Consider the following 72,089-nt stretch of genomic DNA (forward strand, 5'->3'; position numbering starts at 1 on the left):
TGGCCTTTCTGTCACTGGTAGGCTTGGGCTCTGCAGTTTTTCTTCAATGTCCACTTGTGACAGGTCCCATGGATGTACTGAATCACGATTTCTCCTTTGAAGACTGTCCTAATTGCCTCCCTGCCAGTGCAAGGATGACATGCAAGGATGATGTGTGTGATGAGTGGTGATGAGTGGTGATGATAGCTGTACCGAAACTGCAGGGGAAGGAGCCATCTCCCCTTTCTCTGCTGGAAGAAGAAGGCTGTATAAATATCATTCCTGGGGACAGTCAAAACTTCCTCTGCAGCTGTAATGTCTTTTAACCACTGGCCTGTGTGAGTAGAGCATGGTGTTTACAGGCAGGTACATTGGTTGGTAGGTAGGTAGGTGAGTAACTGTGCACCTCTGTGTTGCAGGTGGTTGGAAATTGTCTTTAGACATCGATATCCCTTAATCACTTTGCACTCATCACCATGAGGGGCATGGATTAAGGACATTTCCAGGCACGTGTGATCCAGAGATACCCTAGCCAGTATAGCCTAGGTAAGATGCTGGCAGGAGAGAATGTTTGGAAATCATCCTTTTCTCCTCCCTTATGTCTTTGTCTTCCGTCTTTTAGTGATTTGGGGATTTTTTCCTTCCCTGAATAACCAGTGTGAAACTACTTTTTCTGTGAGGCATTTTCTTTGCAGTTTCCAAAAGTTATCTCACCTTAATGAGCTGTAATTTCTGTCCTCCTTGACACAAGGATCTTCCATTTACCTCCAGGAAGTTCCCTCTGCTGAGGAATGGAAAGCCCTCCAGCAAAAATGAGAGAAGCCAGAGAAGATGGAGGCATTTTACATAGCTGGAAGCATCAGGGCCATAGCTGGAAGAGTTATATATTTTTATTTATCCCAGTGTGTGCAGATGCTAAAATACACCATGGAAGTCAAAAGAAGGCAAACCCTCAGTGAGCTGTCTGAAGTTCAGTTCACTGACTGGGTCATTCAACCTCACTTCTGACCTCCTCCTGCATTCTCCTGGCCTGCCCCTCACTTCTGACCTCCTCTTGCATTCTCCTGGCCTGCCCTTCCTGTTCCAGCATCACCACTAGCCTTCTCCCCCAGTGTCCAGCTGCCAGTGCAAGGAGCTGTAAAGTTCCCCTTCCTGTGTTTTTTCAGGGCTGCAGCTGATTCCTCAGACTGGTCCACAGCCCAGCAGTTCCTCTCCCAGAGCCCATTACGCCTTAGGAGCTGCCAGGAGAACTGTCAGCTGCTAATGGGCAGGCAGCAGGACCATCGGGAATAGTGGCGTCATTAAACAGCCCTCACTGGCTTGCAGCCTCCAAAGGAAGATCTGAGCTCTGCATATTCTCCACACTCCACAGGCACAGTTTTCCATTGCTGTCGACATTCTTTTCCCTCCTACGCTCTTCCTGCTTGCTCTGCCAGCTGCTTGCCTTGCCCCAGGGATCCCATGGACAGAAACCATCCTTGCCCTGTGACTGGAGTAGGCTCGGGTTGGAGCTCAGCCTCCGCACCCCAGGCCCATGAACTCACAATGTGGGAGGTAAATAAGACACATCATAAACTGTCACCTTTGAATAACACAAAAGAAAATGCTTGCACTTGATGCCTGCAGGTTATCATTTCTGTGGCAAAGCTGAAAACATGGGACAGATAAAGGAGAGATGCACTTACAAAAACTGATGATGTTTTTCTTTAGATCAGCTTGTGACTTTGTAGCCAGCTTCAAAAGAGTCATGGGGAAAAGGTCAAAGGAGAGCAGGGTTGGGTGAATTGCCATTGCAGTTCCTGTCCTTCCCATGCCTCATAAAATGAAATAATGATACAGTAAAGTGCAGTTGCAGCCTCACTAGGAGATGTCATAGCTGCTATAGCCTAATGAGCTTGAAATGACTGAAGAGTGTCAATAGATAAAATCTATTGTGGGAAAATTGCTAATGCTCAGCACAGCAGGGAAACATTTTCTGAAATCCCAGAACGTCCAGCAGTGACAGTTCAGACTGTAAATTCATGCAGTATGAAGACATACTCAGTACTCTAATAAAACACATTTTCATTTTTATGAATCCTGAATATTGATGAAATAAGGCCAGTACTAAACAAAATCACAATGTAAAGAGTTGTCAAGCAAAATGTACTTTAGAAACCTGAATTTTTTACGATTTGGGAGTTTTTTTAGAATTTTTCTTTGCAACATGGGACATTAGAGTAATTAAGTTCTCAGAAGATCATCAAACAACTTCCTCTGATTCAGACACATGGCCAAGTTTTATATATTAAAACAAACTGTTTCAAATCAACTAAATAACCTCCTGCATCTCAGTACCAGTCCCTGTGAATAGGGGTGAAGGAGAAGATGTCATGACTTGATTTTATTAAAGTTTCTCATGTTGCTTCAATTGCTTTCTCATAAAGAATCTAAGGAAAATATGTTTAACATTGTTAAGGGATGGATGCAAAACTAGGTGCACACCTTGAACCAGAGGGCATGCTATCCAAAATTTACCATCAAAATGAAGGGTTGGGAATCTACTGTTCTGCCTCTACCACAGCTGAATTTACTGAGCTGGTGGGAGGCAGGCAGGACACAAGGAACAGACAGACAATCAATCCTAAGTCCTCTGTGACTTCTTGTTACCATAAAAGGCAGCAACATCACTGAATGCACAGATCCAAGCTCAGCACCTAAGATAGTCTTAAGTTTTGCTTGGCACTGGTATGGTTCCATTTGATGTACCAGACCTGAGGTGGGACCCTGAGTCCAGAAAAGGCATGAGTGACTTGAAAAAAGCCGAGAAGATACCAGTGAGTATGGCAGGAGGTCCAGAAACCCTCTTTGTAAAGATTTAGAGCAATGAACTGAAGAAAGATGGGAATTGTGGCACTAAACACAGTTCAGATACCAATAAGAACCCAAGGGGAGGGTGGACAAGAATTGCCAGGGATTGGCATGTATGCAGGTGAACCAGGGTGGAGACAAGAGTAAGGACCAAGAGGCCCTGAAGATCCCCCAAATCTAAGGTGCCACAAAAGTGGAGCACCACAAAGGCCAAAACATCTGCTTGTTCACAAATCTGTTGGCCAAAAGGCCAGACCAAACCTTGTCCAGACCACTCCTGTGAGCAGGCTGACGAGTGGGACAAGAGCATGAAACAATGGTGCTTTCCAAAGATCAAAGCAGAACCATAGGTGGTTATACCATCCATAGTCTCAGTGCAGAAAAGTCAGTGTCATCCACCTGGGGGCTGGTACTCTGGATTTGCCAGTTGATTTTATTGAAACTGAGAGCACAATACAAGGGCACTGAGAAATTACTAAAACCCCATTATTGCTCCTTTGATGTAAGCAAGGAAAATAATTCAAATTAGAGTTTGAGAAGTGGATCTTTTTAAATACACATAGCTTTCCTTCATATGACTGCTTCACTTTCAAAGCTGTATCTGACTAAAAAGCTGGTCTCCTTGACAACAACATGAAGCCTTTTAGACAGAGTGATCGTGCTGTATGGCTCATCACAACTTCCAAGACACTGCTACTGGACAAAGAGTACTCACTCAAAATAGGCAGACTTCTATCACATCGTTCATGGTGACAATTTCCTTTGCAGCTTTTCATGGGCAGCGATATGGATTAGAAACTAGGGGAATGTCAGGACAGTGAGTTAAATATTATTTCTCAGGATCAAGTAAAGCGCAGTAGTGCACTGCTGCTTTTTTTTTTCCTTAACCTAAGGTCCTTGCCTGTTTCCTATTTTAACTAGGAGTGAGAAGTCATACAAATACATTGTAAGAATTCTTTCATATTCATCTTTTACTAGCAATGATCTGTGTGAGGCAGAGTACTTTATGACACTGAGGTTCCAGCTCTTGGCTTTTTTCAGGCAGTTAACTCTTTTTTCCTGCTTTTTAGTCTGATGTAAAGAACAAGCATAAATGTTGGTGACTGGAAATACAGAAAACTACTGAGAGCTCTAATGTGAATCCTTTAGTTTCTGTCACTTGGTTTTGCTATATGTGTACTACAATAATATTGATATGCAACAGTGGAAGTGGGATAAATTTAATTAACACTTTAACAGTGGAAATAGAATAAATTAATTAACACTTTTCTCATTTTTGAATGCAAAAAGCTCTGGAAAGGAATATTGTCATTTGTGAGTTTAATTGCATTATTCAATTTTAATAATTGAATAATTGACAGGGTACATAGACTCAGAAAACTAACTAGGTATTCATCTGATTGTTTCCACGTTTCAGCTTTTTCTGAAATACCATTTTATCAGTATAAAATACAACAGAATAAAAAAAAAAAAACAAACTATATATTGCTGGGTTTTCTCTGAGAAGAAACTGTCTTCATAAGCCATAAGTAATTAGATCTCATTTTTAATAACTTGCTAACTTCAATATAGCCATAAGAATTTTTGTGTAATTCTGAAAACTGCATTTGACATGGTGGCTGGAAGCTCATTTGCTTCAGAAACCTGTGAAGGTGCATTTAAATGTGGTTCAGAGACGGCAGGAAAAAATCTCATAATCCAATGGGGGGAGAAATAGCATACTGCAGTGGAGACAATGGAAGACTCTGGCATGTGCATCCAAAACACACAGCCCTACCCTGCCCTTAATCTCCCTCGTGGGGAATGATTTGCATGTACTCCTTTCTTTGGCCTGAAGAGCACAGATCCCAGAACATTTCCATTCTTGCTGCATCCCACTGTTTCTGCTGTCACATCTCTTCCTCTGTCATTGCCGTGAAACTGATACCATGCTGAACTCACTGCAGCAATCACAACTGTTATTTTACTCTGAGAGCTGTACTCATCATCAAAAGTTAAGAAGTTTCAGAGACAAATGTTCAGCTTGGCAGAGGCAAATAAACCGAGAGCTCTGTTTCCATGCTTTTAGAGAAAGCTCCTATTAATGAGAATGCAGAAGCATTGCTGTGATTTTGTCAACATTGTTTCATTGCTAAAGGAGTTGGGTCTTTTTTTCTGCCCTCTCTGCCCCCTTGCTTCCCAGAGAAAAGAAAAACAAACATAAAGATTTTTCCCTATGGCATGGGGACCCTCTGAATAGAGAGCTGGAGGAGTCAATGACAGCAGTGTCCAGACACTGGGGCCCACACACAGATGCCAAGCTGGACAGTTTCCCACAGAGCTCTCTGCACTTAGACTATTTAATCTGCAAGAGAAAAAACCAGTCAAAATGGTCCTGAGGATTATTGCCTGTCCTCACTCATGCAACACGAATCAGAGCTTGGAAGCCATCACCTGAAGGATAAAACAAAAAACCTGAAGCGCTAGTGAGCACGTGACTGAGTACAGATTCTCCATGTATTTGATACAAGAACTTCAGCAAAAAATTCAAGCCTTTTATTTTTAAAATCCCAGGACTAATGGAGACTTATACATGAGATGTTGGGCATATGGGATATGCCAATGGGGTGGATAGCCAGTTGAGAATGTAGGAGGTGAAAGATAATGGAACCACTGGGTGCACCAGGACATAAACACAAAGAAGATGAAAACTGTCAGGAAGACCAGGAACTGACTCCTTCAGGGAGAGGATACGGGAACAGATGTGATGATGGAGACAGCTGGGTGCTTCCCTGTATTTTCCATCTGCATGTGCTGGAGTCCTCCTTCCTTTCCACTACATCACTCTCCTCCTCCCAGTAGTTTGACTTATTTCTACTCACTATTACTATTTTCTGGCACCTTTCTCATTTGCCCATTTTTCTGTTGTACGCAGCACGGGTTTTCTTTGTTCCATCAGTTCTTCTCCTTTTTTGCCCATCTTTGTCCCCTGTCTGTTCCTGCATAAATTTATCCTGGTGGCTGGCCATTATATAAAATATTGTAGGGACAGGGTGTTCCTTTGAAACATAATTAAGGATAGAATGTGAACAGCTGATATTCTGGCATTTTTACCAGGAAAAAAAAGGGGGAAAGCTCTTTCATTGCATGTCTATTTTAGATGAAAGTTGTGCTGGACAGAAGCCAGGTGCTGCAGTGACCCCATGTATCCCCCAAAGCCTTCATTCTTCACTAGGCTAGGACAAGAAGCATTCTCAAAAGTCACCTTCCCACTCTGGTATTTTCAGCAAATTAAGACCTGCAAATAAAAGGAATGAGTGAGGCAGAAATCAGTCTATTTTGATAAGGTCTTTCAGTGAAAAATGACACTCACTCATGGGTCCACTGCAGCAACCTGGGTTCTTGTGGGATTTCAACTCATTCTCCCACCAATCCTATAGCCTCCAGGGCAATTATGGTGTGCATAGGGGAAGCTGTATGTACACGGAAAATTTCCTATAAGCATGACTTTTGACAAAGACATGTGGATGGTGGTGCAATCAACCACTCGAATGTGAAGTCTCAGGACTAGGCAAAACCAAACATGCAATCTTTGGATCTACAGATGGAAGAGAAGGATGAAAAATTGGACCAGGCTCACAATGAATTAGGAGCAGTTTGGAAGATGTTGAGGTACCCTGTGAGTTCCTAGGTTATTAAACAGAGGTTGAGCACTATGTCACAAGCTAATCTTACCTACACGAAGAAGAGACATTGAAAATAAGCAGATATTTTTAGCCTAATTGCATTCAAATAGAAAATAAATATTTACAAGCTTACTGCAAAGAGAAGTTAAGCACTACAACATTTTACTAGTGTTAATGGTAGCTGCTCCAGGACCAGAATTTTTAAGAAGAAATTAAGTCCCTTTCCCAGTGCTGCTGAATGTTTCAAACAGTGATTAATCTAGGTTTGCTCTCCAGCCTGTGCAGAGCAGCAGTATAGGAGAGATGATCACTGCAATCCTTTTAGGTTTGTACCTGATCACACATGCTTAATAAAAGTGTGTTCTCAGGCTGCACATGATGGATGTGTCCTTACACGGTGTGCAAGATGTGTCTGCTTTTCAGTGGGTGGGATCTGAATCAAACAATTTGCCTCAGAATTCCTGGGGCTGAGGAACAGTCTGGAAGCCCCACAGGCATTAACACGTAAAACGGGGGGAAAGGCACAAGGGCCGTGGACTGAAACACGCTGCTCAAATGCTTCCTCCAATGGAGCAGTGAGGGCTGCTCTGAAGGCACCACTGGAGCCAGACTGGCATTTGGGATCCTGGCAGGCTAAAGCCACACGGCAAGTCACTGCCACTGCACAAGCATGATGTGACAACATGCCGAACGGATGGCAAAAAGCAATCAGGCTGAGAGATAATTCAGGCTTTATTCTTTATCAGAGCATTCACACTCTTTGCTGTGTTTCCCCTGACTTGCTAAATATTTCATACCCTATATGTTAAACAGGGATATTATGAACAGGAGGTGCTCTGGTCTATCTTCATAGAAAATGTTTTAGTCACGAGGAACACAAGCAATTGTCATCATCCACTCCACTCTTGCAAGTTCACCCATTGTGAAAATGTCAGGGTAGGCTAATTTTATGCTGCATAACGTATTTGACCTACCTCTTTCACTCAGATGCACTTGAAACTATTCAGCTGATCCTAAGCAAATCTTGCAATGAGCACTAAACACCCAATGTTATTGATTTATGGTTTTATTGCTCTATATATGATTATAACTGTAGAACACTGTTCAATAGGTCAAGTACTCTCTTTGCTTAATTAATTTTTGCTATAACCAGTAACCTGAAGGAATGTTGGTGGAAAAAAACTAGAAATATGCAGGCCGCAAACTTCATGGAGCTAAGAAGGTATTTACACTTCCTTTACATCCTGCATTAATCTTCCATCATACCCTGAGACATATACATCAAATGTTTTCCTTTGGGTTGGTTGGAGAGATGCACAGAATTGGAATGTTACAAAAAAGACTGTTTCTTTGTCACCTACAAATAACTGGACATTTAATCATAAATACACACACACCACACATGACACACCCTCAGTGCAACCATCCACACTCCACCTTCAGGTAGCTCTGTTTTGCTTGCCCATGGTACCAGTCAGTCATGCTGTATCCACCCACACACATGCTTCCAAAACAGCAGCATCAGGCTGCATTTTCAGTGAGGAAGACCTAAGAGATTTTGCCCTATAGCTAAATACACACCTGGGCTCTTTTTAACCTAATTTTGACAAATACTGTGGCTTTGACCTGAAGACAATTGACAACAGGGCTGTGCATCACTGCCAGGAGGCCCCTGCACCACAAGCAGCGATCCCTTTCCTGAAGCATGGCACCTCTGGCAAATTTCAGTAGGTGTCAAGGTCTGTAACAGCTCCAGTGAGTCACCTAATGCGCCATGCAATGTCTCACAGAAACAGCAATACCCAGCCCTGTGGGCATGTCTGAGAGAATGGACTATGCACAGACATCAATTTCAGTGTGTTGGAGGATTTATTAGCGTCCTGCTGTGGTCCAGTGCCACCAGCCAGGCTGTCCCTGTGCCAATAAAGCTGCTCCATGCTCATCCTGACAGGGCTCCATTGGCAGGAAAAGCTGACCCATGTCAACCCCCTTGTGCCAAAAAGCAGCATGCTGCCTGCCTCTCAGTGTGGACAGGACAATTTTCACATGGCAGCCCTGCAACAGACAGGTTAACTGTAAACTTACACATCTCTGATCTTTTGGGAGTTTCTCAAACACAATTTTTAGATTTTTTTGCTCTACAAGGCTGCAATGTTTTTAGTATACATTCAATTTCTCCATCAGTGAAAGGTGAAATGGCATCCTTGTTGTACTCTGCAGCAGAACACACCTTGCTGGCTTCCTTTAATTTATTTTCACAGATAAATTATTGGATTTTTTATCTCTCAGGCACTATTCAATCTTTAACTCTTCTTTCACATTTCCAGTCACCCAGCAAATTCTATAGCTTCATTTTCTTATTTATCCTTCCTTGATTCTCCCTTGAATTAATGTTTTGTGGTTGGCCCTGAGGGGAATACCTTTTTTCTCTCTTTCTTCCAGGAAGGGGATGGGAACTGAACAATATGGGAGGAAGGAGAAAGGTGGAGATGTTCCCTTTTGCAGGTAGGAAGGCCAGTCTGACATATTGAGATTTGCCTCTTGTTTTATACCCTCCTTGGACAGACAATTCTTGCAAATCCATAAATCTTCACAAGCTGATGTTTCTTCCTGCACTCTGGCTGGACTGTTTCAAGCAGATACCACACCATCCTCATAAAAAATATATTGGTGACTTTAAACTGCAGGGATCTGACTGGCAATGCCAAATCCTACTGCAGTTTCTGCAAGTCCCTCTAACCCAGGCTCTTGCACCTACTTGTTCCCTCTGCCTGCCATGGCCTGACCATAGTGCTGCAGCTAGAGCTGTATTTCTGTCCCTCTTCCTGCCCTCCATGGATTTTTTCATTTTCTGATGCACAGATACCAACCTCAAATCCCATTGCCCCTTCTTTCCTTGTTCCAAGGTGTCCTCTCTCTACTCAGATCTCTAAGCATCTTGGTTTTCCCTTGCCCCCTCTCTTACTCTCCTAAAATGTCCAGCCCTCCCAATTATCCATTTTTTCAAGCTGTGAATCTTTTTTTTTAACCTCCACCTGCTCCTGGGACATTTCTTCCCTCATGTAGGATCACCTCCTTTCTTCTCCCTTGTCCTTCCTCAGGTCAGTTCTGGTGGTTGCAGCAGTAAACCCCACGCTGGTCCTTTGCCTCTCCAGTCATTCTGCATCTTTTCATCCCACTCAGGTGTCATCTCTGCATTTTGAATGCATGGCCCTCTACAGCTTGATTTCCAATAGATCTTAGTCTTTGGTCAGTCAACATTTTTCTGTAAATGCTCAGTGCTGCCTCTGAATGGGCCTTTTTACATAACTTAATTCTGACTAATTTCTTAAGATTTCCTTCAAGCAAGTATTTAAAACTTCAGGTTGTATCATGTTTGCTCCTGGATCACAGCTCTGACAATTTACCTTCAGTGAAGTCACTGGACTCCAGGAAATTGCATTTCTCAGCAGGTCATCAGGCTTTCTTTCACCTTCGTATTTTTACTGAATTGAATTGAATTTCTGAATTACTGAATTTCTACTGAATTGAATCAACAATTGATATTGTTGATTGTGTTATTAAAAAAAAAAAGGCATTAATAAAATCTCCTAAAGTAATTCTTTTGCAAGAAGCTCCTTCTTGCCATGAGAGGAGTTTGTTGCAAACTTGACATCTTTCTCTGGTCTGTTACAAAATACACACATTACGAAGATCCTGTAATGAACACAAATCTTATTTTTTTTCTAACTTTGTGCCAAACACTTCTTTTTTCTGCAGCTCTTGTATTTTTGTGTACCTGTGAGTGACTCTGAGCCTTCATCTACTACTAACTGCAATGGGCATGTTGTGAAAATACATCAGCATGTCCCTATTAGGGCTGAAAGCAGGAGGTGGCATTTATCCCTGTACTTTCTGACAAGACCAGAACTCGAGCTACAAAAACATCTTGTCAGAGAAAAAGAATATAGCTCTTCTAGCTGTGTTACTTGTTAAAACTTTTCAGCTAAAGATGCAGCTGTAAACAGATAGATAGAGACTTTGAAAAACTCGCAAGAACAAACTTTCTGAAAATCAAAGGAAAAACTGGATGAAATATCTCTAATATTTTAAGACTTTGGAGTCAGTAGCAAACATTTGTTCACTTCCGGAAAGAAAAAGGGTATTAGTACTGTGGCTTAAATAAAGTGTTTTAATATGCTGTTTAAAAGAACAGACAATAAGTCACAGAAAAAAGCCACCTCAGACTCAGGAAAATATTCAGAGAGAGCAACAGTTTTCCTATGGCAACAAAGCATACCCAGGAAGTCAGCAGAACATGACCAAAATGGGTAGCTTTGTTTTTACTTTACTAAATGCAGGGGTAGAACAAGTGGAAAATTATGATTCTTAGGGGATAAATTATACTGTGAGAAAGAAAAAAATAAGAACTCAATTACTTGAGGTTCTTTGGACTACCAGTTTATTTTACTCCAGTTTCCTCTTGTCCTGAGTGTTATGAGAAAGGGACTTGGCACAGCAAGGTTGGATTCCTGTGCAAGCACCATTTGTGGAGAAAAAGATAGAGACTGGGAGAAACTCTTGAGCCAGACCATGAAGAAAGTGAGTGCCTAGTCCATGGATACCATCAGGATGCCTGAGTGCTGTCAAAAAGGGAGCAGTGGAAGGTATGCTGAAACCAGAGCCCAAGTCTGGAATTTGGATATTTTCTTATGAGATTGTGAAGGGAAAACTTCCAATTTTCTGGGCGCTGGTTTGTTGGGAGGCCTTGTTTGATAGAAGGAATGACAAAACATCTTTCCTCAAGACTTTTCAAGGTAGGCAAGCAAAACTTTTTGTTGCAGAGGGTAAGAACCTCTTGGCCACAGGGGATGCCAAACCTTGGCCACTTTGTATTAAGCCTTTGAAAGTCTGACTTCACTTTTCATGGATGGGCTTTGTTTTACCCTGGAGGTACTGCAGCTCCTGACAGGCTGAAGCACAACCTGCAAAACTGTGTCTCCCCTTGGTCTTAGCTCCAGGCAGATACAAGGGGATCACCACTGGAAATGGGGCTTCAGGAGGCCAACTGGGCCATGTGCCATTGGAGAAGGATGTCCAGGAGTGATCTCCAGGAGCTGGGGCTGCTCAAGCCTTGCTGTTGTTCAGCCACCCAGCACCATGCAGGGTAATCTCCCCCCAAGATGACGGCAGGTACCACCCTGGCAGTATGCAGGACTGGGATGATGGAGGATTGCAATGCCTGTGAGCCTGTGGAAATCAGTCATCCCTTCAATCCAGACTAATGCAGACAGCGCAGCTGCACCAAAAGCTCTCAGCTGTTGGCATTGAGGTACTGCTGTGATGTGCTTGCACAAGAAGCATATGCCATCTTCTGTAGTCCACTGCTAAAATCTTAAGGATTTATTTGTTAATTAATTTAAAATTCTGTAATCCTTCACCCCCTTTAACAAGCAGTAATGCAGAGGGACTGGTTTCCTCCTGGAGCACCTAGAAACACCAGCTGCTGCACAGCCCAGGTGGCAAGTGATGCTCAACCTTTGCACTTTATCACTGTTAGCTATAGAGAAAGGATGGCACTTTTCTGGAATGGAAATTCTAAAAAAATCACGAGTATATTAAACATAGTAAGAGAAAGGACTATGAAGACTGACATGATTTTTCTGTTCTGTTGGGCTTATCCAGAAATATCACAGAAACCACCAAGTGACAATGGTAACTTGTATCCCATGGCAAGTCCATAAGAAGTCCATACCTTCCCACTACTGACAGAAAAGGAGATCAGGGTGGCAAGAACAAACCCAGCAGTGGCAGCAGACAGGGAAGTGATGAGAAAGCCTTTGCCTCAGGTTGACTGTAATTCTTTCATTTGATATTTTTCCCCCATTTTCCTTCAGCTAGCCTCTTATTTGCTCTTCAGTAAGACCTGAGGTGACCTGTCATTTCCAGGCTGCAAAGGCAAGAAAATGTACACTGCTTAATCACACCTCCAAATGGACCTTGTCACTTTGCTGAATTGCATACATTGGACACGTCTCACTGTTGTAGCTAATTCCCTGTGCAGCACAAACAGTCCTGGCCAGCTGGCCAATGCTCATAACTCCCTAACATTCATTCCACCTAATTCCCAAAGTGAAAGCAAGTTTACAGTTAGTGCAGTTCATTTTTAGCAGAACAGCTCATCTAAGTGCTAATAGAAGTCATCTTTGATTACCAGTATATTCATGGAGATTTAGACTCCAGTAATTATTTCCTTGACCACCATAGACAAAATGAAATGGTGCTAAAGATTAAAAATGCATGGAAGAATATTTTCATTAAAAACTGACTATAACCATTTACCAATTTTAATTAGAGTGGCATCATTTGCGTTGCTATAGTTAAAGGTCTCCTGGTATTTCTGGTATAAGTAGACTGCCATTTATCGTAACATCTCAATAGGCATTTGCACTGACATAAAACTTGACAGGGTGTATTAGCTCATTTTTAAAATGTTGGGGTTTTTTAAATGCTAATTTGATAAATTTTCAGTGTAAGCACAAATTTAAACCCAGCTTTGTGAGGAATTAAATGTCCCTCCTCTAGAGCTGTGTTGTATTAGATGGTCTTTTCAGCATTAACCAAATGAGTTTCCTGCCCTGAAAAATATTTTCTGAGTTTTCAGGCTTTTTCCTACTTTCTATATTAGGATGAAGTCAAGATCCTGCCAAAGTTATTGACAATGACAAATACCAGCCAAAAAATTAGCATTGCCTTAAACTTGCTGGGAATGCCAACATCTGATATCTATCTTTTGATGGTGGCAAAACACGTATCTCTGATTCTCCGCATTCGTGGTCCATGGCTCACTGTGGTATTTGGGGCTCAGTCCTCAGACCTTCTTGCACTGGTGCATCTCTGTGTTACCCCTGATGACTTCCATAACAACCCTCCTAGGGTCTCTTCTCTAGATCTGCACACAAATTTTTGCCTGTGAATGGAGACGTTTCCTGGTCCATGGGCATTTGCCACCAGCTATAGTCCAGCTACACCAGCTGTAGTCCAGTCTCTTCACCAGGGAGCTCTCTTCCTCATAACAGTCCTCTGCACCCTCCTGGAGGTGTTCGTTCATGTGCACTTTTTGGGGAAGCACCTCTCCTCAAGTGACCTTCCATAGGGATAAAAATTTCCTATGGCACTCTCACTTCTGCTCCTTTTTGTCCACTCACACATGCTATCTAGGCATCCTTTACTTCTCACAAGCACTAACAAGAGGCTGTAACTATTTCTGAGCACTGTTATGCCAGATTGCTTGGGAGTGTCCCAGCCTTCAGTGTGCTTGTGAGTAGAGGCTACACAGCTTCACCTATGAACTAAACACTGATTTTTTGTGTAAGCCTGATGATGGGCAACTCCATTTCTGCTGCACAAAGGTACTGGCTGCACAGGTGTTGTCAGCTGCATTTGGAGAGTAGAAGCTGGTCTCCATGGGGCAAAACTGTGTGTGCCATGTCTTTGCTGAGCTTTGTGCAGAAAGATAGGAAGAGAGCTTGCAACTGTCCCAGTGTAGAAACATTTCTGAACTGAGGAAGGTGAAATTCAAGGAGAAGCAGCAGAGAAAGGTTGAAGAAGGACGGGCCAGTCAGGGAAAAATACCTCTTCTTCCTTTCACACACCTTGGCAAACAGTGTCCTCTGAATTTTCATTTAAAGAACACCTTGTTTGAGATTTTTTTCTATATGTTTATTAGGAAAAGAAAAACTTGGGAATTATGGCAAAAGCTCTCCTTTCATCAGACACCATAGAGCGAATGAAAACATTTTGCTTGGCTCTGCCAGTTTATTTTCTTTGCAGGTAGCAGTGAAATAACTCCCACAGATCCAAAAGGGATGCTCAACTGAAGATCTGAACCAGTTCCTGAGATTCCACTTAGGTTTTATCCAGGTCCTCCCCTTTTTCTTGTAGGTGAGACAAAAGGCGATTAAATACAGGTTCTGTGTGCACAGAAACCCAAAGGCAAACAAAATTTGACTACTGAGCTGTGTGCATCTCTTTCAGGCAGAAGAAATATAATTGAAGGCTGATTCTGTACTTCTGAGCTCTCAAAATTACTATTATATTACACACTTCTCCACTCAGATAAACCCATTGTGATTTTTTTCATTTCTATTTTTTCCACATGGCTGCAAAGATTAAGCCTTTCCAATGCAAGAGGAAACTTGAGTAGTTCCTGGACAGCATTCCAGCAGAAGGAGGTGGAAGCTCACACAGCATTTCATCTCTCCCAGCAATCAATATCAGTGTCTTTGAGAAACAGAAATAGCAAACACCTAGATTTATTAAGTGATAAACACATAAATTGAAGTTCGGGCTTTCTTCTACCAGCTTGCTACAAGCTGTGAGTTATTTATCTCACTCCAGAGATACAGCTGTAACACTGCCAATGCAAAGCAGCTTTCTCTTATCCATGCTGTCACACAGACAACAAGCCTTACTTATTATCCACATCCACACTATGCTTACGTATTCCAGCACTAGGTACTGGGAAATGATTGTGATAAATTTTGGATTCCCTAAGCAATACTGCACAGGTTATCCTAGGAAGTGTCCGATAGATTGTTGTGGGACAACTTCTATCACTGACTTCAAGTACTTAAGCTATTTTTGCTTGACCACGCTTCCAGACTTGTCAGCCCTGGACACCGGTGTGATCTTGTGGTGGCAGCTGAGTCAGCAGAATTTTGGGGAGCTACCACTTGCTGAGAATGTCAACCACACATGCACACACCCAAGTGCATCCCGACAGCACAGCCTCAGGAAAGAAGGCTGCATAACCAGATCCTCAAGTAGCGGCTTTGCTGAACCTCCAACTCCCTTCCTGTAGCTGGATGTAGTGCTCGATAAGACGCCCATCGTCTTGTGGGCAAACAGCTGAGTGAATGGGAGCAGAACAGTGCTGGAATTTAGGTATTGCTGCTTGAATAGGCGAAGTCCTGGAGTTTGTCATATTCATGTCATTTATCAATGATGAAGGTCATGTTCTGGCCAAGTTCCTGATCTCTAGGAGCTCATCTTGAGTTTAACAGAGGAAAGCTTGATGCACAGCATGGAGCTGAAATGGCTGCACTGGCAACTGACAGTGATTTGTAAAAAAAAAAGGATGGAAGGCAAGAAATTCCATTATTAAGTGGACCTGTCTTCTGAACAAAATGAAGACATAGAAAATGAGAGGACCTTGTTGAGGTCCTGTAAACGTGATAGAGCCAGAAAACAGCAAATTGTATCTGAGCAAACAAGCAGAAGCAACAAGTACCTGGAAGCCACCCGGAGTCTGCTGAAACCATACATGGAAATTTCAGAGTTGATGACAGAGTGGCATGAAGAAGAAAGCCAAAAATGGTTCACATGAGCGACAATTCCTTCCTATCCCTCCAGACTTGTGCCTTGACTACTTTATTTCAGGGGTGAGATCTAGAAATATATTAATAGGAAAGATGTCTGTTTCATTACAACACTGACTGTTAAATTATCAACAGTACCTTTGTCGAATCACATTAAGGCAAAGGCAAGTGAGGATCCTGCCTAAGTACAGACAAACAAATAAATAGAGACACTAGTAAGTATTAATCACTACACACATTCTAATAAACGTTTTTCTTCTGACTATCATGTACACATTGGTAAAACACTAATACTCCTTTTAAAGCAAACTTTCCTGCTAGGCACCTAACAGTGATGCTACTAAGGCTGTTTATATCTCCAACTACTTATTAGTAGTTAGGTAGGTGCATCAGTTAATACAGAGAGATTTGTGTCCTTAACTGTGCTAGGTAAAAGAGTTGGTTGTGGGTAATTTTGAAAGTCAATTCTAAAATAAAGGAAATTACTCAGAAGATAAAAAAGAAGTGGATTCCAATTTTGCTCATGCTGAACTCAAACAGGTATTCTATATATACGTGGCTCTGCCAGCATGAAAACAGTCCCAGAGCTGTTCCTCCGTGGGCAGTGCCAAGTTCTGTGTAGTGTGAAGATCCATGGCTTGGGCTCCTCCTGAGTGAGGACACTCCCTGCCCACCAGCTTTGTCAGCTCCTCTTCCTCTGTGAAAATGGGATGGGAGACCCCCACCTGCCCTAGCGTGCAGGGGGGAGCCAGGCAAGGTGGGCTTGGGTGCTGCTCATCATTTGTGATGTTCCCCTTCCTTTTTGCTTCCTAAGAACTGACTCAGCACATCAGGGGGATCAAGGTCCTCCCAAAACAGCATCTTCACCTACTACTCACCAGGCCCCCAGAAGAGCTGTACCTGTTGTTCATGAGGCACTAACAGCTAGACAAGCAGCTACTTTCTTTGTTGAAAAGTTCCCTCCTATGTTGCCATGGATATGATGACCTGTTTCTAAACTCCTTTTTTTCCCTTGCAGCATAGGAGCTCTACTATGATCTCTACATTTTGATCCATCTAAATATAATTTTAAATTAATTACTGTTCTGCATGTATCTTGTGATCACCAAACTGCTCTGCAATTTAGTTACTTGTGATTCACCTTCTGCCAATCTATCCAACCAAATCATCATGTTAAAGCAAGGAGAAGGAAAAGCTGATTTGGCTGAGTGGGTTTTTCACTTGTTTCCTGTTTTCTTGAGGAATGTTTTGTGCCACAACAACAGAGCTGAAATGTATGTGGTGAAAATAATTTACAACCGTGTTCCCACATGCAAGTGAAAGAGATTCAGAACTTCATCAGTAATGCTAGAGAAAATTATCCATGCTAACTCTCCAACTTATTTATTCATCAGCTGTGCTTGTTTATGCAATGTATGAAATGAACAAATACTGGGAATAATAAAAAATACATTCAGGTAAGAAAATGAAGCCTGAACTCCAAGTAGCTAAGAAGAAGTCATTGTGTGAGGGGATTATTTCTACTTTTTTGATGACTGTGATAGGTGTGTATGTACAGACCTCCTTTAGACTGCTTCTTGGCCTGAAAACACCAGCCAACAGCACCGTTTTCCCTCTGTTATTTGTTCTTCAGAGTTGCTTTTCTCTCACAACAGCTCATTTTAGGCATGCAATGTGAAACATCTGTGGGTGGATCTGAAGATTGAGCACATCTGCATTAGTGTCAGAGTGGCCAAAGACAATGGCAAAGTCACACTCACTTCTTCCTCTGCTGTGCAGCAGCCCCTGAATGTTCTGCTTTGCTCTCACCCAAGGACTTACTCCACTTCAAGCTTTGCCTTTAAGATGCACCACACCACAGTGGCAAACACCTTTATCCACGATGTAAGGAGTAATTTGTTCACCATTTTTCTAGAAAGAAGGCTAAAGCTGTTCTCCCTATTGTTCCTATCTGGCTGAGCAGGGAGAGAAGATAAACTTGGGTTTGCAATACCTTTGTCAGCAACAGAGAAGATGAGGAGAGACATGTTTTATTTTTCAAACAGTTTTCAGGTTTGTACCCCAGACGCTGCCATCCATTCCCCTGGGCTTTGGCACCACGAGGCAGCACCCCAGCAAGGCAGTCTTGTTGCTCTCCATGCAGGACATGGCATCCAGAGGACATGGTGAGGGTCATTTGGCTCCACACAAACACCCAGGACACGGGAAGTGTGAGCCGATCAGTCAGATAACCTAAACTGGTGTTTCTACAACAAAAATCTGAACAAAGAGCAGAAGTGTGTATTGCTGTAACTTAAAAGGAAGTAACTGGTTACTGTGCTTTGTGCACTGCTATTTGCAGCATCATTAAGCCTCCCCTGAAGCCTTGCTATTGGAAACTAGATTTAGCCAGGGCCCATTATGAGCCCAGACAACCATACAAAATTGCCTGTTTTTTTCATATAATGATGCCTAAAATATTTAGACCCAGGTGCCTCAAATCAGGCATCTCTCTATTTACATTCCTAAATTAGAGTCCATTTGTTATTCATGACTTGCCTACCTGTGACAAACAGATTGGGTTGTTCATACAACCCATCTTGTTCTTTCTCAGAGGAATTTAGTCTCATTAAATATTCCTAATTTCCTTGCAGTGCACTGAACTTTCTGTAATGTAATCCATTCCAGAGGTTTTGACATTTCTACTTGTCTATCTCAGGTGGCACCTAAATATGAGAAAGGCATTAGCAAGAGTTGGGTTTTAAAAAAACCCTCCTAAATATTTATCCAAATTTAATCAACTGCTTTTCATGTTTCTATAAAAACTCAATATTGGAATCAGTAAGTGGTGTTAGCAGAGGGTCAAGTTATGAGTTTGCTGAGGGATTACCTGACTACATTCAAAGAGGACAGTAAAAGGAAAATGCAAAGCATTTAGAAGTATTTAAAATGTATTGGAAGTATTTAAAATATATTTCAGAGATGAGGTGTCAGGATTTTTCTGGATAATTTTTCCCTGTTATAATTGGTCACCACTGAAAATGTGGTAACTATAGCAAAATTTGATCTGCTTAAGGCACTTTGTTGGTAACAACATTTTTGTTGTTCACCAAATAAAGACAAAGCTTTGATGTAGGAACACGTTTTTCAGAAGGGAGGACATATTCTATTTTCCATGTTTTTTCTGGTGCTCCACACTCTCCCATGGGTCCCAGAGAACTCAGCTGAACCATGTTGGTGGTCATCCAGATGCCTTTCCTTCACACCACTGTGACTGAACAATGTACAGCTGGGGAATATATTTTTGGGCCCTCAGAGAAAAGAAGTGATGGAGACTTTACAGTAAGGAGTAGCTCTACAGTGCTGCTTCTGGGATCTGAAAATCCCCTCCTTTGTGTTTGGAGAGAATAAAACCCTTCCTAAGTCTCAGTATTCCTCCCTGACCTGTGATGCCTCATAGTGGGACACGGATATGCTGATCATAAGGTCGTCACAAGCTCCTACTGCTAGGGGCTTCCCAGCTCTCTGCCAGGTACATCTCACCCTCTCTGGGAGATGTCTGCATCAGTTCTGTTTTCCAGGATTGGGGAAGACTTCCATCTCCTCCTAGATGGACAACCCTGCCTGAATTTCCTCTTCCCCATGAGTCCCCATATTGCAACATTCATACCCAAATCTAGTATTTCTGATAGAGTTGATGTAGGCAAGTTCAGCTTTAGATGCACTTACCGATGGTGTGACTGAGGTGCTATAGGGCTTACAAGGCTGTGCTCCCAAAAAGTCCCCAGAATTCCCCTTTCATTCACCCGTGAATTTCAATCACTTCCCAGGTAACTCCATCTCAATCACCTGCAAAACCCAGCCATCCCTTGGGGCTTCATCTGTGACTTGTGCCAGGCACCTGCACTGGTACCTGTCACATCCAGCACGTTCTCCTGTTGTACCCAGCAGTGTTCCCAGTGCTGTTCACTCAGCCCATCCTCTGGCCAATACTGATCTGGAACCCCATGGGTCCCTGCAGCCAATGCAGGGAGAGGGGCAGAGCTGTTCCAGCCGGGGCAGGGCAGCAAAGCTTAGAGTGGGAAGGAGAACAGAGATCATATAAATCCAGAAAAACAGTTGCTCTGTAAAATGAATGACATGTTCCCTTCACTTGCAAAAGCTGACAACAGCAGTTTGCACAGCAGGAGCAACTTCAGGCTGCAGCACACAACCAAACACACAGGGCTGGTCCTTTCTCTTCTTGGTCAAGCACTGTTCATACAGGAGGCTTTTTCTCCCTTCTTTGTAGCTACACACCACTGAAACAGAAAGTATGGGCATATAAATATTGTGTAATTGAATCTTACTCTGCGTACTGTATCCTGTCAGGAGCACTGCCTTTTCTCCCAGCCACACATCTTTCAGCACTTGCTGCTGTGACTCCCCATTAATACCTCCGTCTGCTGCTGGAGTGTACTCACATCAGCAGCTCCTTCCAGCAACAGCACTATTAAAAATAATGAAATGTCAGGTTGTGCTACTGTGCATCTAGATCCATTATGGAAATGTGCTGCAGGACGATAGCAGTCTGAGTCAGTCCTCCATTTGGCTTTCAGAGGGAAAAGATTCAGAGAAAGACATCTATGGTTTTAAATAGCACCTGGGTTCCTGTCCATGGCTCACCTTTGCCTGAGCAGTGCTTCTCCCAAAGGATGTACAGGGCAACACTTTAGTGAAAGAGGTGCCAAACAAATCTTGCTTTTCTTACATTCCTCCTGTCAGTAGACAGAATCCCTGCTATTTTTTTCCACCAGAAGTGTGTGAACTAAAATGAAATGAGAGGAGGTTTTAGGCTCTAGAAGGAGCAGACTAGAGTAAGATTCCAGGCAATTGGGATAAACAGATCTAACAATGTAGGACATTAAAATGTAATGGACACTGTACAGTCAGTTCACTATACTGCCAGACAGATTAATAATATTCTGTCATTACTGATTTCCACTGTAGATAGATGGAGTGTTGGGGAGGGAGCAACTAAATTATGTAAAAGATGCAAGGAGCATGAAGAGTCAGGTATCTGGAATTTCCATGCAACATATGTGCTTGAATTCTCTTAAAACAGGCTAGCCTGATTGTACAGACAAGTTCATTTCCATCTATATTATTCCTCTCACTGGGAATTCTCCACCTGCTTCCTTTAAATAATCACATGCTAAATGAGATGAGCCTAAAGGAATGCAGACTAGGAAAAGAGAACACTGCTTGGTAGTGATGGAGTGCGAAATATCTCCAGAATTACATGCCGAAATGTTCTACCCATCCCATTTGATTTGAGCCTTTGCTGGTGTTACAGAGAAAACAAACTTCTGCTTCTCCCTCTGTGATGCCACGGTGTCCCTTGTGACAAGGATGCCTGGGCTGTGTCACTTACCTGTGTGCTGTATTGAATACTCACAAGTGCACACACACACAGGTGGACAATAGGACCTAGAAAGGGCATATAAAAGATATAAATGGCATAGACAGTGGCACATAAAGTTGTTTCTGAGAAATCTGGGATTCCAGAGGGAACCATCTTCAGATGCTTTTGTAGCTCCAGGACCATGGCCCCCTTACTGAACAGGGCTGACCCATTGCCCATTCACTATTTCTGTGTGTACAAGCAAAGCACCAGAGTTAGCATGGCCCTGCATACACACTCCCTGTATTCCCCAGCCATAGCTGTGAGTAAAACAGACTGATCACATGACAGCCATGAGAAGGAAGCAAAGCTGTCAACTTGTCAGGGATTTTGACTGAGCAACAACCCTCAGCAGCTGGGATGCACCTGGTAGCCCATGCAGATAATCAGGCAACCATCATCAACAAACACAGTGCAAAGCAAACGTTCCACGCGTGCTTGAGAAACACACGATCCATGAAAAGCCCCATTCCTAACAGTGATGCACCTACGCTGGGGTCTGTCATGCCTGAAAGTTTATAGGGAAGAGTGTCAGCTCAGCTTGGGGTGAGGGGCAGTGCTATCAAGAGGAACAGCAGAATCACAGCGTGTAAGGAACTTCTTGCATTATCTGATGGTGGTGGGAATACTTATTTGACCAGCCACAGCTGGACGTATGGGAAGGATTTAATTGCTTGATTACTTGCAGCCACTGTTCTAAAACATTAGAACACATTTTCAAAAACTCTGTATGCCTCCTTGACCCATAAATTTTCCTGCACTGTTAGATCCAAATATATCCTCAATTGTTGGTGATAAAATCCTGCAATTTAGTGACCCTCTTACGAGGCATTGCCACCTTTGCTGTGTTTTAGGTAATGTGAAATGTTACTTAAGCATTTGTCACAGAAAGGGCAGGAATGGAACATAGGATGTCTGAGCAGAAATGATCTCTGCATAACTTGTTCCAAGCATGTGATCCATGACCCCACAAACTAAGCAAGTTTTCTTATCAATTTCAGCAGGCTTTGGGTGCAACTAAAACTCTTGCCATGAAAGTGCTTGAAAAGACTTCAAATTAACCCAATACAGGCAACTATATCAAATGTCAGACTCAAACAAAATTGTAGCCATTGAGTGTCACCTTCATTTCATCTTCTAAACACATAGTGAGGTACATCCCTATTAAAGGAACTTATTATCCCTTCCTCTATGTATCACCCATCAACATCACCAGTTAACCCTTTGATATGAGCAATGGTGGTGTTTTCAAGCTGCATCCCAAGTCAGTGGTCCATCCCCATTACAGTCAGGCTAAGAACCACACAACATCCCCAGCTAACACTTAAAGTTACAGCAGCAACGCAAAAACACACTGTCATAAAATTTACAGGCATCACAGGCACACCCCCCAGGAAGTGGGATAGATATCAGTAAAGAACTGCTGTAGGATAAGTCAAAGTTTGGGGAAGTTCTCTGGGAAAAGAGTAACACAATGCCTTTATTCATAAGGATTTTATCAACAATAGCTATTGCCTTCCAACAACTTTAAACATGAGCTGCTTTGAGTGCTCAGTGTGAAACTGATTTTGCTTTTTACCACTTCAACCACATTTTTTCTTTTCTGTGTAACTTCTATGTGTTCATATTTTGAATCATAACAGAACACTATTATTTGCCTGATGTCTCCACAAATGGTTTTTATTAAGCTGAGAAGATACAGTCTTCCAAGTTTTAAGATACTGCTTTGGTTATTTCTCATCTAGAAATGAAAATGATTTATGTGCATTTCTTTGTGGTTTGTCAGAATAACACTAAATTACAGAAAAATAAAAGCAGGGGAAATCATCCAATCACTGTACAAGAAGGGACTAAATTGCATACTTCAGTACACTCCTGTTTCAGCAGAGAAACCCTGAGTGTGCTCAGATATACTGACTGCTGTACTGGACTCTTCCCATTCATACAAAATAATTAAATAACTATGATAAGAAATTTGAATGAATTCTTAACAAACTTGGAGTTTAAATATTGACTGGATACTCATCATAAGGCAAAGGGTTTGTAGGAGACATCCTGTTCTGTTCACTTTATTGTGAGTAAAAAAAACTAACCAAGAATTAATTTTAGGTGCTATCTAAACAAGAAGTACTTAGTCCTCTGTCAAGAGTACTCTGGTTTCTGTTTGATCACAGTTTAATCAACACTGGGGTCTTTTATCAAGTCCAGACAGGAGCCCCACAACACCTCCTTTACCAATAGTGAGTATACAATTGAAAATCAAAACTAGAGGTACATTTTACGGAGTTTTGAAGCCCCTTAAGCACATTTACTTATTTTTACATCTTCTTCCAAACATATATGCCAGGAAAACTTATATTATGGTTCACTAACATCCCATGTCTTCTAGAAAACCCTCTAAAACAGCCAACAGAAGCGAACACAACTTCTTCAGTCAACATGCACCATCTTCTCACAGCATCTTTGGGTCATCTGAGCCCTCTGCCCTGTGAAAGAAGAGGGGTCCTCAGACACCGCACAGTGCCTGGCGAAAAGGCACTGAAGCACCATTGCCCCAGGGAAGCTGGGCTGAGGAGGGGTGTGGCAGACCCACATCTCAGAAGGTGAGATTCAGAGGAGTTGAAGCTTGTATGCCGTAGAGGACAACTGACTGGCTCTTATGGAGTCATATGCCTGTGACAAACATCAGCCTTGATGGAGCATGGGTTGGGATATATCATATTGAGATGTCTCTAAAGCATTAAACAAAGCAGATCCCATACAAGCTGTGAGCAGTAAATGAACTGCCTGTGCAAGAATGAGGTTGGGGAGGTGCTACAAGACAGCATCCTCCTAAATATGCCTGCAAAATAACCGAGGGAGAATGACGGAGTAAGGGGGACATTTGCCAAACACTTACAAGTGCCACTGGGAGAGATGGAAAGAACACACCCCGAGTAAGGCACACACATAAGATAATACATGATTGTTTTGAGCACTGCACAAATAAACAAGTCACAAACAGACTTTGCCAGAGCCAGAAGGCGCTGTGCCCGTAGCATGCCACAGACCTTAACACTTTGTCTGCTGGATGTGAGTGGGTTGGGTCTCTGTCCTTTGGGACGTGCTCCCAGACAGGCCTTTGCTGCTGAGCTGACACTGCAGCTGCTGTTTGAAGCAAGGCAGTGCTGACAGCATCAAGCAGCACATCACAGCTCCAGGGTGTCTGAGGTTGCAGTACTGACATGTACACAAAGAAGGACGAGAGAACAACAGCAAACTAATGACCAATCAACTCCTTGCTGATGAGTACGATCCTGCCAAGTTCTGAATTTCAGTAGATTTATCAGGACAGCATTTTTTTAAAGGGCAGCTCTGCTTTTCCCTGCAGAAGTAGCCTTTGTTTATACATCAGGGTCCTAGAACTACTAATGGCCAGGGACCACCCATGAAAAACATAAGCCTGAGAATACTTCTGAGAAGCTCAAACATAAAAATACACATTATTTACACTAGTATTTTTGGTATCATCTGTCAACTGTTCACTACAGAAGCTAATCCAAATAAAATGAGGGTGCTGTTTTGTTAATTTTCTTATGAGGAGTAATTGCAATGCAGTGCATTACTGGGTACTGACAGGACAACAGACCACTTTTTCATAGGGAATTATCTCCTTAGGAAAGTAACAGGGTGTCACGCAGAGCTCAGAAAGAGGCAGCTTTGAGAAAAGAACTAAAAAGGACTGTGGCATGTCTGGTGAGTCTCTCTTACAGCATCTCATCATAGCCAGTACAAGGTGCTTCAGAGAGAGAGCTGCAAGAGCCCTTAAAATGAGTTTTGAATCACTCTAGTGCTGAACAAGAACCTGTTTTAGCACAGGCAAGAGTGGTTCTGTAGACACCTGTTTCTGAGCAACCTGCCACCACGTAGAGATGGACAAGTGGGTGGGAGCAGCCACCTACCAGTACAAAATGGCACTTCTGGAACCTGCTTGAACAACATTTCTCTATTTCCTCCTAAATTAGCATCATCCTGCTGCCCTGGGATTAACCTGACTGATCAGCACTGCTTTATTTGCTAGAAAACTGCAAAACAGCTCAGATTTGCCCCCAGCTAGGATTTTATAGGATATGCAGAAAAGTCTCAAGAGGTTCTCAATCTCCACTAGGTCATTGCTACCAGAATTACTCAAAAGAAGTGAGATTCATTTAACTTCACTGTACATATCTAAACGTTAATCATCTTTATCTAAGCGAGTCACCCTGGGCACCCTTCTGACTCGGTGGAGAGAAATGAGCACCTCCAAAAGGCAGCTCATTTCATCTTCCCGTAGAGGATGCCTAAGATGAATGAGATGAATTGCCTTCTGGAGGTGTCTATTTCTCTCCATTAGCTGAACAGAGAGCCTGAGGTGATGTGCTTGCACTCTGATGATTAACTCACAATGTCAGAAGCTAAAGGCAGATGAATCCCTTGCACAGCACATCAGCATTTGAGCAGCCAGCCCTGCAGACAGAAGGGAGGGGGTTACAGAGCACAGTCGACAGCCACTGTGGTGGCTTCTTCTAGCACTGCAGAGATGTACCTGGTGACACGTCCAGTGACTACCTAGGAAAGAAATAGCAACCTAAATGCTAAGAATAGGTCAGGAAAGGAGAAGGGCAATACATTAAAGAAAGATAAAAAGAAATGTGTGCAGATAGCAACCAGCCCGCAATTCCCTGCTGGATGTTTCCTGCCCAAAACAGCACAGCTCAGCACGACCAGTTCTATCTGAATGATCCAGAACTGAAGTAAGACTGTGGTTAGCCCACAAGATGATCTCACACTGCCTTTCCTTGCATCCACGGTTCTACCATGATGGAAATTTGGTAGACTGAACACATGCAAGCAGACATACCTAAATGCATATGAAATCTTGTCTGAAAGGCATATTCCTTTCCATGGCAAGACATTCATGATATCTGAAAGCAAGCAACTCAGCAGGCTCTACATCATCTACCTACAAATGAAACCACAATCAGGAAACCACTGATCAGGTTTGAGGAGTATTGCTGGGATGCAGTAAGAGATAATCCAGTTATGGTGATTCCTCCCCACCATGTAAACTGAGTACTTGTCCCCAGTACCACTTTGTGGAAATTGAAGAGTCCTCTTATCACCATGCAGAGCTGGGCAGATAAGACACAAAACTCTCCTGAGTACCAGCCTGGTGCCATAATTACTGACTAATGCTGCCTCTGTAGCCTGTCACAAGAACAGTTTTTGGCAGTCATTTCAGCTCATTTCACAGTCACATGAAATTAATTTAATTAGTTTTTAAAATCTAAAGAATAATGGAATTTAATTGACTTAATGTGAAACTTTCTGGGCTGTCACTCCATCCAGCTTCCGATCAACTTGAAATCATTCAGCTGTGAGTGACTGATGTTTGTGCCTTTCATCGAGAACATTTTGTCTCAGTTAAAATCCTTCCTTCCATACTTAATTTTTGCATAATATTGCTTTTATTTTTCAAATCTGTTTTCATTGTCTGGTACCCTGGATGAAGGGCTCTCCGTGTGGGACTGATACAACCACCGCCTGCTTCTGGAAGTTGGTTTTACCTGGGGCTGCAGGATGTTAGGGGAAGATGGGTGAGATGGAGAGTCACTGCCTGGGACACACATCAGAATGGAGTCAGAGAGCAAGTTGTTTTATTCAACCATGCACATATCTAGATAAATACCAATCATGATGATGGCCTTGCTGAAGATTATGGCCCTGTTATGGCTGATGTGTGAACACATATCAGCCTTACCATCCTCCTCTAATGCCCAAACAGAAGTAAGAGATGGCAGAAACTCTATGGAAAGTCCGAGACAGAAATTTTATTCAACACTGATGACCATAAAAAATGCCTGGGAATCTCATTCCTTTGTTGTTCAAAATTTGAGGAGCATATTAGTACATCATTAATGAGATCCAGAGACTTTTGCTCTTTCTCTATGCCATCTTCCACTCTCATTTTAGATCATGGAGCTCTCCAGCAGTCTTGAACACACTTCATCAGAAAGCACCAGGACAAATCTCTTTAGTTTTTCTGTTCCTTGGGTAAAGTGGGAGAGATAGAACAGAGACTTAGTGAATGGATTTTAAACCAACACTCCACATTAAAACACAAGTTTCTAAAGCTGTGCATAATAATACTATTTCTGATTAGTGACAACCTCATTAGACAAAGCAGAGGTTCTTTTACTTCCATTCTTCACTTCTTGTTTTCCTTGTATCCCATGCATACATCCTTCCTTAGAAAAGCAGAAGCCTTCTAAGACTCTCCTGTGGCATTTTTATCCAAATTATCTGGTATGTGGGGAAGCTTCCATCCTACCTATTTTGGTAGAAAATATAGCATCAAAGTCGCATTTGACAAAATTAACATTACTAGTAGAAATGATGTCATTATCAGATGGAACCACTACTTGATTTTTAGACATCGATGGCCTCTAAACTCTCTCTATAGTACTTCCATAGGGTATCTATCACTCTGTACAGTGTATGCATCGCAAAACAGAGCGACTCCACTCCCGTGTGTTCAGACAGCGTGGACGCAACGTTACAATCCCAAAACACGCTCGCAAAACCACATGGTTCTCACTCCAGCCCCGCCTGCTCCAGGAGCGCATCTCCGGCATCGGTCAGCACCGGGTGATCAGGGACGGACTGCGAAGAGTAGGCAAGCCCCAAGCAGGCTCTCTCGGTTCCCAGACAGTCCCCGCATCAGGTACCAGCCCTCGGAAGCGCGCTGTCCGCCGACACCCCTCTCTCCGTGCGCCTGCCCGCACCAGGGCGGGCTGAGCTCCAGCGGGGAGCGGGCTGATCCAGCCCCGCAGCTGGGCTCCAGGCAGGGGGGCGGCTGAGCCGCCCCACGCCCCGACAGGGCAGCGACAGCGCCTCCGGCACGGGCCCAGCCCCCGCGGGCAGCGGCCACGGCCGTGCCGGAGCAGCGGCAGCAGCCGCGCCGGGGAGGAGGAGTGCCGGCGGCTTGGCCAGAGCGGCGGCAGCCGGGGCCGGGGCAGGGTCTCCCCGCTCCGCCCGCCGCCGGTGCCCGCAGCCGCCGTGCCCAGCAGTGTCCGGCGGCAGGCGGAGGTGCTCCCCGGCCGGCGAGGCGGGGGTGGTGCCGCGTTGCCGCCGCCGCGGAGCGGAGCGGAGCGGCCGCATCTTCATCTTCATCCTCCTCCTCCCCCTCCCCGCGGCGCGACCCCGCCGGCTGCCCCCGCCCAGAGGGGCGGGAAGGCAGCGGGCGCTGCCCGCGGTCGAGGCGCGGCCCGAAGGGGCTCCGCATGGCGTTCCCTCACCCGCCCGCTGCCGCCGATAAATCCCAGTGCCGAGGGCAGCGCGGCACTTGGCGGCTGCTGCGCTGCGGGGAGGCGGCGGAGCTCGGGCCCCTCCCCGCGGCGGCGACCCCCAACAGGAGCCGGAGCTCAGGTGAGCGCCCGAGGCTGGGGGCGGCGGGAGGGACGGGATCGTGCGGGGGTCGCAGGGAGCCGCGGTGTGCGGGGCGCCTCGTCTGGCATCCCCCGATGCTGCCTCGAAGGGACCGGCTGCGAGGGGGAACCCCGCTAGCGCAGCGGCGGGCGGGCGGGCAGCAGGATGTTGCCTTATGGTGTCTCCGTGAACCGTGAAGTTTTCCTTCGCGAGCTTGAGGCGGGGTCCCGAAGGGCTTCCTTGAGGGCTGCGGGGCTCTGCCGGGGGCTGTGGTGCCGGCGGGAAGCTCGGAGAGGGAGTGAGCGGCGGGCGTATCCCGCCCAGCGCTCCCGTGGTCCCGGCAAGCAGCGTGCTCTCCGGGGTTGTCCGGGCATCCCCAGTATCTATTAGTGGTGCTGTGAGATCGTCGCTAAAGTACCTCTCAGTAGGTAGAAAGGGCAGTGCTCTGCCCTTGCTTTCTCACACCCGAGTCGGGGCTGAATGGTGAAATGATGCACAGGATGTGAAAATAATTATTCTCAGTACTGTACGAGGTATTATGAATACGACTGTATTCCTTGCTTCAGGAATGCAGGTGTTGGACTGCCCATCTACCTGATAGTCCTTGTGACTCAAAACGAGCATCAGGTGGAATCAAAACCTTCGTTTGGCCACAGGCTTTGGGGTCCTTCAGTATATGTACCTAGAGAGCAGAGAACAGGGCTAGTTCATTTTATTGTTTGTAACCAACCTTACACTTCAAGTTTGGGTTCACTGTGACTAAATAATGTGCTATTAACAGCATAAGGCATTTAATCTATGTTTAGTTATTTCCTGGTGGCTGGGAATCTTACAGAAAAAAATCTGAAATGTTCAGTTTCAAAGGATTGGAATTGGCATGTGATCATGCATTCAAATGGGGCTCTAAGTTAAAAAAATAAAAAAAGAAAACCCCACCAAATCTGCACCTCTAAGGATGCACTACTTTCTCACTGAGAAACATGTAAGAATAGCAACAATCCAGCAAAGTGCTTGTTAAATTCAAGTGAGGGCTTAGGTACCATGAGCTTCAGTGGAATTATGCAGAAGCTAAAGGCAAGGCTGAAGGCAAACGTGCTTCTGTGCTTCCCCAAACCAGGGCTTAAGTACTGTTCACTGAAGCATTTCAGTCACATGAATCACAGTCATTCAAAAGTTCAAGGCAGACCAAATCAGGGAAAGCATGGGCTGAACAGCATCGTCAGGCTGTCTGCACAAAAACTAGGTAATCACCAGCCCTGTGGATTTTTCCTGGGGTTTTTTAGGAGGTCTCTAAGTATAGAGTGAGCTGTTCTTGACTCTGTCTTGAAATGTGAATTACAACCTCATAAGGGCCACTAGCCCTCCATGATCATGGGTTGGCTTCAGCCTAACTTTGCATTTCAGTAATCTCTCAAACTTTGGGACTTGGGAGGGCAGTTTTCACATGATCTGCCCAATTTAAAAAATACAAGCACACAGAAAATCTCTTATTTGTTAAAACTATGATCTCCAAATCATTTATAAGCACCAAAAGTATAAATTGTCAGGCACCAGATACATAGGTAATTTTCAGGAACTGGAGCATTTGCCAGCATGAAAAAGGACATTATATAATTAGGATGTCCAAAGAGTAGCATTTATTTCTAAATAGCTTGGTTCTTCTGCAAGGTATTCTTTGATTCCTATGAAATTAGAGAAAATTGTACTTAACCATTCCCTGTTTTTCCTCTGTTGACAAAGTCCTGTGCATGCTGAAATCATCTGTATCCTTGAGTATCTTCCCATTCTTTTCAGGATGCAGATAAGCATGCCTCTCTTAAGAGCTTTAATAAAGTTAAGATGCACTTTTGCTTGTATTGTTATTTAACATCTCCAGGAGTGTACAGACAGAAGCAGTGTTGGTTTCACAGTTCTGAGCTTTAGCCTGTTGCTGTTGATAATGTGCCTTTGTTGTTGTTGGGGGCAGTTTTTGGAATTGTTTTATTTTGTTTTCTTTTTCTGTAAAACTCACCAGCTTCACCAAGTGGCCACCTAAGACAGTGAATGTCAGCTTTAAAATTCGTGTTTCCCTGATTGTGGTATTTCTGCTGAAATCCTGGTGCCCCTTGCTGGCAATGGCATTAGTAAGTAAAGATGAAACTGGCAGCAACCCCTTTTCTAAGTGAGGGGTTTGGATTTAGCATAACCTCCCTGTAAGAATGATATGTTTAAGACATAAGGATCTCTTCCAGGACACATAGGGAGGAGTCTTGTATATTAAAAAAGGAGAAAAAAAATATCGATGCAAACAGCAAGAAAAGCCTTAAATCAGTTGAAAGCTGTTTGGAGAGTCATTGGTCAAATACTGGGAGTACACCAGGAGAAAGAAAAAGGTCACCAGGCCAAACTCATCTCCATGTAATTACATTAAGTCTGTCAAACTAATCCCTGGCACAGCTTGACTGAAAATATATTTCTGGTTCTCCTTTATAAAGTGACTAGTGTATTCAAAAGGCAAGCACCTATTTCTCCACATGCTCAAGTACGTAAATATGTCTGTTTATGAGCAGCCCCTCATAAATTCTATAGCATTTGGCCTGTGTAAAATTAAACACCTGCCCAAGACTTTACTTTACTTACTTTACTTCTGCAAACACCTGGTGGATTAGCCCTTCTGAAATTTTTTGCACAGATAATTTTGTGCTCCTGAGAGTTGTGGCAGTAACAAATGTGGGGTCTGTGGAGATTACTGTGGTGGGAAGTTCAGCAGGTGCAGATGAGGTCAGAATTTGAATGTGACTGAGCTGAAGTAGAGATGTGATCTGTAGAAGTGAGTTCAGGAAGGCCAGGTAGAGAGCATCATGCTGAGCTGGGAATAATCTGCTGCACGAATGTACTATGGGAAGCAGCTTGCCTGATAGCATTTTTACAGGAAACAAAGCAGTGCTGAGAGAAAGCCAGACATCTCACAGGGCTGCACAAAGAGGATTGCGCCCTACAAAACATGGTGGGATTTGGTCCCACAGCTCAGCGGTGGTGGGGTCTTGGCTGAAGGAGTCTGCCACTTGGGATACAGCTGTTCAGGGTAAACTTCCTGGTGAGGGTGCAGGGAGGGGTTTAAAAACGTGGTCATGAAGGAGATTAATCAGGCTCTTTAACCTCAAGAGTAAACTGAAGCAGGACATGCTTGTAGCCTCCACATTTACAAGTCTGCTCCAAAAGGGAGGGAGCTAGCTGCTCCCTGTGCAGCCAGTATGGGCTCAAGCCACCCTGTAACCGTGGTGTTGGACTGCTGGGAAACTTCCCATAGGGAAGCAGCAGTTGTACTCCTATCCAGACAAGGAAATACCCTGAGTCACAGGGTATATCCTTAGGTATCCTGGGCTTGGGTAGGACTTGGCAAGGGCACTTTTGTAACAGGGAGCTACTCTGACAAAGGGATATTTTTCTTTAGTCCCATGGAAAGAAAAGTCATCTCAGGCAAAATAGTTCGGGCCTCTAAATTATTTAGAAACCCAATAAGCAAATCCATCAGCCCCAACATCTAACTCCTTTGCTCACGTGGAACTACCCTTTTCCTTACTGTTTCCTCAAATCCAGAATGGGAACAAGGAGTCAAAATGCTGAAAGTAAGGCCACCCTATTGAAGACAAGGCTTAATCTTACACATGGCAGCTGCCAAGGCTGTGGCTGCTGCCCGGGGCTTTCTAAATGCCAGTTTTCCCTCTGTTGTCTTTGCTGGCTGGATCCTTTTGCCCAGCTGGCAGCTTCTTGGCAATACAATAGTCTGCCTGCTTTCCCTGGACCCACAGGGAAATGCCTCACCACCTGACTGCTGAGGCCAGGCCATTCCTGCCTCTGCTCTGGACACGATCCACGTTGCCAGAGGTTCCTTCTCCACCACTTATAAGCACCCATTGCTGAGCACTTCCCAAAAGGCCTGTGGGATGTGGGGTGCAGCCTCTGCCAGCTCAGCCCCATTCTTGCAGAAAGATGCAAGGGGACATCTCTTTTGGGAGCAGGCAAATCAAGTATTTGTCTGTTGCAGAAGCTCATAACAAAGTTGCCTTTAAGGGTCACCCATGTTCTCCCAGGGGTCTGTCTGGGATCCTAAAAATGAAGGAGTTTTTGGTAGCACCAAAAGCATCACTCAGTCTCTGCGGTACTATCAAAAATACGCAGCGGTACCAAATCAGCAGCTCATCAAACACAATTTAAAATGTATAAGGGCAGCGTATTGCTCGTCCCCAGCATTGTCACTTGGTTACTACCGATGGAAACCCTGCTCCTTTACACTTCTGGCCAAATGCCATGGCTTCAGCCTGGCAGGGAACAGATGCACTGAGACCTTTAGTACCACACTTGCAGAATTATCCCTTTTTTCCTGCAAGACTTTCCAAGTTTGGATATCCTGGATGAATACCATGCTGACAGCTTCTAATTATGCTGCTGGTTGATTTACCAATTTATCCTCTTTTAAGAGCTAGAAGTCATGGAAGGCCAGGAAAGATCCCTTTCCTGAGCCCACATCTCAGATGAAGTGGCATCTCTTTGGCAGAGCCTTTCAGAGGAAGGGAGTAACACATATCCAGTTCTCCAGGATGGACAGCCCCTTTGTGGGCTCCCTGAGCCCTTGACTGTTTCCCGTTCCTCGAGACACCCTCTTTTTGCCTCTGGGTGTTTTTGCAGCTACCTGTGCTGTGGCAGCATCTCATCATTTTTGACTTTCAGTCCAAGGCCCAAATACACTATCTAGCTCCAGGTCCACCTCCTTTTTAAATCTATTTGGAAAGATTTTGGTTTATACTTATAGCATAAGCAGCAAAAAAAGGAGAGATATTTATAGAACTACACATTTATTTACTTTGAGATTAACTTATTCCTCCCCACAAGCTAAATTAGATAGATATTCCTATTAAGGTATTAGTGGTTCTGGTTTACATTTTTTGTTTCTTTTTATAATCAAGCAGGCCAGGCTACCTGCTACCCCAGGGAGCACTTGCTACCTGCCTTGCTGTTCTGCTCTTTTCTCCTTTTTTTTCTTATTTTTTAATACCATTACATTGCAAATACTCATATAAATACCCATTTCAAACTAGGATAAGAGCATACAAATGGGGTCCTGCATAGGAAAATGCTCCTGAGCTGTGTCCCATGGGCTGGACCCTGTGCTGCTCCTGTCTTCCAGTGTCTTTCCTGTAGGAGATTAATTTGAAGCCAAGCATATAAACTGAAAAGTACCATTCAGAAAGATTTATGATCCTGTTTCATTAGGGATGCATATGTGGAATTATTCCCTGCCTGAAAGCACTGACTCAGAGCTCACATGTAAATTGCCAAGATAATTCCACTATTCCATGTTTCACAGAATTGAATGTTCTGTGCCTTGCTTCAAGTGTTTTGTGGATGAAAATCTTTCAATTTTCTCCTAGAGAGAGTTTTGTAGACTGTTGAGCTATAAGCATGTTGTCCTGACTTGCAAACACACAATGATTGCTAGTCAAATTAATAACTTAATTTTAAACTGGACAGCTTCCCATCAACACCACTCTGTTCTTGCAGTAATGCTTTGGAGTAGTAGCATTTCCCATATATGTGAAGCTCTGCATGAAGGGAAATACTTGGAACTTAGCAAAGCTGTATCCATGTGGTGTCTTAGCTTCATATCCCAAAATATCCAAAGATGCAAAACCTAAGTTGGCTGCCAAGCAAAACCTTGTCATGAGTGTTGGTGATCATAATACACACGCATGATTCACGTGTTTACACAGCAGATAATTTTGATCCATTTACAATGGCACTTCATTAAGGGATGTTAAAGCAAAGTGCTTTTTGAACTGCTGAAATAGGTTAGTAGTTAGCATCCAGTTTGGAAATTGAGTGAGGTCTGGAACAGGTTACAAGCAGGCACACATATGTTTTCTTTATTGGATGTTTTGCAACTGATTCTGCCAAACTTGTTAGGGTCAGAACAGACTGACCAGAGTGAAGTGGCCCAGCTGGGTACACGTGTGCACCCAGCTCTCTGATGCAACTTGCTGTGTTAGCTGTCACTGCTCAGGTGGTTTTCCATACAATTCATGTTCCCCTGAGTTGTGACAGTCAAATATCCACCTTTCTCTTCCTGGTGAGACTAATGCCTTTTTAGCTCTCCTATTTCATAGGCCAGCATAAAGCAGGCAAGTGGTCTCACAAAGCTGTAAATATTTGATAAAACTGCTTTGCATGGTGTGAGTGTGAACTTCACAGTGTGGAGACAGCTAAAAACCCAAGTATGCTGTGCATTATCTTCTTGAATTAAGAGCCCAGGTTATCACTAGTTTTGTTCACTGGACTGAAAAAAAGATCTGAAATTCCTGAATAATTGGACAAATTATACATTTGGGGCTGGTATGAATAGAACACTCACCTGAGTTACAATTGCACTTTCCTGCTGTATGTGTATATGAGCCTTTCTCTGGGCTGCATTTCACCCAGCAGCTGTTTGCTGAGCCTTAGGAGAGCTTTCAGGGATATTAAAATACACAGTGTTCCTCTGAAAAACAGCAATCATCTTGTCCACATTGGAATTCCTCCCATGGGTCCTCGAAAAACTCACTTGGACAAGGAAGGGCTGGAGGAGGTCTCATTAGCTCTTTGAGCCTTTTGTTATTAAGGAGTCTCTGGTCTCCTTTTTTGAATATTTTCCAGTTGTCAGGTAACATATGGACACAGAAGAAAAATCCTCCTCTTACAGAGGAGAACAAAACAAACAAACAAAGTGAGTAAAAAATAGTAATAAACTCTTATTATAGTATGAGAAATAGTAGTTATCTAAGATCCTTACAACTTGTGCTTGAGGAAGACTTTCCTTGATAGGACTGTGCTGCCTGGCTGAGCCTCAGTGGGATCTGAGGGGTCCAAAATGCTGTTTGGGCATAAGGGCAGCCAGTCCTAGCTGCTCCTTCTTGTGGAGACATTTGGAACAAGAAAGCAGGGAAATTTCTACACAGATTTTTTATTATTATTAAATAATAATTAATAAATAATATAAAACAAGCTCTGCATTTAACCTCTTAGTTAAGTTGGTCTCTGTCCTGAAGAGTTTGAAGCAAACACAGTTTCTCTTCTCCCTAGTAGCTGCAGAAGTGTCTGTGAAAGACACACAAAATGGAGAAATCTTGCATTAACTGCAATTGTGTCAAATATGCTCTGGAACCTTCTCATATTAAATGGAAATTGGCACTTCTAAGTGACTTAGCGTAGTCCAGTTGTCTCTTTGAAAAGGCTACAGTATTTAGTGTCGAAATACCAGTTTTCAGTCACTGTCGGTTTTAGCCTCTGACTTATGATTAAACATATATACTAAGCTTCTAAAAATAAATACATATCATACAAAAGTAAAGCTTTTTTGTTTCTCAAGTATTTGATAATAGAAGAACTGTTTGCAAACACTTCACAAAAAAAAAACACGCACAAAAAGAAGAAAGGAGAAAATTTATCATATTTCATAGAGAAGGAAAAAACACATAAAGAAAAGTAGATACACTAGAGACTTAAGCACAGCTTGCTTTGAGGCAAGTTTGATGTGTGGGTGGGTGATAAATATACTGGGATTTACTGGTGGAGGTACTTGTAACTGTTTTCACTTGCTGTCAAAAAGCACAGCGTGGATGTTTGGAAACTTACAATCCTGCAGTTCCTGTTAACTGTTCCTGTTAATAACTGCTAGCAGAGAACTCTGCCAATGCTGATGAAGAGTAGCCAGAAGAACAAATGAGAACATCCTGGCCAAGCCCCAGGGACATCCAAGTTCAGGGAGGGAGATGAGCTTGAGGCTCATGCTAAGGCGCAACTTAGCATTACCAGGAAAGCTTAAATCTAGAGTATGGGCAGGTCCAGACACCAGGGCCAGCAGAGAAGTAAGGACTTGGCCCAGTCACAACAGTATATTGGAAGAAAAAATCCTGCCAATTTTCTTGAGTCCCTGCTAATCCACTGTACATGTTCTGGGGTTTTGTTCATATCCCTTAGGCACTGTGATGCCCACTGGAGCCAGTAGAGGTCTGGGAACTGCTGAGAATGTAAGTGAATTTTTAATATATAATCAGATAGGGAAGAAAACATTACTTAAATGTCTTCCACTCTGTATTAAAACATTTAACTTTTCTTAAGCCCGTTTTCTTTACTCTTTGGCTGCTGAGGAAGTTTTCTAAGGTTAAATCCTATTATCCTGGCTCCTTTATAATTTGGGGAATTCAGAAGGTGTGTCTAGATCCAAGTGCAGGCTCTTCCCCAAGCTATTCATGTGCAAAAGAGCTTTTGCATTTGTATATGAGATCCAGGCTGTCACACTTTAAATGATCCTGCAGCTTTTCCTCATGGACAGAGTGAGCTGGCAGTCATCACCATCTGCTGGCCACACTCAACACCATTCAGTAAGGCTTGTGACCAGGGGACAAGTATCTCACTGCTCCTTTCTGTATTCACTCTGGCTGTCCCTTGCCAGCGATTCTGCCTGGGCATCTGAGGAGGACTGGAAAAAAAAGGGATTGAAAGGGTGGTTCCAGAGCAGCCAGATTCAAATGATGGGGAGAACCCAGAGAGTCTGCAGCCTTAACTAAAGCAGTTTCCCACAAGTGAATGTCATTGAGTTACATCCATCTCCCATGCTTCACCAGTGCTCCAGGTGTGACCAGCTCCTGTGTCACTGATCAGCCCGATACAGGAACATTCCCTAATACATAACAGGCATGTTCCTTAAAATGCTCATGGCTCTCCCTGCTGTGCAGCTGTGCCCTGGGACCTCCAGATGCACCACTGCCAGAAGCAAGCAGTAAAGCTGTTACCACACAGGCTTTGGAGCTTGAACTTAGAATGGAAAATTTAAAATGCAGAGGCCAGCATTTATCTCCTCTGGTGGTTTAACTTTTACAGCACAGCTTAATTTGATCTTCTCTTTTTCACATATAGCACATTCTAGTCAGCCATTTAATAAGAAATTCACCTAATGTTAAGAGCCACAGTAAAATAGTCCTTATTTACTGATAGATTTATAGCCCAGGAGCTTGCAGACAGCACTGTGTGAGCTGTGTGATGATTTTAATGGGTGAGCGGCATTTTCATGGATAAAGTTTCCATTATTTCATAACCAAGCTATTGCTTTCTAACCGGGCACGCAATGGGCATTATTCAAGAGGTGGAGGGGAAAAGATATCTTTCTTTCAGAAATTATATTTTGGATGCATGTAATAGCTCTCTTCTCTATGTGTTTAATTCATGATACTGATGATACCATGGTTTATTTTCAGAAAAATGTTTTTTCTCTGGAACTGTCTTATAAAATAATGTTTTTTAAATCTTGTATTCAGCAGGAAAGCATGGGGGGTTTTTTTGTTTGTTTGTTTCGGTATTTTAGGCATTAAAAAATTAATTCAACAACAAATATCTTGATGGCACTTTTAATGTAACAACCTTTAAACAATTTCACTATCCAGTACAGCAGTACCAACACTGATCTAATTTTGGGCCATTTTAGATAGTGTACTTTTAAGCTGTTCCATGAGGCATGAAATCCTGCATGTGTAGTTCAAACTGTGTGCAGTACAAGGCTGAGTGATTCTGCGTGATCATGGAAATATTCTGAAAATCAACCAGTCTGAATTTTCACTTATGCTAGACTGGTTTTTGGCAGCTAGAAGGTGGGGGGGAGGGGGGAGGGGAGGAATAAAAGGATGTTACAGGGCTGAAAGGAGCTTGAAGTGTACAATGCATGTAAAAGTAGACCTTGGGCAGCAATTACCAGCCAGATGATGGCAAGAAAATCATCAACAGGTTATGTCTACTGATAATTGCCACATCCTGGCCATCTAGCCATGCCTAAAATCGTGGAGTTGAATTACCAAAAATTCCTTGATGGTTCCTTGCATTCCTGCACTGAAGTGTCAATGCACAGAGATCTAGGTAGTCATTGGAGAGATCTAGGTAGTGAGTGCCTCTTGTGCAATCACCACTGCCTTCAGAAATGTCCCTGGATAACTGACTATTAATAGGTCTCAAAAATGGTGTCTCTTTACCTAATACCGTCAGTACCTCAAAATTTGTATTCAATTTCTATTACAAACCTGTCAGATGTGCTAAAAAATAGTGCCCCAAATTGCTGATTTTTGTCAGCTTATTTAGGCATAAATTTCCCTTGAAGCCATTTTCCAGGACGCTTTTGATCCTTCGTCATCAGTTTGGGCAGATGTGTTGATGCATTGCCTACTTCCAGTTACCCTCCAGTTTTTGTGCCAGCGTTTATCCCTGGTTGCATTATCCTTTGCACTGAATTCACACGTGGATGTAGCCAGCACCTTTGGAAAGAACCAGAATGCCTCTGATTGTGTAGAGATCTCTACACCTTCACCTGTAGACCCTTTTTCTAAATCAATGTCATCCAGGCAAAGAAAAATGCTTCATATGACTCAAAGAAACCTTGCATTTTTCTGACATTTTGTGTTCCCAACATAACCTAGCTAAGGAGAAAACCATGACTTATGGTTTGATGGGGGATCAGATGTGAGGTCTCTTCTCTTAGTGGTACCTGCAAACTCTGTTAATGTCCCCAGAAGTGAGATATATTTAACATCAGCTTTTTTTTTTTTTTTAAATGGCTGTTACTCCAATTACTAGAAAGTCTTGCTGTTGTGTATACTGCTTCTGGGACTACACAAAGGAAAGGGCCTGGCTTTGGTTGAAGGATAAATCCTGCTGGTGAACTTCAGCTGGACCCTCTGGTTCTTCTGTTCTTGAGGTTTCGCAACGCATCGTTTTTCCAGGACGTTCAGATAGACAGCAGGGAACTCAGTTCTGATTTTCTTCAGCCTTCCGAGAATTCTGAGTTTGGTGAGACTTTCGAGCACCCCAGTATTCCTTAAACGTTTTGGTTGTTTTTCAATTTCCCCTAGTTCTATGATGCCTGGTCACTGTTTGCAGGCAAGCAGCAGCACCACTCATCCCCCCAGGGGGAGGGAACCAGTCCTGACAGCCCAGCCATGGTAAGAGGAGACACAACTAGCATGTTGTCTGAAAACTGCTCATCCAGTTTCTCTCTTGTTCTTTGCAACCTAGTCAGGGAATATGCAGGATACCACAAAGAAGCACTCAGGAACAGAGTAAACATTGAGTAAGGGAATATTGCTGGAACGCTTCAGAGCTGCTGTAGTTGTGTAGATGATGTGCTAATGCCCTTCATTTCTAGCCAATGCTTTCTCTTGAAGCACAAGGAGATGTTTCTCTTGATGTGATCTCTCCAATGGCCTGAGCATACCACCTCTCTTGGACTTAACAGGCTAAGAGACTCAAGTGAGGCAGTCAACTGCTTTCCTTCAGTCTAGGAGCCAGGACCAAACAGAAACCTGTACAGAAGGCATATGGAAGCTGGAGGGAAAGCATGTTGCCCCTGTCATGAGCTAATGACAGTGAGACAGGAGGGGAGAGAAGTTTCCCACTAACAGGCAGAGCCTCTGAGCTCCCATTTTTAGCCCAGTGCATGTTCCCACAGCCTCACACAGGAGTGTGGGGAGAGGATCCCTTGTTCCCTGTCCCAGCAGTGAATAGCTAAACCAGCAACCACCATTAGACAGCTTGCTTCACGGATGCTTGCTTTGTTCTAGCTGCATGTTCCTTAAAATGAATTATTAAAGACTGTCCAGAAAATTTTTACATGTTTTTCTGATTTAAGGGCATCAAATTCAGCCACTGTAGCTTAGGTAGTACTGGTTTTGCTATTTCCCTCAATTCCCAGCAGAAATTAGGCAGAGGATCTGGGATTCAGATGTTTGAGATTAATGGGACTGCTCAGGTACCGAAGCAGTGACAAAATAGAAAGTTATTCCTAGTAGAAAATGTAATTAGTGCCTTTCAGATCTTCAGTTTGACAGTAGCACTAACATCAATTATTCTCTGTTGAGAATATTCCATTTTAACAAGGTTCACTGTAATATCATCCTTTCTCAGTAGTAATCGGAAGAAAGAAGGCCTTTTCAAATCATTGTCTTGCTACCTCGAGATTTTTAACATTTAAGCCTCCCACTTATCAGCTGATGCCTTGCATTGACTTCAGCACCTTAACAATTCCAATACTCTCAAGCGTCTGGAAATGAACTCTTTTTTTTTTCCTCCCTGTTTTTTTTTTTCTGGGAAGAGTCTGCAGAGAAAATCAACAATGTTTCCAAGCTAAAAGATATTGTCGAAAGTAATGTTAAAATCCTCAGTGTGGAGGAAATATGTCAAAATAATCTGGCAAAGCTATGAGTCTGGGTCTCAGGGTGAAAAGGTAGTGCTACTGTGTTGGTTTCAGCTTCATCAGGAAACTTTGTCAGCTCTGGGTCTCAACTCTGTTCCTGCAGGTCACAGCAGTTCTTCCAAGCAGAGCATGCCATCCGCAGCTTCTTCCAAAGGTATTAAATTATCAAACTCTGAATTCCTCAGGTGCAAAATACGCTTTTTTAAGAGTGGTGTTGCTGCCCTAGTGCATGCATCTTGGGGAGTTTGGCAGAGCCTGGTGCAGTTTGTACCGTTTGGTTTTCTCAGGCCAAGGACATCCTTCCTCCAAGCCAGCATTCCTGATGAAACCTCACAGCCCTATACAGAAGTCACACTTAGTTTCTAACCCTGGTGTTGCCTCTACCATTTCACCATCTATAATCCAAAAATCGCATCTCCAATTTAGCATCATGTGTTTGAGACTGTTGAAACATGCTTAAGGAGATTTAAATGCACAGCTGCGTGACTCAATCCCCTAGATAGGTTTTATAATCAGCCTTTATGCATAGCTCCAAGTTATTTTGAATAGAGGACTGCTGAAAATAACCAGAAAAAAAATTAAAGAAATTTTAAATGATCTCTTTTCCCACACCTCCAGATTGAGATACTCTGTGGTTAAACATCTCTGAATAAAGCTGTTCTAAATTAAATACTGGCTTTGGTGGTATAGAAGATGAAGCTGGCAATAAAAAATACATAATATCCCATCAAGATGTTGAAGTCTTAATCCAGAACACAGTGGGACTGGTGTGAGCTGCTGTCAGCACACCTGGCCACAGTAGCTGTTTCACGGAGTGCTGTACCCTGAGATGGCCCCTTTCTGCCTACCTCGATTTGCTGTTCAGATTTGCAGGGCAGATTTCCAGCTCCTTGCCCAAGTGACATCTTGGGAGGTGGTGGGACAAAATTAAATCACTGTTGTGACACAAAGAGTAGTGAGGGCATGATGAAACCAGTGAAGGGTCTGGAGCAAAAGGGTCTTATGAAGAGCACTTGAGGGAGTTGGGGGTGTTTAGCCTGGAGAAAAGGAGGCTCAGGGGAGACCTTATCGCTCTCTACAATTGCCTGAAAGGAGGGGAATGTTGGTCTTTTCTCCCGAGTAATAAGCTAGAGAACAAGAGGTAGATGCCTCCCATTTCATCAAGGGAGGTTTAGATTGGATACTGGGTACAATTTCTTCCCTGAAAGGGTTGTCAAGCATTCGAATAGGCTGCCCAGGGAAATTGTGGAATTGCTGTCCCTTGAAGTGCTTGAAAGCCATGTAGATGTGGCACTTAGGGACATGGTTGAGTGTTGGACTTGGCAGTTCTGGGTTGATAGTTGAAATGGATGAGCTTAAAGGGCTTTTCCAGCTAAACCATTCTGTGATTCTATGACTGCCACAGCTGGACAACATCCAGCTTCAGCCCATGGGGCCTCCAGAAGGGTTACAAAGTTGGGTGTTCTTTAAGGGCTCTCAGAAAGCTTTGGGTTCAGCAGGGAAGTGGTTCTGCCTCTGGAAAAGCAGAGGGACTCCTGCAGAGATGTTTGCACCTGGCTGCTGTAGTATGGAGGCAGTCCAGTTGTCATAGGGACTTAGATGAAAATGAAAAGGCATATTTGAATCCAGTTGTGCTGAATACTTTAACTTGATTATTTGAAACATTTATAATGATTCTACTGAAACCCTCATTTTCATTGATGGGGTTGTTTTTGCAAACCATTAACAATTACAGGTCACCTTTGAAATGGAAACATCTTAGAATTTGTTGCAAAAACTTTTTAAAAGTAATTTATGTCTTGTTTACTCTGTCATCAGATCATTTCATGTGCTAATGCACTGGGAATGTCAAGCTGTGCTGATAAGAACAGTTTTCCTTCTATTTGTTGTTACTCCTATGTAAATATAATTAAGGCAAAAAGTGTCTTGGGGGGGTGCCTGATCACATGCATTAAGTCAGCTCCCTTTTTGCCTCCTAAGGCAAACACACCCAGAACTGCAAGGTCTCTGGGAAAGACCCAGGGCTTAGGGTAGGACCTTGCCTACTTGCCCCTGAGCCTTCATCTGTGCTGGTTCTATGCAGGAAATCGTGGAGGGTGATTCGCAAGGAACTAAATACATGTCTCATCTTCAGCATGGCAACAGATCCAGCAACTGCCTCTGGAAGTACTGTCACATTTCATGTTAGGTTTGTGCTGAAGGCGTTCTGAATTTAGGTTTGTATTGCAGAAAGACTCCAGCAAACACAGAGTCTTGGGAAAAGTGAGAGTGGGAGATTTGGGAGTGATTATTCCAAAATTAGTGTGAAAATTGAAGTCTTTCCACTATCTGCCAAGAGTTTTGTGTTAGACTTGTGAAAGAAGGTCATGGAATGGTATCAGGAGCACGTCTGCGTCTCAGAACCGGAGCCAACATGACAGGAAAGCTTCCATGTAGCAGAGGGGAGAGTACACAAGGGCACACTGAAGACATCCAAGATGCAGGGGAGGACAGTCTTTGAACACAACTCTATCTTAAGGGTAAATTTTGAAATTTTCTAATTATTCTCTAAAGCACCACAGGGAACATGCAGTATTCAGTGTGGCTCTGGCTGGGCATGAGGCATCCGAAAGATAACTTCATCCATCTGCTGGAGCCTTCAGTGTGTCAGAAACCAGGCACGCAAGAGGGTGGCTTGATCCCAGACTACCTAGCAAACAGTCATTCGAGATACTCTCACCATACAGACAGTGATTTAGGCAGTGGTCCATGCATGCAGATGACCCCTACAAACCAGACTGGTTTTGATTAAGTACCCAAGAGTGGTTTCAGATACCTTTTCAGATAAGGAGCCTAGTATGACTCGGTCAAACCACTCCATCATGACACCGTGTAATTTGAAGCATATAATTTGACACTATGTAATCCATCAGAGTTCATCTGTCTCAACTAAAAGTGACTTTTGTGCATGGATATATGAAACCCTAATGCTGTCCCATTTTCCAGTTCCTATAAATTAAATGTGTTCAGTAGAAGACTGAGAATATATAAGCGAAAAGATCAACTCTCTGCCCTTTTACACTGGCAAAAGGTTGTAGAAGACTACAATTAAAAGGTAGTCGTAACTTGTGCCACAGAAGAACCTCGGGTGAACACAATTAGAAAAAGAGAAATAATGGTACATTGCCTCTGTATGATGGAACTGCAGATGGACAGTGAAGTGTCAATAACTTGAAGTGAGAGTGGCTGCTGTTGTTGCTATTTTTTTTCCAAGCTACTCCAACATCCTGTGCCAAATAATTTCAACAGCTTCCAGCTATGAGGAAATACATAGGCAAAATTTACTGCTGTAAGCATATATTCAAGAGGAGGATGGAGTAATTCTCTGTGCTAATCACTGTTCTGTCAGCACGCTGTTGAGTTGTGAGTGTTCACTGGATGATGTACATAGTGTCTGAAAAAAACATTGTTTTTCTGTTTCTGTTTACGTGGCTTTTTTTTATACTAGTTTCACCATCTTAGCAAAATATCAGATACAGTTGCCTTACATTGGTTTCAGCAGAGAAATCAACTGGAATACCCTGTTAATATAATAATGCTCACAAAGATGCAGGGATGAAGATAAGACAAACCATAGTAAGACTGGTAGTATAGCAGTATCATTAACCTTTTTTTCTTTCCCGCACTAAATTTTCCACAGACAAGAACGTTAGTAATTTTAACTTTGATTGAGAACTGCTATTATCCACTCACAGCATGTGGGAGCAAACAGGCACTTGGGTAAATCACAAAAAAGAAAACCACTTAACATGCTTCTTCCCTCAAAAACACCTTTTTGTGAAGGTACAAGGCTGAGTGCTGTAGTGAGAGCATGTGTGAAGACAGAAGCAAGGCTGCAACAGCCCCCTGAAGCATGCTCAAGGTCAGCCCCACTCAAAGAAGACCAGGAGGTCACATTTGACTTAGAAGGTATTCTGATATGTTTAAAAAATTTAAGTAATTAAATAATTCAGTGAATGAAAGCCATCAGGATTCTAATGCAGTGTTAATGGGGTCTTTCAGAAATCATGAAGATGGGTTTCATGAGTGACATAACTGGAGCCATTAGCAAACTCATCCAAGAGTAATCACCCATTAAAGGTGAGTGCCTGCACCTTCTCTGTGCAGAGGAGCCTGAGGAGCAGCACAAGCATTCCTGTTTGCGACCACTACAGCGGGACACCAACAAATAACTTCTGAATTGCCTCACTTTCCTCCTGCAGGCACTCAGCCCTGCAGTGTTTGTCACCCTTCAGCAACAGATGAAGCAGACAGCGACTCCACCAGCATGAGTATGCAGGAGGTCATCTTCTCTACAATCAGTGCTGCTCCAGCAGATCGCTGGGTGAGAAGCAAGTCAAACAGGTTTGAAACAATGGAGTACTTCACACATGGTCATTGAGAGGAACACAACTTGCTGGACAGTCTCCACAGAACTTCAACACTCTTTTGGAATGGCGTTTCCTACCAAGTGTACCAACTGTGTCAGCATGACAAAAGACAACTAGTAGTAAGGACTACAGCTGCTCCTTTGACATTGTTGGGACAGCCTCCAGAATAAACTTCCAGCTCCTACTGGCCCTTACTGGATATATCTTTGACACCAAGGCCTCTGCAAAGTACCAAAATCAGAGGATGTTTGGAACTTCATCTGTGCTGTGTAGAATCCAGCAATAAATTATTCCAATATGGAGGTCTAATACAGTTAATAGAGCATATAAAACTGTCTACTATGTTTCATCATATTTAATTTGCTGTAACAGCCTGCAGATGTCCAGGTTTCAGCCTCCCTTTTGCAACCATCGGGTGCTCTGAGAAATGCTGTGCCAGCTGAAGAGCCTCTGTGTCACCAGCACCTCTGCATCAACAGGCAGTGCAATGCTTCCAGAGCATTTGGCTGCTTCTCATTTTCCATTATGGTCCCAAGTGAATCAGAGCCCTCACCACTGTTGGGAGACCCACAAGGGACCTGTGGCCTGGTCATCCCCACAAAGAGTGGGCTCTCAGGAGGGAAGACCCAGCCTTTGCCTACCCCTAGATTAACCTATTCTGGGGCATGAGCTTTGGGGTTGCTCAGGTTGCACAGAAGGTTGGTGCATCTCACCAGGATTTTAGCCAGAGTTCTGTCTCTTTTGTGGTTTGTGAGGAATAGGATGCACTACCCCAGCAGCCTATCCTGCTGCCTATGCCCTGTAATAATAGTTAGCCAGAGAGCAGTGACTCACTGGTGTCCCCCAGCCCACAGGATGCCATATAAGCCCAGAAATAAACCCAGATAGCGGTGACACAGAATTACAACAGCTCTTTTTCTTAACCCAAAGTCTGCTCTGTTTCATTGGTACAATGTCCTAGAGACTCCACTATGTGAAGGAAGAATATGTACCTTGCACAAGTTTTGAGAGGAAATTTTTTTCAGTCTGGTAGGGTCTTCAGGAACATCCTGTTCAGAATCTAAGTCTGTCCAGTTAATGTCACACAGGTTAGTATATGTTTGCTTTAGAGACAGAGAACAGTGTTGCCTCGTGAGCAGTGGCCACGTTTAACAAAGCAGGAGGGGTGGTGGGCCTGGCAGCCTGTTCAAAAAGGATTAGTGTTGTCTGTGTGGATGCTGCCCAGCTTCTCTCACTGCATGTAGTGCTGGACTGGGTATCAGCTGCAAAGCTGACAGAATCTAGGAAGTGAGACAGCGACTCTTCCCACGTGGGATGAGGAAGCCTCAAGTGCCATGTAAGTGTTGTTCCAGCCCTTTCTGGGGTGAACAGAGGTCTTGCAATGTCAGCTCCTTTCCTTTTGTTACCAGGGGGCAGATGAGTCAGCACAGCTGTGGCATTCATGATTAGAATTCAAATTCTCAAACTCATGAGGGTCTTCAGGTTCATAGACTTTCATTTAGTATTTAAGGAATAACATACTGGTTGTACAATTTCACAGTAATTGTGTCTGTACAAAACATACACAATGCACACATTTTTAATTCCTGTATGACTTAGTGAACGTATGCTGGTTTAATTTTATAGAACTGATGAATTTTAAAACACTTTGCTATATTCACCTTTGATCCCACAATAAGTTCTACCCGAGCCTGTAACTACCCAAGCTGCCTGAAGCAGATCTCTGGTAAAGCAAGAGACAAACATCTTCTATCCCCTCATCTTCCTCTTCATTTCCGAGGCACAGTAAATCAAGGCTTTGCTTGTGCTGCTGATTAAAGTACTTTGGTTTAATCCACAAATTAATATTGTTCTTAGTGAGAAAAATGTATTTGAAATGCACACAGTAGGTGTGAAATGTATTACGCCCTTAAAATCAGTCTTCTACCACTGAGAGAAGCACCTGGGGGAGCCCTGTGGGGGAATTCTGGTTAATTCTTTTTTCCCATGACCCTTTCCTTGTTAGCATGATGTTAATATCTCTTAATTGTTACGAGTATTAACTGCTGCAGCAAAATCCAACCAAGGGCAGGAAAAATGGTCACATAAGCATTTTTCTGGTTAAAAAGGCTGTGACATGCTAGTCATCAAAGAATGTCTTCTGTATTCAGTATAATCAATTTACTACATAAGGGGAAAGTATAAATTTGGTATATGCAGTTTGTGGCTGAAAAACAGGGGCTACAAAAAAACCCTTTTTCTTTCTGCATCACACACACCAATGCCTACTATTTTAATGTATACTACTTTCAACAGAGCTTGATTCATCATATTTTATTGCACCTGCTAAAGGACAACTCAGTCTTAGTAGTGACTGAAATTTTGTAATTACTCTATATGTGTGTTGTATCTGTGGGTTAATTTTATTGTGCTTAATGGTTTTTGACAGCAAATTATCACTAATTCGTATAATCACGTCTGACATAGCTGACATTGAATTGTTTTCATAATGTTTTTTTGCTTATTCTGTATTTACATGATGCTCCAGACAAGTAATTACACTGCCAGTTATGTGAGTTTAGTCAAACTAAAAGTCTCCAAAAGCAGACACGTGGGTTAGTTATTCCAGGCAGTGGGAAAAGTGAACATTTTAGCCGGGTTGTGTGTATTGTAAGGGTTTCAAGGGAAAATTACGTCTTCATATGAAAGCTAGACGTAGGTATTGCTAAGGCCCTGAATAATGTAACTGCAGTATCACAACAGTGGCTATTTTATTTGGGTAACCAAAAAAAATTGTTTGTATTTGCTGTCAGCTCAGCTCATGGCTTCTATTACCAACAACAAATTTCTGGAAATAAAAGCACAAACTCTTTTTCATGGCATTTTTCAGGTGCTATTGACCACATTTAGCTGGGGATTTTTGTTAAAATCGCGACTCAAGACCCAACCCCTGGAGCATTTGCCTTAAGAATGCAATGGTAACATGAGTTCAGTTCAAATACAAACTCCTACTGCCATAAATGTACTGCAGCAAGTTTGGACCCTCTTCCGACTGGCAAACTGAGAGTGCATCAGGCCACCATGGAGTCAGAGCTCAGCCAGTCCAGTATCTGAATGCCTCTGCCTCAGCAGGTTTTGCACCTACAGCTTGTACAAGAAGTATTTTCTCATACGAAAAAGGACTCTGTCCTTGACCTTTAGGTTGCTGTACAACACGTCAGTAATTCATTTCTCCTGTGCTTGCAGCAAGCACACTGCCCAGATGGAAATCCCACGCTCGCGGTCCCAGGCAGCAGGCTCATGCCATCAGCCCAGTGCTTCTCACCAACATGAGACATTTTTCTACATGATTAGGGAGCCACAGCACCTTCTGCTACAATAAAACTATTTGTTCAGTCACACAAAATCTTCCTTTCAAAGCAAGTCTAGAGCCATTGTGTGAATCATCTGCTTTATTTTATCAGCAAGAAATAGGGTATATATTCACTAAGGCTTAATCTGAAATCTTTTTTGCTCACAGTGGAAACATTTCCATTGATTTCAAAGGATCTCAGATCAAGCTTCAAGAATTACTAAGTTTTAGTCTGTTGGATTTGTTCTTTTGAGGCCTTTATGAATTGTAGAGCAGTTGTGTACAGAACCAAGTCATGTGGAGATTAAATAAACTCCATTGACATCAGTCTCCTGACACAGAATAGCAGCAAGAAACAAATATTGACTAGAAAAACAATGCTTGTACAGTGACATTTAGCTTGTATAAAGTGATAGTCTCCATATAAATGCAAATAGCACCATTTCCCCAGAGCTGAATAAACTATATTCATCAGTAAATATTTGTGTGTCTTTGACATGTCTCTAAGCAGCAAGATGAGAAATTGAGATGGAAAATGCATTTGCAGGTGAGAATTCAGTACAGATTTTTCTTAAAGTTTTTCTCTCAATGCATTTGGGAGACCTTAAAAAGCAGATGCTTCCCTTTCTGTAGTGACTTAAGTGCAAAGCATCAGAACTACAATGGACCATAGCATACTCAGTTCCTGCCAGTAGCTTCCTGACTCTGCCACTCATACTGTGCTACGTGGCAGGGCTCCAAGCCTGAGAACACTCCTCAGAAAGAAACCCTAAAGCAGCTAATTAATTTAGGAGCCTAATACCCATGTTCAGAAAGGATTTATGCACCAGGGAGCTAATGTTTCACTATCTTTATATGAGAGTTAGGGATTTGATAGACCAGGGTTTCAGGGACTTAAGTGACCTAAGCATCTTTAATAATGTAACCTCTGTATAAAGTACAGAGGCTTTTTCCTCTGTATGAGGAACAACAGTACAGTTCATCAATATGAGGAATGAGTGCTCAGGCTCTTCAGTTAGGAAAAAGAAGATTGAGGGCCCAACTCATTACAGCACAAGTCTTTAAAGCCGCAGGTGACACAGGAAAGGTGTCTGGGTAGTAGCTGTTCACCATAGGGAACAAGTCTTCCTTACGAAGTTGTACTCTTAGAATCATATTTAGGTGATGCCTTGAGAGTCCACCTAAAAGCAGAGACTAGACAGGAGTAAGGGAATAAAGGTAGGTATTTATTTGAAGGGCCTTCAGAGGTACGCCCTGGGGAGCCAGAGGCTGCTGCCAAGATGGACCCCAAGACGGACAACAGGTCACGAGTTCTTCACACTTTTGTAGGTTTGGTTCATTTGCATCTCAGGGCTAATTCTCCAATTAAAGCTTCCGTTTAATGATGTAATTCCCCTCTGCTTGCCCCCCTCTCAAAGGCTTTTGGTTTATACTTTTTGGGCCTAGGACAGTCTGGGAGTCCTTGAAGACAAAGCCTGGAGAGGCTTTGTTATGTCTACCTTGCATGAGAGAGCAGAAGTTAACAGGCTACAAGAAACTTCAGAGTTACACACTAGGCAGTACAGGATTTAAAAAATACAAAAGTTAAAACCTAAGGCATCATTCCCCCCCTTTAGGGGCTTGACAAGGCCTCTACCTTTTTAAAGGTAGGCTTTAAGCCATAAAACAATGAAGATTAAATAGGATTTCAGGCGTGTGCCTAGAGATAATAAACCCCATTCATGGGCACCTTACAGTGCTGCTGAACTTCTAGAACCAGCTCAGCATTTGGGCAGCAGGAGCTGAAGAACAAGTCAATCCCATTGTCTTTACATGGTCTCCCATTCACAAACTGCATTTCCCTCTCTGGAGGTGTTAGTAAATGAGGAATTGGACTGTGCCTCCCACCAGGCTGTGTACAGTATGTGAAGTATTAGACTTGCAGACTATGTTGGGATCTTCAACTCAAAGAAGTAAAAATAAAGATTGTCAGCAGGTAAGAAAACCCAACTGTTACCACAGCAACTCTTTCTAGTTATATTGGACGTAGTCCTCTTGTTCTTCAGAGGAATTTTTAAGATGTTCCAGTGAAGTTCTTTAATAGTTTGCAAATGAAACTTATTTCTTTCTAATGAAGGATCCTTTTTAAAAAATAGTTTTCCCACATGGAATATCGCTCCAGCAAAATAGTCTTGGTTTACAACAACTTCACAAGCTCTGCATGGTTTCTGTTCCAAAAGACCATGAGGGGAGACTCAAAACAAAGCAGTTTTGTTTCTAGTTACAAAACAAGCAGAACATTATTAGTTCAAAGGATACTAAACTTAAAATTCTCCTAATAGCTCCTACTATTTTAAAAGTTATCATTCCTGGAGGTCTATGGATAGTTCTTCCATTCTCCACATAATTGCAACCTGGGGAAGTCAAGAATTTGTTTTTTTTTTTTAATTGTAAACATTAATCAAAATGTGTTCTGAATATTGGATTTTCTTTTCATAAGCCTATTCAAAAGGGGAAACAAAGATTTCTTACTTAAAGGGATTACACTGTTAGTGACCAAGGGGACACTGAAATATTTTGTCCCTGGTTCCAATTTTTCAAGCAAGATTTTTTTCAGGAGAAATAGAGTGAACTCCTCTCTTTCTGAGTCCTCCCGCACCTTTTTATGTGATTCTGTATTTCCCTCAAACACCAAGATGCTGTCTCTGCTATTCCCAGCTTAGAAATGGGGGATCACTTCAGCACCAGTCTTCAGTGCCGTGACAGCATGGTCTCTACAGTTGGAATTACTGTCGTTTTGTTTGGGGTTTTTTAAGGTGAATGTGACTGTAGTTTACCTTGCTTTGGCAAAATGTTCCTGGGATTTGTTATGGATGGATCTTCATCTTGGTTGCTGCCTGGCAGACTGAGTTGTGGCTGCAGGAAGAATTGCAGGTTTGGGGGATGGACTCACCCGCTCAGGAACATTCATACATTGTGTGCCTTCACTTTACAGTTAAACCTTACTAACCAGCTTCATCTGTCCCTGGGCCACTCATCAGTGAAGCACCGTCCCAAACGTTGTTCTTCTAAGGAGGGCTGTAAGTGCTGCTAATGGCACACTCCTCTGTCCTCTCCTGCTACGAATTACAGGGTGCGATCTCCGATCTCGCACAGTTTAGCTGCCCATGTCTGATAGGGTATCTCATTATCCAAGCTGCCCTCCCACCTGTATTTCATCTGATTGCAGGTCTTAGTCATACAGTCAATGAATAAATAGTCTGAATGGGAGGTTGAGCAGTAGGAGGAGGGATTATGAAGGGCCACAGTACTCACCAGTACTCAGTGTTGACGCTCTTTTCTTTTCTGCTTGTGTGTGTGCCTTGCTGAACCATTCAGTAGAACAGAAGGGAAGCAGAGAGCAAAACAGCCAAGCCAAAAGCAGCAGTGGGTACTGGCAGCAGCACAAAACCCGGGGTAAATGTCTTCCCGTGGGATAACTGCCTGTTCCAAAGCAAGTGATTTGGGTCTGTCACCAGGTCTTTGAAGTTTTATGTTTTGCTGAAGCATGAAAACATCCATAACAGGGATCAGTGCCATGGTCAACTTTATAAAACAAAATAGGCCAAAAAAAAAAAAATTAAAAGCTTTAAAAATTTACTTAAAAAGGAGGAGAGGGAATTTCGGTAACAGAACATCTTGTAAAAATGCATGTACAAAGCGAGGTAGAACCTAAAACACAGAGGAAAAGTCTTCTTTAGTGAAAAACATGAAGTTCAAGAAAGACAGTATTAACCACAAGTTTTCTAAAAAAATTAATCAGAGAATAATGTCTCTGTGAGAGTTGACTGCTAAGCATGAAGGTTGCAAGGCTCAGTAACAGATACAGATTTTATTTTTCTTCTCAGATGAGAGGTTAAGTGTGTAGGTTACATGTCTTCCGGGTCTGGCTATCTACTAAATTAAGATATCACCAGGGATATCAAGAGCACCTTTGCACTGAGATAAGATCAGCTGACAAGCACCGCTCTGGAGCAGTTAAATGCTGCTCTGGGGCAATCAAACAAGCTTGCTGCCTTTGTTAATATAGATGTCATGCACATACAAGGGGAGAGCACTTCAGCTAACTTTGATCAGATTAGCTCAGTAACAAGGCTGTCTAGCTGTGGGAATCAGGAACTCCATGACTGAGAATTTACGGTTTCTTGGCTGGGTGAATTAACCCGTTCAGCACTCCATGCTAATATAACATGATATTTCTGTACCCAAGCTAGCTCATTTCAGCACTTACACAAATGTAGTCTGCAAAACAACTGGAGACAATTCAAAACATCTTTTTATTTTCTGTTCTGTCAGGCATAGATTCATCGTGAAAGGAGGTTTCTATCTCCATAAATAATCTCTGGAGGAAGAACAGGTACAGGGAGAACGTCTTTCTGCCACAACTTGGTGGGAAAGGCAGCACTTACATGTTTGGACAGTGTCGGGTTGCACAGCTGATTACTGTAAACTCTACCCCAAAATATTTTGCAAGATCCAGCTACCCATGTCGCTTGGCTCCATGGTATGGGAAATTAGAGCCTCTGGTGTCCATCCATTAAACATCTCAGGATATAAGGTAGAGCACGAAAAGGGTAAAGTGAAAGGAGCTACCAGGAATGAGCTGAAGTTTACGTAGGTATTTTGTGTAGTGTAAAACAAAATAGACTCTTTACATGTACGGTGCTAAGGGTCTAAAGGGATGTGAAGATGAGTTTTAAAGTTATTTTTCATTTGATAGGTTCTTTAGAGCAAATTACTATAAATTTAGAGTATTATTTATTACAAAATAATGCAACTAGAGTAGGGTGCGACTCTAGTTTTTTATGAGAAATCTGTGTTTTAACTCCCCCAGAGAATTTTATTTATGTCTGCAAAAACCAGGATTAAATGTGCATTAAGTCCTAGTTTGTATCAGATTGCAGCTCAGCAGCATCTTGCAAGCTTTCACTGCCTAAGATTTACTAACTTTCATATTGAAAGTAGATAAAAATGAGTAATCATCTGTGAATGATAATTATACCACTGCTTGTGGGAGGGAGCATGGTTTGAAGATCATCACTAATTATTGTTTCTCATTTGCATGTGCCGAGATCTGCACCAGAAAAGCTTACCTCTATAGTGTAATGCTGGAGGGATTTATTTAAAAAAAAACCTGCAAAACTGCTGGCTTGTGGTCTCTCATTGACTCCAGATCAGATGGCACCAGGGCTTTTTGAGAGGCAGCACCTCCCCTCTCCCATCAGTTTTCTCCCAGGCTTCTAACTTGGGAAGGAAATCCTCCAGGCTGGCAAGGTTCACTGGGAAGGAAGGTGAAGTCTTCCTGATACACAAGCGGAGATCCCCTTTCTAATGCTGAGGGAGTTAAAACATGGTCACCCTGGCATTCAGCGAAAGAGACAGAGATTAACATCACAATATACAGTGACAACTGTGATAGCAGTGACATAGCACCGCTTCTCAGCTTGCCATTTTAGCAACCTCTTAGACAGAACTTAGTTTTCATTGGAAAATAAGCAGAGCTGTGAGGTTTCCTGCACACACCCACAACTGGCCTGCACCAACACTTGGTTTTGCTCTTGGAACAGGACAAGAGGACCTGGACTCACCTCATTGCCCTGAGGAGGTGATGGCTTCCAAAGCCATCAGGCCTGGTGTAGGCATTGACACAGCAGCACCAGCGTGCTGCATCCCTCTGTCCCCTGGGTCCCATGCTGGTTGGGAATAACCCAGTCCTCCCAGCCTCCCAACAATGGTGTCAGGTTTGACTCATGTGCTCTGGTCTGAACAAGTTGGGTTATTGCCCTGATTTGGCTGTGGATGAGCAATGCATACTCGCTTTTTCCCTTGTTATCTTTTCTTCCACTTCTCATCCTTCTTTTCACCAGACTTGACACTCCCTTTCTCCATCTCAGCCTCCTCCCAAAAGGAAAACTCTAGCCAAATTACCTCCTCCCCACTGGTCCCAGTTTTGCAACAACTAGTGAAATCTAGTTTCTGATAGAATCGATGTAGGCAAGCTCAGCTTTATATGCAGTTACTGTTGGAGAGACTGAGGTACTGTGGGTTTTACAAGGCTGTGCTCCCAAAAAGTCCCCAGTGCTCCTCTCCACTCTCCTGTGAATTTCAACCGCATCTCATGTAACTCCACCTGCAAAACCCAGCCATCCCTTGGGGCTTCACCTGTGACTTGTGCCAGGCACCTGCACTGGTACCTGTCGTGTCCAGCATGTTCTCCTGTTGTACCCAGCAGTGTCCCCAGTGCTGTTCACTCAGCCCATCCTCTGGCCAGGACCAAGCTGGAGCAGAGAAATCCCTGTATCCCTAGAAACCTACATTACACGAAGACAGACTGCAGGCCATTATATCCTTGATTACAACGTACTGTGCTTTGGTTATTTATGTCAGGGTCACTACATGTATGAACATTCGTCAGATGCCCACAGATGCAAACACACAGCTAGGCCTCCGCACACCTTGCTTACTGCTGAGTCCTTCCAACCTGTCTTTCCATCATGCTGCTTGGTTCAGTGGTGTGCCCAGGGTAAATTGTACCTTGAAGGTCAATTTTATAGGTCAATTTGTGCAAATTTCCTAGTAATTTCATTCCTGGCCTCATTCAGTCTGTGTAGGAAAAGGTCACATCCCTAAATCTATGGTCCCATAGTGCAGCTAGGAATTCCTCAGACAGGTTTTTGTAAAATTTTGGGTTTCACACAAAAATAGTGATTTCCTTTATTGGCCTACCCCAGTTTATGCTTCTGTAAGGCAACCCCGATGCACCTTCTGATAGTTTACCTTCATTTTGCCTACAATACAACTGCATCTAAATCTCATGCTGTGGGTGTGAATAGGAGCTGCCTGGTGACAAGAAGATTTTGTTTTGCTGACAATCTTGCCACAGGTTGGTGTGATTATGACCATCTCCACTTTCTCAGCTTTTGGATGCTGCTTTTCCAAATACGACATGTTACAAGCAGCATCAGTGCCTATATAAATCCATAACGTGACCTCTGCAGCACTGACATCCTCAGAAACCCAAAGCAATACCCGCATGACAGAGCACAATACTTAGTGTTTGGAAACCTATAATCCTTGGTTAAAATCAGCTCTATTATTTGATTACCAAGGAGCCATGAAGTCCAAGATTTGTTGACTTTACAAAAGCAGGATGATCTAGAAAGTTGCGAGTGAAAGGCCTGAATTTCAGTGCTTTGTACATAAACTTGGAAGAGAAAACCTCTTTGAAGGAAGAGGAAGAGCACTGAAAGTTTAGCATCTTTTCATGGTTTGAAAAATTACCATTATCATAAATGTGCTAAGTCATATTTTCCATAAACTGTCTCACAAATCATGGTATAGATTCTTGCCCTTCACAGCTCAAATCATGGAAATATTGAAAGTGAAAAGCACTCAGACCAATTCAGAGTTTAACAGAGTCAAACTGATTTATTGCTGTCAAGGGCACAAAGATGTAGCAGCTGTACAGTGCCATAATTGCTTAGAGGAAATGTAAAACCATGGATGTAAAGGAACTAACCTGCCTTAAACATACACATGTGCAATGCCAGTTCCACTTGTTTGCTCCAAGTGATGTTGTTCCATTTGTTATGAAGTGGTGCAAAGTTCAGTGGCCAAGGAGTGGGAGTCAGTCTGTCCAGCAGAAATTCAGAGTATTCTGCTACACTGTGGTACTCTGCTGAGAAGGGGGAGATGTTTTTTTGGCAAGAGCAGACATGGACATTGCCACCTTACAGCTTAAAATGGTCCAGTTCCTTTTAAGGAACAATTAATCAAACTCTTTCCCCTTTCTTCCTCCTAAACAGCACTCAAAGCCATTACCAATAATCAGCTAATATGAAACATGATTGATTCCCATTTGGAGGAAGCCAGATGAGTTTCTTGCACCAAATGTGGGAAATTAGTCTGTGTGTGTAAAATTTTCTCTGTAGGAAATGACTGACAGCCTAAAGCAATACAGCTGCAAAACATAAACACAGCAGTGCTTTTAGTGAGAGCACTTTAAATAACTGTTACTAATGTCCCTTCCAAGATGTCACTTAGAAAACCACAATCAATTACTATAGTGATAGCAATACTATATATAGCAATTGTATGCAAGTGATAGAGATGCTGGAAACCAGCTATTATTGCCTAGAGATAGTAAAACTCTCCTTGTTAACACTCATGTTACAGCCACAAACACACCTGCATTTTTAAAGATTAGTGATAAGTAGCATTTAAATCCTGCCCTGTATTAATAAGCAAGGTCAATCACTGGCATCTCCTTGTAAATCACTTCCCAGTTTAAAACATTATTTCTTTCCTGGCTCAAAGTACTCTCTATCTGTGTCTTCTAATACAAAAGTAGAGTGAGGACAGTTGGACAAGCGTGGACAGTGAGAGAGTGAGTGAGGAGCAGGCACTGCAGGAGGGTGGACGTGAGCCCTGGCCGAGCCCCCAGAGGTAGTAACGACATGAAGACTGATGGATGGATTTCCATCTGACTTCTCCAGTCAATTTTCAATAATCAGGCCTAATATTTCCTCCTAGGCTATTCACAGTTTAAAGCTGTTTAAAGTAGTTTCTTAAGAGTAGAGTATGCTTTAGGGGGAAGGCGGTTCTGCAGTTCCTTGGGCAGAATTTAAAACATTTTGCTAACCTAGAGACTATGGCAGTACGGATCTGCTTTCCTAGATCCTATCCACAAATAGAAGCTTTTTTCTAAAGTTTCTATTTTTAATTTTCCCTCATTCAGCTCATTCTGAAGATGGCACTCCAATTTTTGAAGAAGAGCATATATACACAGAGCTAGGCAGCCAACTAGATTTAAATTCATAATTCCTCATTCAATTTCTTAATTCCTCATTCGCTTGCATGTGCAAACTCAGAGCCTAATCCAAGTCCCACTGGGGTCAGTGAGAATGGGTTTTACCTCTCAAATTTAGCCATATAAAAATCAGGCGTGTATTCTAAATGCAACTGTGGAGGAGCCACTTGTAGTCAAAAGAGAGAAAGATCAGCATTTCCAGGATATGATTCATACCATCTTCCTTAAAGGCTTGTCTCGAAAAGGAAGAAGTGTATTTCCAGCAGCCACTATCTTATTCCCCTGCTTGCTGAGGGAACCTGTACAACTAACCTAGAAGACTTTTTACTCTTTGATAAATGAAGTCAGGGGAAGCAATCTTCCTGTTTATTTTGATGGAAAAGGATTCAGACTTTCAGTTTTCCACATCCTTTACACCGAGATAAATTACAAATGAGTAAGCAAGGTGCCAGAAGTTATCCCAAGCTGCATCTCATGGACTGTTAACTCTGGCTTCAGTTAGTGTTTGGGATATATGGAAAAGATATACGAACTTCTGAAAAAAATTAAACTTTTTTTTCAACTATTGTTTGTACCTTGCATCACACTGGACTCCCTGACAGGGAGCACAATTAGATAGAAATCTCAAAGCAGTGGCAGAAGCTTTTTGTCTGTCTCCTCTAAAGACACTCACAGTGGGATATGTGAAATGTCAGGAATAATTAGACAAAACTATATAAGCTCCTACCAACACTGATGTGCTGTGTAAAACCAAGCATTTGCCATAAAGCTTTTAAACATTGTTGGAAACCTGCATGATAAAGGTAACCTAAGTAATTTTTGAGTACAGTTTCCAATATATTAATACAGACGTGGATATGAAAAAGCAGAATAGAAAGCTATGAAATGCTGGCATGCCTTTGCCGAGATAGGCTGCTCTGCTGCTTTTTTTCCAAAGGTGATATATAGAAGTAATTGATGCCACTCATGTAGCAATTAAAATGAAAAGGCAAATTCCTTCAGCTCTTCATCTGCTGGAGTGTATTTTAACAAGCAGGAAAAGGACTATCAGGAAAAGGTATCAGTATCACAACGATCATAGGCATGTTTGTGCAAAGGGACTTCTGGAGGTCCCTTAGCCCAGCCTCCAACTTTAAGCAAAATCTCCAAAACCAAAGAAGGAATAACCATTTCACATCAGCAGGAATCTGGCCCAAATTGTCCTTTAGAGAAGAAAAAAATGAGCAATGAATGCAGAGAAAGGGGGAGAGAAAAGGCAGAAGAGAAGGGAAAACAGACCAACATTTTATCTGAGATAATAATATTAGAAATAGAAAACTTTTTACCAAAAGGTGGGATTATCCTAGATTGACTAACTGATGTGTTTTTATCTTCTAGGAAAACAATGAACAGGATGAAACCTGGAAGCTTTTTGCTGCTCTGTTGAATATGGAATTATTAAAAAAAAAAAAAATACTGCACCGAGAGCATCTCTTTCAAATGGATAACTTCTGAACCTGGAACTCTTCATTACCAACTTCTTGCATCCTGGAGGGGAAAATGAATCTCACAAATTGCACCACTGAAGCCAGTGTGGCTGCAAAGCCAAAAACAGTAACTGAAAAGATGCTCATTACCCTGACCTTGGCCACAATCACAACCTTGACTATGCTACTGAATTCTGCTGTAATTGCAGCAATCTCCACAACCAAGAAGCTCCACCAGCCGGCAAATTATCTCATATGTTCACTGGCTGTGACAGATCTCCTTGTTGCTGTTCTCGTCATGCCCTTGAGCATCACTTACATAATGATAGATAAATGGACTTTGGGGTACTTCATCTGCGAGATCTGGCTTAGCGTCGACATGACCTGTTGCACGTGTTCAATCCTTCATCTGTGTGTCATTGCATTGGACAGGTACTGGGCCATCACAGACGCTATCGAATACGCCAGGAAAAGAACGGCAAAAAGGGCTGGGCTGATGATAGTGACCGTGTGGACTATCTCCATTTTCATATCAATGCCCCCCTTGTTTTGGAGAAATCACCATAGCATTAATATTCCCAGTGAGTGTCGCATTCAGCATGACCATGTCATCTACACGATTTATTCCACATTCGGAGCATTTTACATCCCCTTGACTTTGATCCTGATCCTGTACTACAGAATATACCATGCTGCAAAGAGCCTTTACCAAAAGCGGGGTTCGAGCCGCCACCTCAGCAACAGGAGCACTGACAGCCAGAACTCTTTTGCCAGCTGCAAGCTCACGCAGACGTTCTGCGTCTCGGACTTCTCCACATCTGACCCAACCACAGAGTTTGATAAAATCAATGCATCCGTGAGGATCCCTCCTTTCGAGAATGACTTGGACCTGGCTGGTGACCGGCAGCAGATCTCCACGACACGAGAACGAAAGGCTGCTCGCATTTTGGGGCTGATTCTGGGTGCTTTCATTTTGTCTTGGTTGCCCTTTTTCATCAAGGAACTGCTTGTGGGCCTCCACATTTGCACTGTCTCTCCAGAAGTAGCAGACTTCTTGACCTGGCTTGGGTATGTCAACTCACTCATCAACCCTTTGCTGTACACGAGCTTTAACGAGGATTTCAAGCTGGCCTTTAGAAAGCTCATCAGGTGTCGAGAACATACTTAAAAGTACTGAGAGATGATGGCACTGACATGACTCCTGGCCTTAAAAATGAGCAAAATTATTTGACTCTGCCACCATTTCCCTTGATGAAGGGGGTTTTTGTGTTTGCCTATTTGCTTGACTGTTCTTCGGCCTGTAATTCATTATGCCGTTTTTTTAATCTCTAGTGTTATTCATGGTAAAGGGTTTGAAATAAATTTATTCTATAAAGGAAAAGATTTTTTAGAACTGAAACAACAACAAAAATATTATTAGTATTAGGTACTCATGTCTAAGACATTTGGTGTAATCAATGATTCAAAAGCAAATAACGATATTCACTTTTTTACTTCTTCCATTTAAGAATCATACATCTAAATTATCATGCACTGTATAAACTGAACCCCATAAATACACCTTCAAAAATTAATAAACACTTCATGGTCATGACAGTTAAACAGCACCTCTTTACCGTGGCATTCTGAAAAAGCTGTAACAGCCATTTAGGAGGAAAACTACCACCATTTCCACCTGGGGCTGAGGCAGAATAAACTATTTCTTTTTTCAGGAATACACTCCCAGAACAGAAAGCAAAGTTCAGTTCATTGCATCTAGAAATGATCCCATTTCATACCCCAAAGGAATTATTTAAGTGGCTCTTTTTGTGTAATATTCCAGATTAGCGTTCAAGGTGTTGGGCAGACACCCGTGCAGTTTGTTTGGCAGTTGAGAGGATGCAGCTAGCAAGAGTCATACTTGTGAAACTAACTGCACATCTGAGTGGTCACACTTTCAATTCCACTAACCCTATTTCTTCAGGCCTTGTGCCTTAGTCAGTTCCAGGGTGGTATTATTCACCTGTGCCATGCTTCACCTGGATCTTGTGGTGCATAACCCCAAAGGTCTATGGATCTTACCCCCACCAACTTAGACAACTGCATATCTTCTCAGCAGACCAGCAATATACAGAAATTCAAAAACATCAGCTAAAACCAAATTATTTCTGAACATCAGAAAAAAAATCAGGAAAATATTTTAAATAGCACTCTGCACATATGCCTTGTCGTCATCTCACAATTTGCAATGGCAATCTTGCCCACTTAACCTATGGTCAGGTGGTCTGGGAGGATTTCTTGCTCTGGGAGTCTTTCACAGACTTAATTCCTCTGTCCTGAGAGACAAAGAGTCCTTTGTATTCTGTCTTTTCTGCTTATGGAAGTTAAAATGTCCTGATTCAAATATTGTGGAAGTCAGTCTGGGAAGGGGCAAAATCAAAGCTGAGAATTTGATACTGTCCGTTAGCAATTCCTAAGCACCATTTAAATATTTATTATTCCCCTTGCACCCTAATTTTCTTCCCTGTCCATTTTTCTGGACAAATTCTTTTTGAATTACACCAATACACAATAGAGGAAATATCACATACGTCAACCTGATGTGCAGTAACAGTGAAAACTACAGTATGGCAGCTCCAAATCCATCAAAACAAACATTAGAGGCAGCAAAAGTGCTATAACAGCACTAGAAGCCATCTCTTAAAAATGTTTTGAAAATTTACAAGATGACAATAATCTTTCTTATCAAGAGTCAAGGAAGTGTAAGTAATCTGTGAGCAATAAACTGCAAATGGAACTGAGAAATGACATCCTTACTGGTGAGAGAAAGCATTTGGTTGGAAAGATGCAGTGCCACAAGCTGAGCATAAACCAAGTCTGAAGGCGACAAAAGCATGACCTGCTGTGATGCCTTAGGTTCTCTTAAGGCATCAGCTGCTTACCCACATACAGTGGGATTCTTCTTTCAGGGCTCCCTGCCTGAGTTTGGGATGTTTATCTCCAGCTGTCCTTCTGAAGCTACTGTTGCAGCTGCTTCCTCCAGATGCCTTTAGGTTCCCTACTAGCTAACATTAATACCTAAATGGAGGGGAAAATTAATCTCAGCCACTGAAAATTTCTTTTAGTGGGGAAGCACAGACATCCATTATGGTTTTTCCTCTTTGCAGCTTGTTGGAGGTGGGAACTGTTGTTTGAAACCAGGGAAGTTTGTCCTGATGCTATAAAGCTTCCAAAGCAGCTCCCCATAGTACATACACTATTAAGAAAAACATAAACAAACCTGGAAATTAAAATAAAAATATGGTATTCATAAGAAGTGCTGCAGAGTAGTATTTTTTTTTCTTTCAGCAAGCTCAATAGAAATTATTATTAAAGAATAAAGAGTGGGCATAATTTCCTGAAACACGTTGACTCTGTGAGGGAAGACAGGACACCCAAGCAGTTATGGCTAGAAGAGGGTAGGTTTTAGCATCCTTTGGGTGCACAGAGTGCCCAGCTGCAGTGATGATCAGAAAGGGAAGAGTAAATGTGCAAGACTACCCTAGCAGACAGTCTGAGCCACCCCAAGGAACTGAGCTGAGGCAGAAGCTTCACCCCAGCCAGGTTCTTTGGGGCTGTCTCTGGGGCTATGGCTCAGCTATGGGGTGGGCTGCACAGGGGTCTTTGCTATGAAGAGAGAGGGGGTGGGAATGACAGTGCTGGTGAAAGGTGTTTCAGAGGGGAAAACCAACAAAATGAGAGAGGCTTCCATCTCGGACTACTGCTCCTAAGGGCACATGGCACAGAGAGTAATTTAGTTCGGAAGGGATCTCTGGAGGCCAACTAGTCCAAGCCCCCTACAAACAACAAACCTCAAAGCTCAACACTGCTCTGAAAAGCCATGTGCAGTCATGTTTCTTGTGGAAAAACAGCAGCTCAGTTAACTCTGTTGTCAAGACTAATGCTCATTTAAAGCTGTAAGTGTGGCTGAAGGGCTGGAAATGCTGAATGTGACCTCCACAGCAGCTGTCATAGGCAGGTAGCAGTGCTTCAGAAACATGTACGAAAACTGTGAAATACAGGAGCCACATCATCTTTATTTCTACTAATGGCTTCCTTTCAGTGTGTGAACTCCACTATTACCACTCAAACTACCAATCAGGTTGGAGGCTGTATTCAATTTTAATATCTAGAGGTAATTAACAGGAAAAAACAGATGGATGCCTAATTTCCGTGCTTCCCTGTTAAATAAAGGCTCACCATTCACTGCCAGCTGACTACTGATTTTCTAATTAAGTCATTAGCTAAACACAGAGAATGTTTTCCAACAAATGCCACTAGACTGATGAAGATGTATGTTTTCCTCATGTTCAGAATCAAAGTCAGAAACAATATAAAGGGTTGGCTACTTAAAACAATTCAGCTTGATCAGAAATTACTGGTCTTCTCATGAAAATAAAAACTTTTGCTTGTCTGACACCACTGTTGGACAACTTCTCTTTTTTTTTTTTCTATGTTAAGTTTTTGCTGCTTTTACCGTGGGTTTGGAGACATTTCTTGACCTGTCCATGGCAAGTCCCCATTCACACCTACCCTGATCGGGCCCACTCACACCATGGTCTGCAATACAAGGTCTTCCCAACAAGCTCTTAGTGATGTATTCAAGACCTACAGACTACATCCACCTTCCTTAACCTTTCTAAACCATTCTGCATCCTCAAAGCCTTATTTTCTTTAATGGTGCCCTTGAAAAGTTGTCTTGCTTTACAACCCCAGCTCCCTGTCCTGCCTTTGGGTTTCTGACTCTGTCTAATCCCTACATTTATTGTGGTCCTACTAGAGCAAGTCCCTGTTCTCTCCCCGTCTCAGCGGTGATCAGAATTCCCATGATTGTGGCTGTTCAAGTCTGTCAGATTTTACTCTGTCTTACTAGTATCCAGGCCACATCCTGGATTTTTGCTCTGTGTAAGCAGCCAGTGCTTTGGAGTGAGTTCATACACCCATAAAGATTGCACCCATCAATAAGCTGCCCTCCCCAAAAGACATGCTCTTCAAATGCTAATTTACCTACTTTTTAAACTTGTTGCCTTTCTTCTGTATCCTATCCTTTTGTTCCCTTTCTTCCACATTAAAAGTGACCCTCATATTATTGTTTTATGGACCTGTATCTTCACTTTTAGGGACTTGTCCCTGCACAGATTACCCATGTTTCACTCAGCTCCCGCTCTTCTGCCTGTGCCAACCACAACTCTCTTCTCTGCAAGCTTTGTCTTCACCATTTCCATGAACTTTCCACATCTCTCCTGTTCCTTGCAGTTGATGGGGTTTTTCCTTCTCAAAACCACTTGTGATGCGGTAAGACTCCTGAAAGAAAAGCAGTCAACAAGGGCAATGGAGGAATTACTCTCTGGGTATTGTCTGTCTTTTTTTCTCCACCTTTCCCGTATAGATCACATCCTCATCTGAGGTGAGCTAGCTCTCTCTAGTGCACAGCTTATACAGACACAGCAAAAACACATTAAGAGTTGCTTATGTCCTGAGCCACTTGGATTTGGTTCATGCACAGGCCTTTAAAGTTCTGGGTTCCTCACCACAATGATGTACCGAGCTGTTCACAGCATGAGATTAATTTTGTTGATCTTCCTGAATGGAGATAGATGATAGGATTGAACTTCCCAAAACGTTTAAAACAAAGCCCCTGCCTCACCAACTTTATGTAAAAGACTGTCACTATTCAGACTTCACTGCCATGCACCTGAGCTGTCTGTAGTTACTACTTCTCATTTCTTTGTCCTTTGCATGTGCTAGGAAGGAACAAAACAAAACAAACAACAAAAAAAAACACACACACACAAAAACAACCACAAAAAACTCCAACCAAACAAGAAAAAACAACTTTAAAAAATTTGGTTTATTCAAGACAAGATATTACAAGAATAAAGGAATCTTTTCTAAGGACTCTATTTCCACCCCTCTGTTTTGAATCCCAGTTATCAAAAAGTAAAGAGCATGACAGTGTTGAGGGGAAATACAAGCTTCCAGCTTAAGTGCAGAGATGGTCCTTGTGCCTGGGTGTTGTTTAACCATTGCAAATATCAGTGAGACAAGCTGGTTTATGTTCATCCTTTACACACCCAGATGATTTCTATGAAGAATTATCTTAAATTGTTTTATTGGTTAAGAAGACACGGTAAATATTGTGGTATTTTTTATCGGTCATGTAGTATTTCATAAGAGTCCCATGCAATATATAGTCACCCTTTCTAATTGCCATCTGTTTTTCACTTGGGGCCAAAAAGAATGATTTTTTTTTTTTAAATTATCTGACTTTGGATAAATTCCAGGTTCATCAGCTGTAAAATTATTCTTCAACATTCTCTCTTTTATTCAATGTACCTTTGCAAACATTGCTCCCTTCCTCTTAAAGGGGAATCTTCTTCATTAATCCCATGCATGTAATCATCTGTAGATGATGTTATATGATTAAATTGCTCCTTCCTACTCAGCTAATTTCTATGCCTCTATGAATCAGTGCTTAAAGATAAATTTTTGATGTTGCTGCTGTAAGTAGAAGATGTAACCATGAATGAGCTGTGGGAAAAAAACATGATTAGAAAATTATATGAACATCTTCTCAAAGACCTAAGGGAGAGAGACTCATTTCAACTTTTTACCTTCTTAATCACTTTTCTTTCCTCACTTCACTATTTCCCAGTCTGTGAATCCTGTTCATTAATTTTTTTCCCCCTGTTTCTTATCTTTCTCTCCTTCCTTTCCTTGGCAGCCTTCTTCAGCACCACAGTGGCATCTAGTAACCTGTAGCAAGAAGCAAGGCTGTGTTGTGCTATGTTGGTGCACATCACCTAAGCATCTGCTCTTGGTTTTAGGAAATCAGGTTGCAGGCTCAGTTCCTTGTCACTGTTCCACTCAGCCTCTGCTTCAGCTTTATTGCAGTTTTACTACAAATTGTATTTCTAATGTGCATCAAGATTCTTCCAAGTGAAAGATGCTGTGCATTAAATCATAGTTTCTTCCCACGTGTCACAATTTTTAAAGAGATCTTTTTAATAATTCCCTCTCTTCTCCTCACCCATGGGGCTTCTATCAATAAAAACGAAAGCCACAGCTAGCATGGTTTTCAGATGCAATAAGTGGTGCTGGAAATGCCCACGCCACTCCTCCCACTGCCCCTCATATTTCATGCTCTTCTAGTTGCTTCCACTGCATACTTAAAACACATTAGCATATAAAGCAGCTTTCTGAAGTTTTCGTGGGTTAATTTCCTGCATGACAAGTTCTGAGCCTCATTTCTATCTGGTGCAAGATCCCTTGTCACTAGGGTACTCAAATCTTCTAATGTACTATGTCTCACATATTCATCCTGTACACTGCATGACTGCCAATGGCACACATTTCTATGAGGTGAGGCATAAAGCACTGTCACCTTGCAACTACACTTTATAAAAAATGCATGTTTTGTCAATTAAGAAACAAAACATAACTTTTGGGAAGAGAGGGGACAAAATTCCTACTCCCTTGTAAATTGTTTTGTGCACAATTTGAAATGACTCAACTTCAGAATATTCATTTTAAAAGAGCACTAAGAAGCAAAACATGAAATCACATGTGCATGCCTGAACAACTTGCAACAAGCAGAGTGACCCTCCAGTGGATTTTACAATAAAAAATTGTTTCTCTCCAAAGCTTTCTACAACGACCTTTTCAAGGGAATAGAAAGTTCCACAGAAATGACTTTCACTTTTGTAATGCCACTAGAAATATTATCTCAGTCCTTTACAGGAGGAACAGCCTGCCAAGCTGCTAGACTGCTGGGATAAGCCTCAACAAGCTTATTTCTTCAATAAATAAAAAATGAGGATAACACCTCCAGCTTGAGGGTTTTAAATTGAATTGACCACTAAAATAAAGTCTATCAGCTAGAGTTTTACTTTTATTCGTACATATTTCAGTGCAATTCCTCGTTTGTTTATTGCTAAGCTTGCATATGAGAAATGAAAATAATCACTTTTTAAATTCAGAATAACAAGAAAATACTCTCTCTCTCGTTTTTCCAATTTCAGAACATTTCTGTATTATGACTGGACAGTCATTTTGAAGCAGGCAGAAAGAAAAAATTAATCCAATTAGGTTCAGAGAAGTTAATCTAGGACTGCAAAATTAAGCATGGTTGTCTTGGTCTGCTGCTTGCATATACACGCAAGTCACAGATCAAAATCCTTTAATTTTTCACTACAGCAGTTTCTCTACTTGCTGAAGAGCGGGTTATCTGTGGTTTTAATTAGGATCAGTAGGAGGCTGCACCCTTTCCCACCATGCACGCAAAACCTGTAGGCAGGAAGGGGATTTGAGACCGGGGGCTTTACGGCTGGCAGAGACCGTGCCTTGTCTTCCCTGTGCACTGGGAACGTGGTGTCACCGCTGTATCCTGCCTTCCTCAGAGTCCAGTCTTCCCCCACACAAACCATGGCTTCCACCTTCACCCAGAGGACTCAGGGCACCTCTGACCAAATAAAAGTGAGAGGTGTGAAGGACAGAACCACACTTCCTCCTGGGCTGTGCACTAAACACGTGGCTGGAATTGTGTCCCCCGATACCATCAAACCAGCAGGCTAATGACAGAGCAGGACAGGCTTCTGGACAGTGACAGACTGCAAATAAGCCACCTGCACAATCACCACACCCTGGGCACCTCTCAGCAAGGCACTGTCCCCAAAGCAGTCACTGTCCCTCTCCCTGCTACATGATGCAGCACACCAAATGTGCTCCACACCAGCAGCTCCATTCAGACCTGCAGCAGGGACTCCCAGGAGAGCAGACCTGCCTGGAGCAGGCACATGCTGCCACATCCCTGCTATGTTCATCAAGCCCTTCTAACACATTACAGCAAGGCCTTGCAGCAGACAGGGCTGATCATCGTCCCTCAGTGGGGTTGTGCTTGTGTGTCAGCCTTGCAAAAGCTCAGGCTGCAGCATCCTGACCAACAGCACTCCAGTTAATGCAGACAGGACACATCACACGTTACAGGGATGCCTTCACCTTGCTCAGTGGGGCTGCTTTCCACTGCCAAACCCTTCTTTGTATGGCAGGCAGGCACATACCCTTAGGGCAACACCAGACCATCTCACAGCGTTTAAACAGTCACACGAGGGACAGTTTCTAAACCTCCCCATTCCCTAAAGCAGACTAAGTTCTGACAGTCTACAGATCAAAACATTCCCAGGCAGGAGACTCAAACCCTCTGTGAAAGGAAGGATTGCTGTCCTCCACATCCAGTGGTCCCGGCTGGAAACAAGCCATGTCTCTCCTACAGACACTGCAGTTGGCTGCTCTGGCTGACAGGTGCTGACAGTGGATACCTGTTACTGGGACCAAACCTAGCTCCCACACAAAGATAGCCAAGGCACACAAAGACAGCCACTACTTGTCACCAAGACAACTGAAAGATTGTGTGGGCAAAACCAAGGGAAGGGCTGATAAAACTCACCATCCAGTGACAGCAACAACCCCCAAGCTCTGTGGCTGGGATTCCCAACAACTCACAGAGCAGCCACCAATGTTCCCAAAAGCAACCACTGCTGAGGTCTTACCAGTCTTTAAGAGCCTGTTGAGGTGACAGCAACTTCTCAGCTCAGTGCCCAGCTTCAACAGCTGAGGAAACGCAATGCAAGACACCAAATGCCCCTTTTTTTGCCCCAGGCTGGGGAACAACAAGCTGCTGCCACTGCAGCCCAAGAGCAACCACAAACGTGGATTTGCTGCTCTCTATCCTCAGGATAGGCACAAGTATGGAATAAGGGAGCTTTGGTCCCCAAAACTGATAGCCTTAAATATGCTATGTGGCAACCACCAAGAGCAGCCTTGGCACTCAGCAAGTCAGGCATGTAAAAGCACATGAGAGAGCTCATGGGGCATGGAGAGCACGGAGCAGCTCCCACTGACTCTCCTGGCTAACTAACATCCTCTTGCCTCCTTCCACATCTATGTTTGTTCCTTTTCCTCTCCCTGTTTTGAAAATCAGTCCTTACTGATGGATCCTGATCGAGTCAGCACAGTATGACATTGACACGTAAGTCTGACAGTCTTAATATCAAACCCCTCAAGGTTTGGATCAAACTTTGCAATTTCTTTTAAGTAGCTATAGCTGAACAGTTGTGATTAAGAAACTGTATTGTGAGCATTGTATGCTTGGCTAGTCTTTTGTTTTAAGGAAGAGGGAAGACAATCCCAAGATGAATGGGCTGTCTGTCTGGTAGCCACCAGGAGTGAAGTCAGCAGAAATAACCATTAACTGGGGGAAAGGCAATTCTGGCAGTGGGAGATTGCAACCACTTACTCAAAACGGACCCCAGACTCAAATGGTGGGAAAAACTGCACATGCAGGCTAATTAGCATGAGAGACAAGAGATATAACTAGCAAATAGGGATTTGAGTACTAATTTCAAAAAACATTATGTAATCTGCAACCAATGAATGCTGATGCCTTTGTTTATCAAAACATATAAATAGTGTAAAGTTTTGATGCCTGGTGAGCCAGCCTTTCGTGGGTTACCACCTAGCTCCCTACTTTGCACAAACTAGAATGAAAAACTGAAATACCTCGCCTTGGTGTGTCAATGAGTGCCATGCACCAGGTAACGAGCCTACATTTGGGACAACAGTCTGACACGGACACCCCAAGTCAACAGCAATGACTAACAGCACACTGGGCCAGTTGCACTCTCTTTGGAGATTACACTTATTTCCATATTAAAGAAACAGCTTGTAAGGTACCTTCTAAAGGAGAATGCTTTTGAGAGGACAAAGTTCTGAGGAGTTCTGGAGTGTGGTGATCTCTTCATCATGTTAATGTTTTATATATTGTACACCCATAAAATTTTGGAAACTGGATCCAAAGTCAAAAAAGCCAGTGTTAGACCTCATACTGTCCTCAACTACCTTTGAATGAGTCTCTTGGTGTGCAAAATTTGAAGCCATTTTTGAAGGCTGTTTGAAAACTTGCCTTATAATCTGCATTTTGGAGTTACAGTAACCAATAATGCCTGAATGCTGATTACCTTAGATGAGTGATTTTTTCTTGATCCTCTCTATTTTCTCCCTCTTTCACACATTCCTCCACTATAATGTTGGATTAATATTCTACTGTGAACCGTTATCTTAGACCCAATGGATCAGTTTGACTTTTGCAGCAACACAGAGATTAGAATGTACATTCCTCAAACTTTAACCAAAAGCCACAACAAACATGAGAAGCAGGATGGTAAACAGCTGCAGAGGTAGAGCATAACTGGGATGAGGGCTGATGTGCCTTCTAATTTGCTCCTTACATTTCTGCACTGTATTTCTCAGCAATTTAGTATCTCTGCAAGGCATTCTGCACTTGGTGGCACTGTGAGATCAACCCTTCTGTCATCATAACGACAGGGGAAAGTGCCAAGCAAACTGAAGAAGAAATGACAAGTGAAATGTATTATGCTTTCACATATATATGTGCACCATGAGGGACAGAACTGCCATCAGCAGCATGAAACACACAGGCTGCTGTCATACGAGCTAAAAGGAGTGCTTCCCTAATAAAAAGTCTTGCCTCCTTGGCAGGCCAGCAGCTGGAGGCAGAGGGAATGTCACGCCCCCCCAACACAGACCCTCAGTGCAGGAGGCAGGGAGGGCTGCCCGGCCCTGGCCCCAGCCCTGATATTGGGCTGTCAGGGAGCAGACAGGCACTGCACTGCCACCTCCACAGCACTCACCGGGGATGCTCTGCTTGAGCACTGACACAGCTCAGGTCTGCATTTAATTCACAGTTGCTGACTATTGTCTTCCTCTGCTCAAGAGCGTGATTGCAGGGTGGAGATGATACGTTGCAGGGAAAACAAAGGTTTGGAAGTGAACCTCCTGCCAAAAACTGTTCCACATTCATCCAGCTGCAATGGACTTTGCCATGGGGCTGGGAATCCCAAGGAAGTTTGATAGAGGTCTATGCATCCTGGTGTCTCATGTGCTATAAGCTAGAGAAAAGGCAGTTTTACCTATACTGAGTTTGACTTTGTTTTCCCCATTGCAATTGATATCACATATTTTTAACAGCATCACGGAAGAGTTTGATTTGAAGAGGCAGCCAGTGACCAACCCCACCAGGCACACCCCTGGGTTCAAAAGCACAGCTGCCAGCCCCCGGAGCACATCGGTGTCATGCATGTCACCGCTCTGAGCTGGGACAGGCAGTGGGAAGGCAGTAGCTTACTGCCTGGCACTCACACCTGAAATTCCATTTCTCAGGATGACCATGAGAAATTCCATTTCTCAGGATGGCCATGAGACAGTCATCTTCAGAAATACTCCTAAACACCCAGCTTGCTTTGTAGTGCAGACAAGTGTCTGCGTCAGAGCTATAGTACCCCGAGGGGAGTTTTGTCTGGAAAAGGAAAGCTACTGTTTATTAAGTTAACTAGTCAGTTCTGTTTATTAGGAGGGTGTATTTCACAAAGAGGCTTCAAACATCATTTGTTAGATACATAACCTGCCAAAATGTTACCAAAAATGAACATGCACAAGCCTAAAAATCAAACAGATCCTGTTAAAATGTTCATTGAAAGTGGCAGAAAATCATTATTTTTAAAGGGAAATTTGAGCTAAGTAAAAGGAAAGAGCCAGGGGTGCTCTGGAGATGAATCTTTCCTATAGGCTTTCACTTAGGTTGATGAACTGCCTCCATGCTCTATTGTTCCCTGTTAGTTTACACTGAATACTTTCCAATGGTAGTTTTCTGCCTTTTAACCAACTTAAAACACAAGTTGTTTCCACAGCTCATCAGGTCTGCTAGTCACATAGTTCTTCACATAAGTCTTTCCATTTTTCCTGGTAACCCACCATTTCATGATCTTTTAAACCTATCTACCATTCTTTGTAAGGTGATTGACAAGTGAGCATCTTGAGAAGCCACATTAATTAAAAGCAAAAATCAAATACTTCCATAGATGTAAGACCTCTCTTTGGCTCTAAAGTAGCTTTGCCACTTATCTTTTGAATTCCTGCTGATATAATTGTTACATTTTGCCTTACAATAAGCTAATTTTATTGCTAGCACAAGAAATTTAGTACTTGGCTTTCTT

At 42.8% G+C, this 72,089-nt stretch overlaps 1 protein-coding gene and 1 long non-coding RNA gene across 3 annotated transcripts; one reads left to right on the forward strand and one right to left on the reverse strand.

Moving 5' to 3' along the window:
• Nucleotides 1–26,928: 26,928 nt before the first annotated feature.
• Nucleotides 26,929–27,845, reverse strand: LOC116442225. The gene is made up of 2 exons (XR_004239447.1): nucleotides 27,444–27,845; nucleotides 26,929–27,342 (listed from the first exon to the last, which is right to left on the reverse strand). It is a non-coding gene; the product is annotated as an uncharacterized LOC116442225 (long non-coding RNA).
• A 92-nt stretch (nucleotides 27,846–27,937) lies between these two features.
• On the forward strand, nucleotides 27,938–60,597 carry HTR1E (5-hydroxytryptamine receptor 1E). 2 transcript variants are annotated; one of them, XM_032105000.1, is made up of 2 exons: nucleotides 27,938–28,017; nucleotides 58,913–60,597. In XM_032105000.1, exon 2 carries the CDS (start codon nucleotides 59,075–59,077, stop codon nucleotides 60,167–60,169), a length of 1,095 nt encoding a protein of 364 aa, XP_031960891.1. In that variant the 5' UTR covers nucleotides 27,938–28,017; nucleotides 58,913–59,074; the 3' UTR covers nucleotides 60,170–60,597. The 2 variants fall into 2 exon arrangements, with proteins under 2 accessions (XP_031960891.1, XP_031960890.1); XM_032104999.1 differs by lacking the exon at nucleotides 27,938–28,017 and adding an exon at nucleotides 28,638–28,721.
• Nucleotides 60,598–72,089: the final 11,492 nt, after the last annotated feature.

This window comes from Corvus moneduloides, chromosome 3 (genome assembly GCF_009650955.1).
Source record: "Corvus moneduloides isolate bCorMon1 chromosome 3, bCorMon1.pri, whole genome shotgun sequence".
Taxonomy (NCBI): Eukaryota; Metazoa; Chordata; class Aves; order Passeriformes; family Corvidae; genus Corvus; species Corvus moneduloides.

Coding starts and splice junctions, on each gene's coding strand:
- HTR1E (XM_032105000.1), top strand. CDS start 59,075: ATGAATCTCACAAATTGCACCACTGAAGCCAGTGTGGCTGCAAAGCCA.